General features: G+C 43.5%; 1 protein-coding gene across 2 annotated transcripts; it reads right to left on the reverse strand.

Annotated features, from left to right (window-relative positions):
• Positions 1 to 1,639: 1,639 nt before the first annotated feature.
• On the reverse strand, positions 1,640 to 37,548 carry NDUFV2 (NADH:ubiquinone oxidoreductase core subunit V2). 2 transcript variants are annotated; one of them, XM_040970600.1, is made up of 8 exons: positions 37,445 to 37,548; positions 15,769 to 15,834; positions 14,050 to 14,112; positions 13,858 to 13,974; positions 10,208 to 10,376; positions 8,190 to 8,299; positions 7,071 to 7,147; positions 1,640 to 1,792 (listed from the first exon to the last, which is right to left on the reverse strand). In XM_040970600.1, exons 1-8 carry the CDS (start codon positions 37,496 to 37,498, stop codon positions 1,699 to 1,701), a joined length of 750 nt encoding a protein of 249 aa, XP_040826534.1. In that variant the 5' UTR covers positions 37,499 to 37,548; the 3' UTR covers positions 1,640 to 1,698. The 2 variants fall into 2 exon arrangements, with proteins under 2 accessions (XP_040826534.1, XP_040826535.1); XM_040970601.1 differs by lacking the exon at positions 37,445 to 37,548 and adding an exon at positions 16,082 to 16,105.
• Between the last annotated feature and the right edge of the window lie 13,022 nt (positions 37,549 to 50,570).

The raw sequence follows: 50,570 nt of genomic DNA on the forward strand, positions 1-50,570 counted from the left end.
GTTTCCTGTCCTTTCTGTCCTCTAAAACGCCTTTATGGCGTGAAGTGTTGCATGAATATGGATGTTTATCTCATGAAAGGGGACAGCATTGTGGCACAGCGGTTAAGGCACTGCCGGCATCCCCTGCAGTGCTAGCAGCTCAGCTTCGGATCCACGGGTCTGCTAATACCTGGAAAAGCAGCGCTGGGTTCTGCTCGCTCCTGGGAGACCTGGATGCAGCTCCTGGCTTAGGCCCTGCAGCCTTCTGAGCAAGAGCTGGAAGAGCCGTTTCTTTGTCCCTCCCTCTTCCTCTACAGCTAGCTTTTCCTTTCAAATAACATACAAATACAAAGGAAATACAACTGCTGCTTGTGAGAGGTCAGGAGCACTCTATGGTGGAAGAAAAACATGTATTGTGCCACTTAACAAATTTATCTTTTTCAAAAACAAAACCCACAATCTTTAAAGTCATACTTTAAAAAATGGTCATGTTTTTAGAATACCTTAGAATGAACAGTGTGTCTCAGGAGCAACGCCAAACAGTGACTGAAAGAGCCTGAAGCGCTGTGATCAAATGCAGTTATCTACCAAAAAAATCCCTTTTTCTCCCAATCTGCAAATCTAGCATACTGTAGGTAATTTCTGTGTGTGATCCTCCCAACAACTTTATCCTTTCTTCCAAGTTATAATATTTATACAACTAAAGAGTATTTTGCACAGCCAGTGATCTTTCCAACCAAGGTATTTTCAAAAGCATCCATTAATTGTTGGTTTCAATTATGTATCAGCATAGTGAGATACTGTCAAATGTTTTTTTGCTTTATTTATTTTTTTAATAATAATGATAATGATCTAGAGGCAGGTACCAAATTTGATTTGTATTCTAGTATAGTTTAAATATGGCTATTTAGAATCTATAAATTAAAGTGGAGTCATGACCTAAAGTTTGAAGAATAATGGTAACTTCAAAATTGGCAGCAAAATGGAGAGGGTGTTGGGCAACGAGTTAAGTCCTTGCTTGTTGGTAGTGGTCCCCTGGCCCCTTCTGGCTTGCAATCCAGCTTCCTGTTAATACCCCTGGGAAACAAACAGCCCCAGCTGCAGGCCCCATTTCCTAGGTCACATTTAGACGGTCTTCTGGCTCCTGGCTTGGACCTGGTCAGCCCCAGACACTGCAGGCGTTTGGGCAGTGAATCAGTAGATTCTCTACCACTTTCAAACAAATCTTAAAACTTGTGCTGAAGATGGGAAAGCAAAACTTATTTGAAGTTTGTTAGAATTTTTACTTCACTTTTGGCCTGGAAGCCAAAAGTAAATGGTATTAGAGTACCTGCTGACTGACTATGTAGTAGTGTCTTCACAGTTAGCCACTGACAGCAGGAGACTTTAAGATGACCTCTGTTGTGCTGACATATTTACAGCTGCAGATTGCTAGGTGACGTACTACTAAGACGTACACAGAGTTGAACAGATAACATAAAAACTGGGCCGGCCAGTAGTTCCTCCCTCCCCGCCCCCTCTCTTCCCTTCCTTTTTTCCTGGTTCTCCCCATCCTCCTCCATCTAGTCCCCTTCCCCTGCCCTGGCAGCCCCGATCCTGCCACCACGGCAGGGGACATTTCCCTTCTGAATAAGAAAAAAAAACACATAATAACAAAAACTTTATGTACACCGGTTCATGTTTATTTGTCCAGTGATATTATTTACAGTTGAATATAAATTAAAGGCCTGCTTGCACACCAAAACCAGGTCCTTTGGGTGGTTCAGTCAAAGAAGTGAGACCCCCAGCTGGCTCACAAGAGAAGCGTCCACTCCTGAAAATAAAAGGAAATAATGCTAAATTAAATAGTATGATTAACACTTAGGAATTTCTAGTTGCAAAAATAACTATTATTTCACAATAACCCAGTTAAGTATTTCCCTCCCTTCTCCCAGGAATTAGCATGGGTTATTTACTTCATTCAAGTATTTCAAATGTTCCAAGATTTTATCTCAAATATGTATCAAAACTTACCATAATTATGAAATATATAAATAGTACTAAGAAGTAGTTCCTACTGATTGAGCACGATACAAACACGAGCTCCTCTAATCCTGACAACAGTGCCACGCTGACGTTGGCTTTACTGACACAGAAACTAGGGCTTGGGGGACTGTAAGCCCAAAGATCAGACCCAAGAACTGCGACAAAAATAGCATAATCCCACATAATACTTTAAAAAAACAAACTGTGTTTAAGAATCTAAGGTATAACATTTAGGTTTTTTATACCTGGATTTCATTTAGATTGATATACTGTCAAGATGACACACATACTTGCACACTGCATTTAGAAATGATTTCCCTGAGATATACGAACAATTGCAAGGATGTCCCTTAGAAGCAATTTTTGAAAAAAGCTTTCAGCCACAGTGGCCAACGTAGCCCACACAAAGAGAAAAGCGATGCTGAAGGAGTAACCTGTGAAGACAGTGCAGGGGCAGCTGCAGTCACTCCCCACCCGGACCCTCCCCTGCACTGCTCATCTCAGCTGCCTCTCACGTCTGCGCGGCACCTGCTACCTAACTGTGGTCCTGCCCGCGTTCCTGCCTTGGCTAGTTTACCTTGTTCCCATAACAGCTTTAGGTAAAGGACTTATTTTACATTTTCAACCCCTGCTGGCTTTTTCCTTCCTAGCTGTCATGGATCCTGTAAGCCTGTTCTTTGGCACTAAGAATTAATTTTTTGGTGAGGGGATAATGAAATGATACTATATGACTAACATTTCAAGCTATCACAGGACATGATACTAGGAATTAAGTAATGTACCAAATAATGCTTACAAAATCAGAAATTAGTTCTATGTTTGTATGATAGGTGTTCTTGATCACCATAAAAACCAATTTACCTTGGAAGATCTTTCCTCACCCTTCCTAGGATCTCCGCATCAGATTTCCTCTGCCTTTAGTAGAACAGGATGTGACTGAAGTGGCTCATTTGAAGTCTCAGGAAATCTGAGCATTCAGTATCTTAAAGCTTCATCAGTGTGGCTATGAATATTTTTAAATTAATAAGGTTCTTAATATTGATGCCTCATTACAAACATAAAAGATCAATAAATAAATTTATAAAAATATCTTTTAAAAGATTTTGTTTTTATTGGAAAGGCAGATATACAGAGAGGAAGAGAGATAGAGAGGAAGCTCCTCCATCCAATGGAGGATCCTCCCCAAGCGGCCTCAATGCCTAGAGCTGAGCCGATCTGAAGCCAGGAACTTCTTCCAGGTCTCCCACATGGATGCAGGGTTCCAAGGCTTTGGACCATCCTCGACTGCTTTCCAAGCCACAAGCAGGGAGCTGGATGGGAAGTGGAGCTGCCGGGATTAGAACCGACGCCCATGTGGGATCCTGGTGCATTCAAGGCTAGGACTTTAACCACTATGCTATCATGCCGGGCCCAAAATAAATATTTTTATAACAATAAAAAAATACAATTTTTGAGCTGTTCAGTTCTTTGAGAGTTGACAGAAGATGCACATTATTTTTAGTTCAAATTTAGAGAAACCTCTTAAAGAAGCCTTGTTTGAAATAATTTTAATAATGAGCTGGTTCAACTTTCTAAATGCTTGTTCCATAAAATTAAGGGCCCAAGACATACTTTTGAGAAAAGGGGGGCTCCAGTGATGTGTTATGTCTGGTTGCAACCTTTATCCTTTCCTCCACCATTCATATTAAAGTACTTTTATGAAACCTATACTTTGATTTCTTCTACTAATCAAGTAACTTCTCTCGGCACTCCCACTGCATCCGTAGACGGGACTTGGAACACTCAAGCAGCAATGATGTGGCTCTCCTAACGTCCTGCTTTTCTGATAGCCTTACAGTTTAAACTAGGTTTTTCACTTAAGGAAAAAAACGTTTATTCATTAAAATGTTAAAAATAAATGTAGTTCAGCAATTAGAAAAAAAAAAAAAAGATTTATTATCTGAAAAGCAATTCCATCTGCTGGCTCACTCCCCAAATGACTGCAACAGCCAGGGCTGAACCAGGCCAAAGAGAAGCCTCAGCCAGGCTTCCTGGTGGGCGGCAGGGGTCCCAGCCCTAGGGCCGTCCATTGTTGCATTTCCAGGCACACTAGCAGGGAGCACACTGCACCACAGCACCAGCCCTAACCATTCCACACTGTATGCATTTGCACCATTTAAACTCAAATGGATTTTGTAAACTTTGGCTTTTATAAATGGTTATGGCTTAAGGAAAATTAAGACATAATTAGTCTACTGAAAGTCTACATTATTGTAAAAGTATTGCTGACATACATCCACCACTATTAGAAAAAATAGAGTCAACTATCAACTGTTCTGGAATTGTACTCCAGTTATATATTTCTATCAAATATTACCTGCACTCCACAGAATTCTGTCAAACTTAAGATACCTTTATAATCTAAACATGAAACCTTAAAATTATATTTAGTGTTGGTTATAAACTAATTTATATTGAAAAATAATTTAAAGTTTTTCATTTTTTAAATTGGTAAGAAAATCTCAGTAAATAATTACTGTCAAATTAAGAGTATTATCAGTTTAATTTTTTTAGCAGTCTCTTATCAAAAATGAAAAACAAAAAAGCATTTTTGAACCACACAGACTTCAGTCTTTATTGACTAGTAAATACCTCTGTATTTTATAGTATTTTATCTTAAGAGGTAGTAAACAGAAAGTAAAACTAGGTTCAGACTTTGATAATTCTCAGATATTCGGCTGCAATTCAGAACAATGTCAACATCACGTAGGGCCTCCAGCAATAGCTTTCTATTAGAGACCTCAACGCCGATTACTTCTCTGCACGCCTCTCCCCTTCTACTACTTCTCCTTGATGCTTCACTGACGCCTCTTATTTTCTTGTAAGGCCTTAACCTAAAGTTTCCTTCTAGCTATTCAAGTCATGGCTCATTTAGGAGGCCTCTCCTGACTAAATTTATTCCCAATCACTCTTTTCCCTAACTCTTCCATTTTTCTTCACAGCCATTTCTTATTCAGATAATGCAGAAATTTCTCTCTCACTAAAGCATAAGCAAATTCTGTTTCGTTCACATTGTTACACAACCTAAAAAGTACCTGGCACACAGCAGGCACTCAAGAATGTAGAATAAATTACAATCTGCAGTGGGAAAGGCAGCAGACCAATTATCTATTGTATGGATCAACACTGAGAAGTGCCATCAGAGTGTTCTAGGAGGGAAGAGGTTCTAGACAAAAAAATTATGATTACAGAATTATAAACAAGCCATTAAATAAGATGTACAGGGTGGGGCTGGAAGTTAAAGAACCTAAGTGGATTTCCAAGGAAATTTACATTTGAGATATTAAAAAAAGGTATCCCAAAGTTGAAAGACATAAGAATAACATAGCCTAATTTAAAACATGAGAGTCCTAAAAAAGGAACTGAAACTTGTGGAAAATACCATGAAATATGGACTTTCAGGATAGGAGATATCTACATCTGAACAGGAATAGGACTGCTGGTTAATACTGAAAACAAATGCTATCATAAAGGGGAATAATTTTTTCACAATAGAAATGTTTGACCTAAAAGAAAACAAGTATACCCGTCAGTCAGGAACTAGGGAGAGAATGCCAAATCTCTCCAAGCAAATTTATAGGCTCATACTACTTAAAACAAGATTTTCTCTCAGGAAAACAAACAAAAACTGTTAGTCAATAAAAGCCAGGTAGCATTTACTAAACTTACTCTGAATTGACCTCATTTTCTCATCAGTCGGCCAGAACACTGAGTGAATATTTTTAGAGAGCCAACTACAGATAACTCACATCCTCTGACTTGATCATTCACTTTCAGGGAACTCAAAATAATTAGAAAAACAAAATTTTAAAACAAATAGTAAATATTATCTTTGCTAGTTTAAAACATCAGAATACTGTATGACTATTTAAAACCACAAACAGACCAGTTTGTTTCCTGTCTGTTTCCTATTAACGTCTCTCAGCACATTTATGAAATAAATAGGAAAAATACCGAGAGGTTTTAATTCTATAAAACTATCAAAGTATCTGCTTGTAGTAAGTAAAGCATTCTGAGTAACAGTTAAGTTACACATAAAATAGGAGTTATTTAGTACTAAATTTTCAAGTCCATTACTGAAAGTGAAGCAATGAATATATAACTATAGGATAATAGCAACCTAAATAAACAGAGGATAAATTGGAAAACATCCAAGTATTCTAATTGAATGGCAGTGGTATTGTAATATTAACACATCTGAAGTTAAGAGTTGATAAGATACAAGTATAATGTTGGAAACAAAACACACAGCTCTACAATGCTCTGCCCTGCTCAGGACATTTCCAAACACCATGATTAGTTTTATCACTAGCCCCTGAAGCAGGCACTGTGACACACACTAAGCCTTTGCCTGCATCCCACAGGGGCAGCGAGTCCAGGATGCTACACTTTTGAACCACCTCCTTGCTATTACGCCTGGGAAAGCAGCAAAAGATGGCCTAAGTGAACCCAAAGAAACTCCAGGAGCCTGGCTTCATACAGCCCCACTCCAGCCGCTGCAGCCATTTGGGGAGTAAGCCAGCAGACAGAAGATCTCTGTCTCTTCCTCTCTCCGTAAATCTGCCTTTCAAATAAAAAGAAAGAAATCTTTAAAAAAAAAATCACTACCTCTTTAGAAAACTCATAGATGAGGGAGACCAATATTGTGTTGAAGAGGAAAACAATGAACTGTATACAGTCAATCTAAGAAAAAGACAAGAGAAACCAGGTAACTAAGTAACTGAAGAGCTGTCATATTAGAAAAGGTGTTGACAAAAGGCAGAAATGCTCCTCCAGAAAAAATTACAGGGAGACAGATTTTGGACAATAAATCTCTTTATAGTGAAACTTCCTTCCCCATAAATATTCAGGAAGGTATTAGATGATATATCTAACACAATTTTAGAGGAAAAAAAAAATCTTGCTCTAGATGATAGACTGATTTAAACTGTGTTCAAAGCTTCTGCCCCATCTGTGAACTCAGGATATGAAAATTTTAAAAAGTCTACAAGGTTTAGGCGAAGCCATTAGAAATTCTGAAAGCATACCTTGGCCCAGGTTTTGGCATTTTGCCAGCCTTCAGCTCATCAATAATTTCCTCAATATCCTTCGGTGTCAGGTCCTCCTACAGAAAACACATCACAATCATTGCATTGACATTACTCCCTACTGCTAAAATCTCTGTAAATCTGTAACTCCAGTGAGTTTACTGCCTGTCTCAGCTTACACAGCTTAGTGGGTGTGTAATTCCTACCTACTTTCACAGCTATATCTGAAGGGGAAATAGAGTGATGCCTTGAGTTAAACGTGTTTGAGTCCTGGCTTCACCACTTTACCACCTGGCAATACTAGATACTCACTCTTCCCAAAGTTGTTATTTATATTTCAACTTACTTCAGGGTGTTTCTGAGAATTAAAGAGAGAAAATACAAAGAAACACAGTCAAGGCAAATGCTCAATAGATGCTCTAATCCCTGAAGAAGCATTGAGACACAAACAGTATTTAGCACCAGTAGTTGTTACAACTTAAAGGTAGCAGCCTAATATATTCCTGAATGCAGCGCCTTAGACCCCTCAGCCATCCTGACATCTGGTCATATATTTCTATGTTAAATAATTATCTACTACCAACTGAGATTCTCCATCTCTTGAACAAATGTGTCTGCAGGCCACAATGTTTTAAATATAAGTGATAATTGTTTAGTCCCTATTTAAATAGAAAAATAAATATCCTGAAGACAAACAAAACCCACAGTGAAACCCAGGGAGGCAAGTAAAATATCAAGTTTCAAGGTTATAAAGTCTAGACAAGAAAATTATGTAATAATTATATTTGGGGATGAAAGGAAAGCTATACAAATGATGACTATACCTCAAATAAATGTGGCATGTTACCTCCTAGTGATTCCTATAAGCAGAAATACTTTTATTATTTATATCTAAATTATTAAATTCCTATACTATTTAAGTGTTCAAAACTTGTCACTATCATATGGAGTTAAATGCAAAAATTAAAGATATTAACTTTTATAAAGACTACAGGTATTTATTTATGCTAACAATTTCTTCTTACAGAATAAATAAGAAGCCAAAACCTAAAGGAGATGAAATTAACTATTTTAAATATGACATCATACTACTTTAATGTACATGAAACGAGCACTCACGTAGTAGTTGTCATTTATTTGAACCATAGGTGCATTTACACAGGCCCCTAGACATTCCACCTCGATAAGAGTGAACATTTTGTCAGGTGTAGTTTCTCCAACCTTTATTCCTACAAACAGAAATAATCACTGTAAGAACCAGGGTGTATTTTAATAGAAATCTGGTTTTGGGGGGACCCTTGTATTATTGAGGTGCTTAAGAGCATCAAATTTCTTAAATAAATAAACAGATAAGCCCTTTATATAATCACACCAAACATCCAAGAGTTTCTGAAGTTGACTTGTTCTTTTAGAAAGAATCAGATTTCAGGGAACTCTCTCTAGCATTTGTTGTCCATAACCCTTCATCAGACTTCACTGCATTCATTTTGATGGTGGCAATTAAATTACTACAATCACAGTTAAACTATCAGATTGCAGAAACTCAGAAAACTTCTAATGTCAAATATTACTGAGGATGTAAGGAAAATGGGTGCACAACACTTGAGGGAAGCCATTTGGGAAAGATATGATTAAGTCTTTTTTTTTTAAGATTTTTTTTTTCCATTGGAAAGGCAGATGTACAGAGAGAAGGAGAGACAGAAAGCAAAATCTTCCATCCAATGATTCATTCCCCAAGTGGCCGCAACAGCCAGTGCTGTGCCAATCCAAAGCTAGGAGCCAAGAGCTTCCTTCTGGGTCTCCCATGTGGGTGCAGGGTCCTAAGGCTTTGGGCCAGTCTGAACTGCTTTGCCAGGTCACAAGCAGGGAGCTGGACAGGAAGTGGAGCTGCTGGGATTAGAACTGGCACCTATATGGGATCCTGGCGCGTATAAGGCGAGGACCTTAACCATTATGCTATGGCGCTAGGCCTGATATAATTCTTACCCAACAACTCCACCTCTTATAAACTCCATTATACAGAGACAGGATCAAATGTGTGCACATGAAAGTCATCTCAGATGATAATTTGTGATCGAAAAACATACACATATAGTGTGAAAGATAGCCATAATGAAGTATAAGAATCAGAGATGTAACATTTATATACTTAATAATGAAATCATAAAACCTGGAACTAATATAACAGAACGTATCTGAATTTATACTTTTAAGGTAAGGATCCCAAGCTGACTCAGACTTCTGTTTTGTATACTTTAGTACTGCACAACAATCTTTACATCATGCAAGTACTTTATGTTCAATACCAAACAAAACAAAAAACAAACAAAATATTTACATTTACTGACAAATATAAACATTGTTTTGTATGGAAAGGCCTATTTCGTAAGTGCTACTAAAATAACAAATGTACCTCAAAGCATCTTAACTATGCTTTATCTTATATGTTGATGGTCTCCTGGGAAGAACACACATGGACAATATAATTTCTTAATATATCACATGCTAACACACAATAAATGAGACAGTTCTCTAAGCAACAAAAAAAGTAAAACTCCAAGAAACTTTTCAAACTCACTTAATGACTAATTAAGAAAGGGTAAAACTCAGCTTTGAGGCTGAGAACTAAAGCAAACAGTCAAGGTAGGCAAACACAGTAAAACAAAAATGTACTGGGATGGGTAAGGACAGCACCAGGTGAGCTGTCAAATTTGGGTAAATATGGATAGAAACAGTCCAACCAGAAAAAAAAAATGTTTTCCAGTAAAGGCTTACAAATACAGGGGCTGGCATGGTGGCAAATCAAGTAAAGCCAACACCTGCGATGCCAGCACAGGGACCAGTTCAAGTCTCAGCTGCTTCACTTCAGTTCAACTCCCTGCCCAGGTCCTCGAACCCCTGCATCTATGGCAGGGCAACTGGAGGAAATTTGTGGCCATTCGCTTCGGCCTGGCACAGCCACAGCTGATGCAGCCATTTGGGGATTCAACCAGTGGAAGGAAGATCTGCTTCTCCCTTTCTAATTCTTCCTTTCAAATAAATAAATCTTAAGAACAACTTTCTAACATTTCCTTTCAAATAAAAAAATCTTAACAATAACAACATAAAGTTGCAAACACGTATAACATGTCCCATACCAAGTTTTTTCTGGATGGCCTCCAGTATGCTGTCAGAGTTTCGGAGCATGCAAGGAGTAGTAGTGCAGACTTGAATGTGATATTTTCCAACTGGTTTTCGATTATACATTGTATAAAAAGTTGCTACTTCATATACTCTCATTGGAGGTACATCTAGAACTTCTGCAACCTAAAATATTTGGAAAGTTTAAAATTAGATAATTAAAATGTTTACTAATTGGGATTTAAGTATGTCAACACTGCCTCAAACATTTCTAACTCATAATTGCAAGACATACAGAAGCCTTCCATTTCTGCACACACCTTGCACTTCAGCCACACAGAACATGATGGTCTTCCTGTTTTCTGCAAAAGGCTATTCCTTGTCTTTAAATCTCTATGTCTTTTACTATTAGTAAGGGTTACTTTGACTAGTTCAATCACATTTTTAAAGTATCTGGCAAAAATTTCATGGCCAAATTTCAATTAAAAATTACTTTTTTAAAACTTTCATCAACTTTTTAAAAATCCCTGATGTTACTGATGTGTATAGTCCAAGCACATGATGTAGCAAAAGAAAAACATTGAGAAATCAAAGTTTATTACTGTGCCATATTTACTTACCTACCTATAAACTCATTTTATATCTCTACATTCTTATGTATAGATATACATCACACACATAAACCTCTCTCCAAAATAACCCAAAATTCTATTTCCCATTACGCAACAGTAACTGACCTGCTAGACAGACACTTCTTCACCCTTCTGAGGACTGAGGGGATTCTTGTTTTAGCATACCTTTCTCAGTAAAGGCAAATTTGTTATAAAAAATAAGAATTTTAACTTTCACTAGCGTTTGTCATTGTACAGTCTATAATGACTACAATGTGGTTACAATTTTTTTAGGTCATGTAGTCATCATTACACTTTCACCTTTAAGATGTTCTGGAGCCAGTGCAGTGGCACAGCACGCTAATCCTCCACCTGAGACGCTGGCAGCCCATTTAGCTGTCGGTTGTGTCCCAGCTGCTTCACTTTTGATCCAGTTCTGTGCTTATGGCCTGGGTAAGCAATGGAGGGTGGTCCAAGGGTCCTTGGGCCCTTGCTCCCCTGTGGCAGACCTGGAAGAAGCACCTGGCTTCAAACTTCAGGTTGGCCCAGCTCTAGCTGCTGCAGCCATTTGGGGAGTGAACCAGCAGGTAGAAAATCTCAATCTCTCTTTCCCCTTCAAATAAATCTTAATAAACCTGTTTCTTAAAAACTACATGTGTCCACGTTTTGACAAAACAAAACAGCTCATTAAATGACATTTCAAGTGCAAAATTTGTTGAAGTTTCTCATTTCAGGAATTCTGAGAAATGTATTCTCAAAAGCTATATAATCAGGGCTCATTTGTGAAAGATAAAGCAGCTACAGTATCTCATTTGGTGGCTTTAAAGAGCATACATGTAAAACACATAAACTGAAGTGAGGGTCTTTGCTATCTAATTTTAAAGAACTCTCTTTCCACATCTCCAAATTCTGCTACATACAATCCTCACATCTGGATTTAGGTTTGCTGTATGGTGAGAATTTGGGGGGAGGTTTAGAGAGTGGGGAGAACACTAGCATTGAAAGTCACTAATATAAAGTGGAAAAATGTTTATTATATTCTCTACATCCTATTTCTTACCTCTGCTCCACACACTCAACTCAAATACGATAGAACATGTTCTCTCATTATTTACAGGTTCTCACATTAATAATGATGCTTTGATAAGCTTGTCCTCAGTAAGACTCCAACTGGCTAGCCACTAGCCATTAGTAAGATACAAATTTTTTGAAGGAAAAAAAAAAACTATAAATAGTAAAATATGCCTAATCATATTTTACCACATCAGCTGGTAAAAAAATTTTAAGTTAAAAAAATTTTTAATTGAAAAGCACAGGCACAGCACAGTAGCCTAGTAGCTAAAGTCCTCGCCTTGAATGCACTGGGATCCAGGATCCTGTATGGGCGCTGGTTCTAATCCCAGTGACCCCACTTCCCATCCAGCTCCCTGCTTGTGGCCTGGGAAAGCTGTTGAGGACAGCTGAAAGCCTTGGGACCCTGCACCCGCATGGGAGACCCGGAATAGGCTCCTGGCTCCGGATTGGTGTAACTCCGACCGTTGCGGCTGCTTGGGGAGTGATTCAATGGATGGAATATCTTGCTTTCTGTCTCTCCTCTTCTCCTTATATGACTTTCCCATAAAAATAAATCTTTAAAAAATAATAAATAAGTCTTTCTAAAATGGGGGGGGGGGGTAAAGAGGTGTGTATGTGGCCTATCAGTTACGACTTTCAGTGGCTTCTTCCTACTCTGGAGTGCCCGGGTTTGATTCCTAATTCCTGCTACGGCAGAGCTGGGAAGCAGCAGGTCAGGTTGGATCCCTGCCATCCCTGAGAGAGATCGGGATCGAATCCCAAGTCCTGGCTCTGGTCTGACCCAATTCTAACACATCTGGCAAGTGAACCAGTGGATGGAATTTCTGTTTGTTGTTGTGCCGCTCAAATAAGTTAACAATACACCAGTGCAGGTAATTACTGAAGAAATAGGTGACTCATCACATTAACAACCGCTTGCCTAGAACCTCACTAAACCTGCTTTATCACATTTCACACAGTGAAAATAGGTCTAAATGTCCACAACGTGTTAATAACAATATATGAAATCTGCATTTTGGATTTCATTCAATGAAGGAAATTCCAGTTCTCCTAGAAAACTGATGGTGTAGCCTAATCATTACTGCCAAGTGAAGTTTAGAAAGTAAAAACTAAATGTAGCAGAATCTGTGAGAGGCAGGTAGAAAGTGCACTGAACCGGAAATGAATTCAGTCTTAGCTGTATCATTTAGAAATCATACTGTAATAATTAGCTTAAAACCTTCACTGCTGACAAGATTAAGTACAGAGAAAGATCAAGTGTCTTAGTGTAAGTCAGACTTTCCGTTATGCTTCCATTACATAACATAGCTTAGTAGTTGTAATTCTCATAAGAAACAAATGTGATTTGCACTGAGCACTTTGTAATTGACCCATTATAGTATACTATCACACAAATGTAGTTATGATATTGGTAAGACGTGAATAAAGTTGAAGTTTCAATAACGCCTGTAAACTATATTTAAAAATCTTTAAAATATGTGTATATTGTAAATATTCACTGTGAAATATTTTCAATATTAAGTGTAAAAATGAGTCACTTGCACCGTACCATCTCTGTAGGCTATTGGTTCCAAAGTGACACACCAAGTGGAATAAACACCACAATAGTAGAGTGTTAAAGTGTAACCAAAGCAGCAAAATATTAAAAAGATTACCACTAGCTTTATTCCAGTCATTCTTTCATAATATGTCCACACTAAATTACATTCATTTGGGATCTTTTTTAGGATCACTTTCCTCAGAAAGAAAAATCAAAATTCTCTTTCACTGTGCCTAATTCCCGACAAGAATAATAAACTCTACTTGGTGGTGTACATGAAGGAAACCAACAAAAATCAAACACATAACCAAGGAAACTTACATTAAGAGCCCTAAAATTCTAAATTCTAGAGTTAATAATTATTACAGTAGCTTCTACAGAAGAAAAGTCATCATACACTATCTCTCCTTTTTTTGAACTAACACAAAAATGAACAGAGTACCTTGTTCATTGCAGAGATAGGCAACCACCCATTCTGCCTCTGGGCGAGATCCAGGACCGGGAGCACAGCTGCTGCTTTATGCCCTTCTGGGTAGTTTTTGACAATTGCCTCTATCCTCTGGAGAAAAGAAAAAACACTCACTGTATCAGGAAAATAAGCATTTTGTAAAAGTAATTGTTATTGTACTCATACCTTATAGTTTTCTGGTGTGAAATCAAATGGAGTATCTGGGTTATTCTCAGGAGTGTTTCTGTGCTAAACAAACAAACAAACAAAATCAAAAGTGTGCAATCACACCGCACATAACTATGACTGATATATATAGGACTAACAGTTTTAACTTTTCCACTTTAATTCCAACATGGTATCAGTCTCTTTCCCTCAAAAAAGAAAGACTAAACACAGGTTTGATGAGTATGACTACCAAGGAAAGCTTAGCAGTATTCACAATCTTAGAAACAAGCCCCCTTTAAGAGTTGGAAATAGCTTTGGGAACTTCTAGTACAGTTATTGAAACACTGCCAATCATTGGAAGGCTATTTTAGACCCCAAACATTTGAGTGTGAACATATGTACCATTTTTGCAAGGTTGGTAAGAGGCCATCAGACTGTCAAAGGGATCTCAGATCCAAAAAAGTTAAAGATCCACCACATTAGAGACATGTGAAAATATTCTCTCTTCCCCACAAATTTTCCATAAACAGAAACTGGGCAACAGCAAACTGTATTCCTTTTTGGAAGAGCAGAGCAGGCCATATTCAAAAATGGACTAAAACTGGCACATCAACAGGAAATCATGTGAGTCACACCGAGAGTAACACATCAATTAATGCTTTTGTATGTGTGACTATAGAACTGAGCCCCTTGGTATGTTAACTCTGAGAGTTCTGCTTTTTAAAGGACATAAGTGAAAAGAGAAATTCAGACAATGATTTTAAGTACTGTTATTTGCTTAATTTGACATAATTTTAGGCAAAGATGATAAAACACAAAGTAGGAAAAACCACATACATTATATCCCTAACTCTAAATCTTCAAACAGTACACCACTTTGCCTGTAAACAACTCTATGAAACTGCACCAGTTCAGAAAAAGAGTTTATTAGGGCTGACTGGCTTTGTGGCACAGCACGTTATAACAATGCTGTTTCCGATATGGGATCGGCATCCCATACAGAAGTGCCAGTTCCAGTTCTGGCTGCTGTACTTCTAATCCAGCTTTCAGGCTAATGTGCCTAGGAAAACAGCAGGAGGCCTGTGAACCCCTGGCTGCATCTTGGCCAGGCCCCACTGGCTGTTTCAGTCATCTGGTAGGAAGTGAACCAGCTGATCCAAGATCTTTATCTGTTTCTCCTTTTCCCTTCTTCTGCCTTCCAACTAATCTTTGAAAAACAGGGGAGGGAGGTTGGGGAGGATGGAATGACTGTTATCCTTTCTGAATTGTGCAACTAAGCGGAGGAATTTAGACTTCTAGCCTTAGCAAAATTCCGGAAAACCAAAACCATAAAAGCCAACTGCTGATTTATTTACTACATTACCAAAATCCATGAGCATCACAGAATCCTCAGTGAATCAGGGTTACTGATTTTTTTTTTAATGACTCAAATGTACATTTTAATCAAAAAGAGATTTAACATAAAAACACCCAAAGTGTGATAAGAATCAGGTCAGGATGCGCAGTACTGTTTACCAAAGAATAATATAAACCGTTATTCCCAGTTTCGCTGGTGGCAATTTAAACTAGGATGCTCAGCGGGGACCACATTTTTTGAAATGTCGGGAATTCAATGAGCTGCATGTAAAGTCCCACATGACCAGCATATTTCAAACTCCAGTACTTAGGATATTTTAGGTTATCACAATGGATTTATCCAAGTTTTTTTATTCTGCATAAATCTAAGCAACCACTTACCACAAATAAGGCCCCTCCAGCTCCATTTTGCACAGCTGTCTTATGCAAATTCCTTATATGTTTTCCCTAAAATTTAAAATGTAAGAAAGTGTAGTAAATAACAAGCTTTAAGAATATTTTCACAGAAAATATTCTTTAAGATTCATAGTGTAAAAATAATCAAGTTATAGATGCAGAAGATCTTCAGAAATGCAGCATACCACCCTGCCCCTGGCCCATCTCTAATTCAGGAGAATAAGGTTTTATCAGCTCGCCCAAGGTCACACAGAACTCAAGACCCACAGTCCGGTAGACCCACAGTCGCCACCCTGACCTGCGGCATGCTGCGCCCTGCCTAACTGCCGGCCTGCGCTGGGAGAACATGTCTTTCACTTTTGAGTCAACTTGTTGCCAGTTTTAACTGAGATCTTTGTAAACATGTTTTCATTCTGTACAAATGAGTCATACACTCTGCAGTAGTGATTCAACAGTATCTTCCTTTTCAATCCCTTACTAAATTAAGTTCAGGAACTTCAGCTGTATAACCCGTTTCAGAAAACTCTTTAAGAGGCTTATGCAGATTGACAACGCTCAACTGCTTTGGGAGGGAACCTGATCATTCTTGCCGCATTCTAGTTCTTTCTGTCCTTTATTTAGCTCTTTCTCTCCAATCCTGAGAATTCAACCACTGCTCTGAAATCCTGAAGTTGGAGTTGCAAGTGGAGACAGCATAACACTGGATTGAACCAAACAAGGAAGTGACAAAGAATTGGGCAATTCAGATATCAAAGTAAAAAGAATAACATGATAATCATATTCAGCTTTTCCCTATTTCACTTAAAATAATTCATTTACATAGAATATCTGCTCTAATTAAAAATGAAAGACCCTAGTACTGACTTGAGACACAGCCAAGAAAACACGGGGGGTACAAACACAGCCAGCTTTAACCAGGTTGGCTTTCTTACAATTTTGGGAGATACACAAACACTACGTTATTTTTTTTTAAGATTTATTTATTTTTATTGCAAAATCAGATTGGATAGAGAAGGAGACACAGAGAAGAAGATCTTTCGTCCAATGACGACCAAAGCTGATCCGAAGTCAGTAGGCAGGAGCCTGGAGCCTCTTCTGGATCTCCCACACGGGTGCAGAGTCCCAAGGCTTTGGGCCGTCCTCGATTGCTTTCCCAGGGTACAAGCAGGGAGCTGTATGGGAAGCAGGACCACTGGGAAATGAACCTGGACCCATACGGGATCCCAGCACATTCAAGGCAAGGACTTCTGCTGCTAGGCTACCGCACCGAGCCCAACATTCTTTATTCTGTATTAAATATGTAAGTTCTTTTGATATAATGAGTATAACATTTATATCCAATGAAATATTTAAAGTTATTAGATTTTCATTTAATTTCTGGTTCAGTATCAAATCTGCTAACATAAGGTTATGCCCATGTCACTAATTTGCTTGCCCAGAATTTGAACTGAGATAAACATAATATCAGAGCTGTAATTTCCAAATAATATCCTAAAAACAGTATCAGCATAAAGCATTAAAAAATTAACTGGAGGCTGGCATAATCACTGCCTGCAGTGCCAGCCTCCATCGCTTAGGGCTGCCAGTCTGAATCCTGGCCGGCCACAGCCTCCTACTATGGCCTCGGGAAAGGGGAGAATGGTTCCAGTCCTAGGGCCCTGAAGCCTGGGGAGACCTGGAAGAAGCTCCTGGCCTCTGATCAGGTCAGGGTGGCCACTGTGGTCATTTGGGGAGTGAACCAACAGATGCAGGATTGCACTCAAGCCTGCTTGCTCTCTGCCATCTGCCTCTCAAATAAAAATGAATAAATCAAAAAGAAAAAAAATCAACTGAAACTAAAATTTAAAGCCAGTCATTGCCATCACTTTAGTTGAGAGAATTTGAGTAGCATTAGCCAGTGACTGAACTGCATTCTAACAGGAAGATTTCTCCGGAAAGGAAGGAAAGATTAAGCGGCTGGAAATCGCTCCTCCTTTCTGTTCCAGGCTCAGGGTTTACACCCGAGTTTGTTTCTCCATAAATCCTTACCCACTATTACTTCTAATTCTATGCTGATGATTCTTATAATCTTATAAACATTTAATGACAAAAGGTTAACAACTTGAAGAACTCATGAATGCATAAAAATCAATGAGAAAAACTTTCATGAATGACAACTTTACAGAATTCATTTTGAATAATTGATTAAACTTATAACAAATGTCCTAATAATTAAGCACATGCAATTTAAAATAGCATAAAAGTTATTTTAAAGTATAAAGTTAGCTAATACTTGTATTTTCAGTACATTCCATTTTGTTGAGCACATGGAGAAACAATCATGCAGGATTTCCCAATGGGGGGAAATCTGCAAACCGCTGGGAAAGTAAATTAGCATGTGTATAAAGTTTCCATCTTTTAACCTAATGATTCTAAGCCATGTTATTTCTATCATGTTTACGATAGAAAAAACACAGGCAACACAACAGCCCAAAAGAGAAGTTTTTAAGAAAATATCAAAAATTCCCAAATTGGAGTATTATACAGCTAACAAAAAAATATGTCACAATAAAGATATAAAACAGTATTTATGCCATAATCCTAACTGAAAAAGATTAAAGCTATGGGTCCAGCGGGATAGCGTATTTGCTAAAGTCCTTGACTTGCATGCACTGGGTTCTCCTGTGGTCGCCGGTTCATATCCCAGCTGCTCCACTTCCCATCCAGCTCCCTGCTTGTGGCCTAGGAAAGCAGTCGAGGACAGTCCAAAGCTTTGGGACCCTGCACCTGCATGGGAGACCCACAGGAAGCTCCTGGCTCCTGGCTCCTGGCTTCAGATCAGCTCAGCTCTGGCCACGGCAGTTAATTGGAGTGAAATAACTGCATTTTGAGAATTAATTTTTTTTTTTTTTACTCTGTTGACTTCAACAAAGAATCATCTTCCAACAGATTACGGAGGGTTTCTTACATTTCCATGTAATCTTTATCCATATCTACACAAAACTGAATTCTTCTAATGAAACTGTGTTGAAACACACCATCTATTTCCTTCTGCTCACTGACATCGACATGTGACTTTCAGGGGGAATCAAGATGGCAGAATAGGGTAAGGACACATTTAAACAGACGGAAAAACATTTAATCAGGATGAAACAGAGAGGGCACATTCCAGGAAACAGAAGGACAGAACAACAGCAGAGGGGTTCCTGGAGCCTGACAGACACAGGAAAGCAGCAGACACAATGGTGTGGTGTTGCAGTGACTGATACTCCAGCGGCATTCAGCAAACGACAATCTGAACTCCACCAGCAACCAGGTGGGAAGGGACTGTCACTGGGAGCTTGGGAGGTGAACCCAGACAAAGAACTGTCCGTCCTGCTGGTCTGTTTGATTTGACCAGGAGCAGAGACAGAGCAGCAGATCCAGACAGGCAGTGGGAGAACAGGATGGATTTCACAGCCCAGTCAGTCCCCTAGAGCTGAATTGGGCGCCATTTTGCGTAAGGAGGCAAAGGCAAGGGAAAGGACTGAGCATGTGTTGAGTTGGGAGAGAACTCATTTCTGACTCAGGGAACTGCATTGACATGGCATTCTACAGGTTCCACCCAAGACAGGTCCGGGTAGCCCTCAGATCTGATGGCCAGCAGATCAAGAACTCTAGTAATGGTACATCAGGCACCATTTTGTACAGTGTGGCAAGAGCTTTAGGACTGCAGGGAAAACAGTGAATTGCGAATGTGCTGAGCTAGCAAGAACTCACTGAGTTCCGTGGATTGCAAAATGTCCTGCAGGAAAATAATACTGATTGTAGCATTGTACTGGTCAAAATAGGTCCATGTGGCACCCAGACCTAATGTCCAACAGGTTCCAGCGCCACCAACAACCTAGCTATATAGGACATTTGGTGTCTCCCTAATCCTGGGAACTGCTCCAACTGAAAATGGGAGAAAGGTTGTACAGACAACAGTGCAGGCTCAGCACGGTATCACAGGAGGTGGAGAGTGGTGAGCCAGGAGTTGGAGCTACAGAGTTCTTGGTGGAAATCTGTAATAACCCAGTCCTGGACCTCGCTGGAAGGAGTGGCACAATTGGCCGCAAGCAAAGAGCAGTGTACCAACTGCTATAAATAAAACCGAACTGTAGACCTGTGGGTGACACTTAGAAACCTGCCCCAAAGAGAAGACTCTGCTAACCACAAGTACAATGACCAAGAGCAAAAGAAGAGACAAAGGCACAATGAATATTACCGAAAACTCCCCTGCAAAGAAGCAAAACCCTATGCCAACCTCAGAGTTAACTGAGGAAGACATCGAGAAAATGGGGGACACAGAATTCATAAAACTCATTTTAAAGCTTCTGATTAACAATGAGAAGCACATACAAGAGTTCAAAGAATTTAAGGGATATTTTACACAAGCAATAGCAGCAATAAAGCAAATCAAGGTTGATATATCAGAAATTAAGAACACAGTAGAGCAAATGAAAAGTACAGTGGAGAGTCTCCAAAATAGAATGAAGGAGGCAGAAGAAAGAATCTCAAAATCAGAACATATTTCCTGTCACGAGGGGGAAGCAAACAAAAAGCTGGAAGCAGAGCTGGATCAGGCCAAAAAACATATTCAAGAATTGAAAGGCACTATTAAGAGGCCTAATATAAGAGTTATGGGAGTCCCAGAAGGTGCAGAAAGAGAAACTGGTTTTACAAATATATTTAATGAAGTAATGAAGGAACATTTCCCTAATCTAGAGAAAGAATTGGGAAACAATATCCAGGAGAGGCACAGAACTCCCAACAGGCTTGATCAAAAGTGATCTTCACCAAGGAACATGATCATAAAGCTCTCTTCAATTGAACACAAGGAAAAGATCCTGAAATGTGCACGTGAAAAAAAATCAACTGACATATAAAGCAATGACAATTAAACTCACAGGAGATCTCTCACAAGAAACTACAGGCCAGAAGAGAATGGAGTGACATATTCCAGATTCTAAAAGAAAAAAAATTGTCAGCCTAGAATAACATATCCAGCAAAGCTTTCTTTGAAAATGAAATAATTCTTTCACAATAAAGTTAAAAGAATTTGCCTCTTCCAAACCTGCCCTACAAATGCTACTTCACGATGTTCTCTTGACAGAGAAGAGGAATAGCACCCACCAAAACCAAAGGCAAATGGGAAGAACATCCCAGTAAAATAACAGAAGACTAAATCAATGAACAACCCATTCCTAAAATGACAGGACCAAAGTACCACCCATACATATTAACCCTGAATGTAAATGGCTTAAGCTCAATCAAATGTCATTGATTAGTAGACTGGATTAAAAAACAAACCCCATCTATTTGTTGTCTAGAAGAGACACACTTCACCAACAAAAATCAACAGAAAATGTATCGCATGTGTTTTGACGTTTTCTGTTAGTTTCATCTCTTCAAAACACTTTCTTCTGATTAAATTCTTCAATGACTTATAGATCATACAGTAGCATCATTTTCTGCAAGAAGGTTCTTGATTTTCATTTCTTCAGCTACACATTAGTCATTTAGTAGCATGTTATTTAACTTCATGGGTGTTGTTAATTTCTTTTTTCTCCCTGATGTTGATTTTGTTTTGTGGCTTTTCATTTAAGGGGATATATAATAGCTGTGTAATGGAGACTGCCATATCTAGTAACATGTTATTTAACTTCATGGCATTGTAAATTTCTATTTTTCTTTCTATTGTTGATTTTGTATTATGACTTTTCATTTGAGGGGATGTACAGTAGCTGTGAAATGGAGACTAACATCCAGATGTGAGGATGCAGTGTAGTATGCATTTCTACTTCCAGACAAAGATGGATTTATAATAAAACTGTTTACTATCTCTTGACAACAGGATGCTGGACTCTCTGCCATTGTCCATGCCCACAATGATGGACTGTGTATGAAGAACTATACTTAGTAATGGTATAGAGAAACTAGAGGGAGGGGAATTGGGGCTGGGATAAGGGAAATACTAGGAGCCTATGGAACTGTATCATAAAATGATAAAAATAAAATAATAATAAAAAGAAATATCAGAAAAGAAAAAAACATGTAACTTCCTTTTTTACTAAAGTGAAGAAAGAGGAAATGTTAATATTGATAGAAAGTTTTCTGTGGATCTTGATTTTTGCACATCTGCAAGCAGGGAAGAGTTTCATTCTGTTAAGAGAGTATCTCTCCTTGCACACGGGGTTCTCCAAAACTCAGGGTGCCTCAGCTGTGACGAACAAATTTACCTGGGCTGCCCACGTCACTTCTGTAGAATTTAAATGCTAATGGAAACCCACATAAACAGGAGCTCAATTTGCTTACTGTGCCAGCTTAATTATACAGTCCTTTGTCTCACCAGGAGTGTTCTGCCAGCATGCATGAAGCTGCAGCAACTTAACTTGCAAATAAGGTAAAATCTCAACACTTCACATGACTAACCAGTCCATAAAAATCTAGAAAAATTCCCGTTTCATTTCCTACTGCTTTTTCTGTCAAAATAACTCTGCATATACAGATACATAAAAGGAACTAGTTATAGTGGCTATTTCTAAAGGGGGAGGGGTCTATCAAGAATCCAGAGAGAAAATTCATAGGTAACATGTACCATTATATCAGGTGTTTTCAGTTAGTACAACTCTCTGTATGCCTCCCTTGCACTGTAATATATCATATTCCACATTTAATGTAACATGTACATAAGTTCCAAAAAATTCATGAAAAATTGAATTAAAAATAAATTTAGGGCCTGGCACCATAGCCTAGTGGCTAAAGTCCCCACCTTGCATGCACCAGGATACCATTTGGGTCCCCACCTTGCACGTACCAGGATACCTTGCATGCACCAGGATACCATCCCAGCTGCTCCACTTCCCATCCAGCTCCCTGCTTGTGGCCTGGGAAAGCAGTCGAGGTCAGCCCAAAGCCTTGGAACCCTGTACCCACGTTGGAGACCCCGAAGAAGCTCCTGGCTCCTGGCTTTGAATCAGCTCAGCTCTGGTTATTGTGGCCACTTGGGGAGTGGACCAGCAGATGGCAGATCTTTCTGTTTCTCCTTCTCTCTGTAAATCTGACTTTCCAATAAAAATAAATAAATCTTTAAAAAACAATAAATTTAGAAACAGACATTTAGCCTAGCACAACACCCAACTCTGGCCTCTGACTCCAGCCTTCTGTCTATAGAAATCCTGGGAGGCACTGGGTCACAACGACCATTGTGAAAGACCTTGATTGTGTTTCCAGTTCCCAGCTGAGGCCCAGTCCCTGGCCACTGAGCATCTGGGGAGTGGAGTAATGGATAAGAGCTCTATTTCTGACTTTCAAAAGAATGAATCTATTTTTGTGCAAAAAAATTTTTCAAAGACCCCTAATGTGCATGGATTTCTATTTTTTGCACAAAATAAACTTTCATCTTTTAATTCCATTTTCCATACACTTTTTTTTTTTAATTGGAAAGGCGGATATACAGAGAGGAGAGATAGAGAGGAAGATCTTCCGTCCGATGATTCACTCCCCAAGTGAGCACAAGGGCCAATGCTATGCCGGTCCAAAGCCAGGAGCCTCTTCCGGGTCTCCCACATGGGTGCAGGGTCCCAAAGCTTTGGGCTGTCCTCCACTGCTTTCCCAGGCCACAAGCAGGGAGCTGGATGGGAAGTGGGGCCGTTGGGATTAGAACCGGCGCCCATATGGGATCCCAGACATTCAAGGTGAGGACCTTAACCACTGAGGCATTGAGCCGGGCCCCCATACACTTTTTGAAGTATATCTTTGTTTGGCATCTGAATTTTCTTTGCTGCATATAAAAAATTAGTAGTTTTTAGTCTTCCTTATCTTACCATTACAATTATTTCAAATATGACTTTTTTAAGATTAATTTTTATTGGAAAGGTAGAAACATAGAGAAGAGGAAAGACAGAAAGATTTTCTGTCTGCAATGGACAAAGCTGCACCGATCTGAAGACAGGAGTCTAGAACCTCCTCTGGATCTCCCATGCAGGTACATGATCCCAAGGCTTTGGGTCGTCCTCGACTACTTCCCCAGGCCACAAGCAGGGAGCTGGATGGGAAGTGGGGCTGCCGGGATTAGAACCAGCATCCATATGGGATATCAGCATGTGCAAGGCAAGGACTTTAGCCACTAGGCTACCACACTGGGCCTTCAGATATGATTTCATATCTGCATTACTGTAACAATCTTCTCAATGACCCCTTCTCAATCCATACCATCAAGTTTAATGTCACCAACCTTACTTTATAAATAACATCCATTTGATGATGATTGTGGAGAAAAATGACAAACACAAAATATGTTCTATAACAGGAAGGTCAATTTCATTGCTTTTAGAAAGCATATTTTCTACATTCTAATACCTCTAAAATGGAATATATCACTGGTATCTAATAATCCATAAACATCCTACGTATGGAGAAGCAATATAGCTAAAGTGGGTATAAAGAGTCCTCATTTTAAAAATCAAAACCATTACAGTATACTCTTCATAGGATTGTTGAGAGGATTCCAAGGTTTCAGGGCTGGGTGCTGTGGGAGAGCACGGAAGCCACCTCTGGCTGATCCAGCTCTCAGCTAATAAGCACCCTGGAAGGCAGCACCTGCTCACCCAGGTCCTTGGCACTCACGTTACACCTGAACTCCGGCTTTGGCCTGCTTCAGCCCAGCAGCTGGGAACGCTTGGAGGAATGATGAAATGGCAAATGGAAAAGACTCTGTATGTGTGTCTCCCTCACTTTGCCTTTCAAATAAAATTAAAACTTTAAAAAGGTTTTCAGTACAGTATTTAATACACTATCCTTGTGTCGCCTATCAGCCACTACTATTAACAGCCATTATTGTAAGTACAATCTACCAGGCACTACTGTTTTGCACATTACTTATGTTTACAACTTTCTGTCAAAGTGGGTAATATTTCCAGCAAACAGACTTACACAAAGTTATAAGGATATGCCAGACTAGCGTTGTGGCAAAGTGGGAATGGCTTCCACCTGTGACACCAGAATATACATCCTGCCTGCTCTACTTCTGATCCAACTCCTTGATAATGGCCCGGGAAAAGCAGCCGAGACTGACCCAAGTGCGTGGGCCCTGCCGCCCATGTAGGAGACCAGAGAAAGCTGCTCCTCTGCCGGCGGCCGGGCTCTGCCTGCACGGGGTTCTGCCTGCACGGGGCTCTGCCTGCGGCCGGGCTCTGCCTGCACGGGGCTCTGCCCGCAGCCGGGCTCTGCCTGCACGGGGCTCTGCCTGCATGGGGCTCTGCCTGCGGCCGGGCTCTGCCTGCGGCCGGGCTCTGCCTGCACGGGGCTCTGCCTGCACGGGGCTCTGCCTGCACGGGGCTCTGCCTGCGGCCAGGCTCTGCCTGCACGGGGCTCTGCCCGCAGCCGGGCTCTGCCTGCATGGGGCTCTGCCTGCGGCCAGGCTCTGCCTGTGCCAGGCTCTGCCTGCACGGGGCTCTGCCCGCGGCCGGGCTCTGCCTGCATGGGGCTCTGCCTGCGGCCGGGCTCTGCCTGCACGGGGCTCTGCCCGCGGCCAGGCTCTGCCTGCGCCAGGCTCTGCCTGGGATGTTGCAGCCAACTGGGGAGTCAAAGCACATGGAAGATATTTCTCCCCAACTCCAATTTTAAATAAATAAATCTTTTGGAAAAAAATTTTCACAGATAGAAATATCAGTAATCTAAAACAACTTAGGAGTTTAAGGAAGAAATTCAGGCATTCATATATAATAAAACAGATTAGAGATGAAAAAGTTTGCATTCTTGGCTTTAACTGCTCCTAGTCAGGGAGAAGAATGTTAATCTTTTAAAAATTCTCGTCACTTTTCTATTCTTGCATAAAAAACTGTATATATACATACACGACTACAACACTTCAGAAACTTAACTGCCATATCTCAAGTTGACCACTTCAAACCTACAGAAAAAGAGCAGATTAAAATGAAACAAATAGGGCCTGGTGCAGTAGCCTAGTAGCTACTCACTGGGATCCCGTATGGGTGCCAATTCATATTCCGGCTGTTCCACTTCCCAGCCAGCTCCCTGCCTGTGGCCTGGGAAAGCAGCCAAGGACAGCCCAAGACCTTGGGACCCTAAGCCCCCATGGGAGACCCAGAGGAAGTTCCTGGCTGCTCAGCTCCAACCATTGAGGTCACTTGGGGAGTGAACCAATGGATGGAAAATCTTTCTCTCCTTCACTCTGTAATCTACCTTTCCAATAAAAAAAAAAAACAAAACAAAACAAAAAATTTAAATTATGAAACAAATAAATGAAATAGTGAAGATATGCTGATAAATAATAGCTGTTAAAACACAAACTAGCACTCACCCACAGCAAGTTTCACATGGCTGTTGTCAAAACTATCCTTTTGGTTGCATTTAACCCTGTCTCCTATTTTACATTCACTTTAATATCTGTCAGGTACTTTCCATTCAGAATTCAAAATAAAAATATATTTAAAAAAATCTGTCAGGTACTTTCCAATAAGTAAATAAATAAATAAATAAGTAATTTAAATTTCAAATTAACAAATTTTTAAAGACTTTTTAAAAACATTCGGAGGCAGAGACAGAGGGGTAGGTCTTGAATCCGCTGTTTCACTCCCCACATGCCCACAACGGCCAGGGCTGGTCCCAACCAAAGGCAGGATGCACCCGCAGAGGCCTCTGCATGCAGGGAACCAGCTCAGAAATGGTCAAGGACACACACTCCTCAAAAGAACAAATTCAAATGGCTAATACACGCAGAAAAATGCTCAGGCACTCCAGTTATCAGGAAAACGCAAATAAAAGCCACACTCAGTTGCCACCTAACTCCAGTGAGAATGGTTTACACACAGAGATCGGGACGCAACTGCTGGTGAGTGTGGATGCCTTACTCCACTGCTGGTGGCCATGCGGACTAGCACAGCCACTGTGACAGTCAGCGAGCAGAGTTCTCAAACAACTGAACACTGATCTGTTGACTGTGTGACTCAGCAATCCCACTCCTGGATATGCCCAAAGAAAACAAAGCCAGCACGTAAGAGCAACCTGCAACCGTATATATTTATAACAGTGTGATTTGTAAGTGCAAAGACATGGAAACTACTCAGATCCAACACATGAATGGTGAACCTATGCTGTGGAATATTACTCAGCCATAAAAAGAATGAAATCCTACCATATGCAAAAAAACTGGTCACAAATGGAGACCATTATGATTAGTGAAATAATATGCTCAGATATGAGATGTCTTATAAGGCAAACTGCAAAATAAACGCGGGTAACTAAGTATATACGTACACTCTCGCAGACAAACCCTACCAAGGGAGACGAGCACACTGTGACAGCATCTCTCTCCTGCATAAAGCAGGGTTCTCACTTTGAAACACGTAAACATACTCAGGGACCATAATCCTAGACACTCGGCCAAGCCTAGCACACCACCATACAATGAAATAGCAGAAAGTCAATCTTGTGATCTGCGGAATGGTAATGGGGTAATGAAGAGGGAAGAAGGGGAGGGAAAGACCCCTATAGCTTCAAATTCTATCATGAGAAGAAACAGATAAAATTATGTTCTATTTCCAGAACTCTCGAAATTTCTAATTATCCTAATGTCTTATTTTATTATAACAGCTTTTTTTTTAAGATTTTTAAATTTACTTTTATTGGAAAGTCAGACATACAGGGAGGAAGAGTGACAGAGAGGACGAATTTCCACCCGCTTACCCACTCCCCAAGTGGCCACAACGGCCAGGGCTGAGCTAATCCAAAGCCTGGAGCCTCTTCCGGGTATCCCTTGCAGGTGCAGGGTCCCAAGGCTTTGGGCCGTCCTAGACTGCTTTCCCAGGCCACAAGCAGGGAGCTGGATGGGAAGTGGAGCAGCATCCACATAGGGTCCCAGGATGTGCAAGACAAGGATTTTAGCTGCTAGGTTACTGCACCAAGCCCAGCTTATTCTTCTTTAAGTTCTATTTATTTTTATTGGAAAGTCAGATTTACAGAGAGAAGGAGAGACAGAAAGATCTGCCATCTGCTGGTCCACTCCCCAAGTGGCCACAATAACCAGAGCTGAGCTGATTCAAAGCCAGGAGCCAGGAGCTTCTTCGGGGTCTCCCACGTGGGTGCAGGGTCCCAAGGCTTTGGGCTGACCTCAACTGCTTTCCCAGGCCACAAGCAGGGAGCTGGATGGGAAGTAGAGCAGCTGGGATACTAACTGGAGCCCAAATGGTATCCTGGTGTAAGCAAGGTGGGGACTTTAGCCATTAGGCTACGGTGCCAAGCCCACGATAACAGATTATTAAACATGTTCATGATGACAAGATGGTTTTTCTGGTTTGCAAATCATGTCTCAGAATGCTCTGCTAAAATTAAATGTTTTCCATTAACTATCAAAATTACATAATTCTACAGTTCCCCCAAAATTGTTTCTCTACCAGAAAGAATCTGAAAATGGACTAAGTATTTCTATAAATAGGTATGTTCTCTAGCCTCGCCCCCGAGACTGCCCAATGAGGTTACCTATGGTGCTCATCCCCCAGAGAACAGAAAAATATCTTAAACGTTTGCTGATCTTTATGTGCTAGAGACTTTTTCAAATTATACTACATTGAGATAAAAAATGTGTAAAGCACTGTATTTCTAGATCGTCCCTAGTCACTGGTCTAAGCCGCCGGTGGGGAACATCCAGCCAAGGCAGCCACAGGCGGGACCTGCGAGTCAGTAACTAAACAGCAGGCTAATTTATAAACTGGTAATTTTATATGGCTCACAAATAATGTTATAAATATCCAAATGGTTCTTGGCATAAAAAACATTCCCACTTCTGGTAAACCATTGTCCAGAAAAACATTCCAGGGCCATTTTCTCTTTCACTTAACTATTTAAGCTTTACCTCTTTATCTAAACAATTTTTAAATTGTTGTTTTTGCTACTCCATTTTTCTTGCTATTCTTCTGGTTCATATTTTTCTCATCTTTCCCTGACTGCCACGGTAAACCTGCAGGGGACCCCTCACTTTGCAATCTGGCCATGCTTCTCTAGAGCCCCAGAATTCTGTCCAAGAATCTCAGTGGCCTTGGGGTAGTGCATCCGGATATGCCATTCACCGCGCACAGAACAGAATCTGAACTCTGAGGTATGACCAAGGGCAAGGCCTCTGGGAGCTTTGCAGACTCATCTTCCACACCTGCCACTCTCCCGTCTCTGAGCACACAGCTACCTCCACCCACGACACCATCTCGCCTCACACTTACTCTGGCCCAGTAGAATCACAATGAACCTCTTCTTACCCCTCGAGGCCCATGAACTCCCATCTTTTCGTCCTAAACAAAATCGCTTCCCTAGTCTCTGCTTACATTGGCACAACACAGATTAAATTAAACCCTCATCACATTCATCAGTTTTTCTTACTGCACCTGAGCAGCTTTGGAAAGGTGAATTAAAAACATCAACAAAAACCCAGGACTTGGAAGCAGCCCAGTTCAGGCTGTCAGACCTTCACGGAGCTCAGGTCACCACCTAGTAAAGCGTGCGGCAGACACAGCACCCCAGGGCCAGCCACAGGACATCTGCCCCTACATCAGAGTGCCAGCTCTGCTTCTGCTCCAGCCTCCGCCCAACGCACCGGGGAAGGCTCTGCCCTGCCACCCACGTGGGAGACTTGGTGCTGTTCCCAGCCCCTGGCTTTTGCCTGGCCTAGACTAGCTGTGGCAGCCACTGAAAAGTGAATATTCAGATGGAAATCTGTCACCCCACCTTTTTTTTTTTTAAGATTTATTTTTATTATTATTTTTTTTTATTGGAAAGGCGGATATACAGAGAGGAGAGACAGAGAGGAAGATCTTCCATCCGATGATTCACTCCCCAAGTGAGCGCAACAGGTCGAAACTATGCCGATCCAAAGCCAGGAGCCTCTTCCGGGTCTCCCACGTAGGTACAGGTTCCCAAAGCTTTGGGCCGTCCTTGACTGCCTTCCCAGGCCACAGGCAGGGAGCTGGAAGGGAAGCGGGGCTGCTGGGATTAGAACTGGCGCCCACATGGGATCCCGGGCGTGCAAGGCGAGGACCTTTAACCACTTGCGCCACCGTGCCGGGCCCCACCCCACCTTTTAAAATCTGAAACGGGTCCAGCACAGTAGCCTAGTGGCTAAAGTCCTCACCTTGCACACACTGAGATTCCATATGGGCGCCACTTCCCATCCAGCTCCCTGCCTGTGGCCTGGGAAAGCAGCTGAGGACGGCCCAAGACCTTGGGACCCTGCACTCGTGTGGGACACCAGGTGGAGGCTCCTGGCTTCGGACTGGCTCAGCTCCAGCCGTTGCGGCCACTTGGGGAGCGAATCATAGGACAGAAGATCTTCCCATCTCTCCTCCTCCATGTGTATCTGACTTTTCAATAAAAATGAATACATTTAAAAAAAAAAAAATCTGAAAAGGGGGACTGGAGCCATGGTATAGTAGGTTGGGCCTCTTCCTGCAGCGTCAGCATTCCACATGGGTGCCAGATGAACCCTGGCTGCTCCACGTTTGATCCAGCTCCCTTCTGGTATACCTGGGAAGGCAGCAAAGGACAGCCCAGCCTTGGACCCCTGTACCTATGCGAGTCCCCTGGAGGCAGCTCTAGGCTCCTGACTTTGGACCATGGCAGTCATCCGGGGAATGAAACAGGGATGAAAGATCTCTTTCGCGTCTGTCCTTTTCTCTGTAAATGTGCTACTGGGGGCAGGCAGACAGACCCAAGGAAAAGATAGGAATTCATTCCCCAACAACGCCAAGCAAATGACAGGCAAATGTGGTGAGGCTTTAATGGCTGTGGAATGAAATTTACAACTGATTACAAATGTTTCCTAAACGGACTCAAATTTCCCCACTGGAAAACCACACTGATTTTCACTCAATAGGTTACATGGTCAACAAACCTACCATTCATTATTCAGTGTACTGGGTAGCAAGGCAATAACCGATGCCTAAATAGAGGTTTAACGAGCTCAATCTCTGTGAGTTCACGTCTCTGTCAGAGAGATTTCAGCGTGCAGTCTGCAGCAGTGGCCTAGTAAACGTCATGGAACAAGGCAGATTTTCTCTATTGCCTAAACTGCTTATGGCCGTGACAGGCAAAATAAGAGTCACTTAAATATGCCCACATGCTAGTCCTGGGAACTTTTACATAGCAACTGAGAATTAAGCTAGCTAATCAGCAATTTTAAAACAAGAGTATCCTGGAGCAGCTACACAGGTGGGCCCAATGAAATCCCCAGGGCCCTTGAAAGGCAGAGGAAACTGTCTGGGAAGGATATGTGATGAAGGACGAATGAGTCCGAGTTAGGCAAGAACTACAGCTGCCTGTTAGATCCCAGTTGGAAGCAGGAGCTCAGAGCCCCACAAATAAGGGCAGCCTTCAGGAACTGGGCCATGCCGACTCAGCTTAATCACGCGTGAAAATGACAGGAGAACCAGTTTTAGATTTGGAACCCGAGTCTCTTACTGACAGGACGCACCTTCCTGGTGATGCTTTGCAGCAGTAGCCAGGGCAACTCCAGTCAGCCCTGCTCTCAGCAAGGAGTCACCAACACCAAGCAGGTTAGGTGTATTCAGTGCACTTTCTTGCTTTTAAAGATCTGTGTACTGAAACAGCAAGGAATAGAGAGAGATCTTCCGCTCCTAGTTCACTCCCCCGACAGCCACACAACCAAGGCTAGGTCAGGACAGCCAGGATCCTGGCATTCCAGAAGGATGGCAGCGGTTCAAGTCCCGGGGACATTTTCTCCTGCCTTCCCAAACACACTGGCTATGTACGTGGGACTGCAGGTGGAGAGAGGGCTGGCATGGCACTTGTGACTTCCATGAGGTTTATTAAAATGTAACCCCATCACACACTGGGGAGCATCTATATAACATTTTGACCTTTTTGTTGTTGTTGTTCATAATGAAAGGGAGAATTTTAGTGTTTTGGAAACAAAATGGAGATACCCTGGGACACTGCAAAATTTCTCATTCTAGTGGAATGAAAAAACAATTCACTTTACAATCCCTAAAAGGAAATACACATGAATGTAAACTTTGTGGGGGCCTGGCGCAATGGCTCAGTGGGTAAATCCTCACCTTGCATGTGCTGGGATCCCATATGGACACTGGTTCATGTCCCAGATGCTCCACTTCCCAGCCAGCTCCCTGCTTGGGGCCTGGGAAAGCAGTCAAGGTGGCCGAAAGCCTTGGGACCTGCACTCACGTGGGAGACCCAGAAGAACCTCCTGGGTTTGAATCAGCTCGGGCTTCGGCTGTTTGGGCCACTTGGGGAATGAACCAGCAGGCAGATCTATCTTTCTGTCTCCCTTCTGAAAATCTTCCTTTCCAATAAAAATAAAGCTCTAAAAAATTTAAGTAAACCTTTCGACCAGCTTTTCTAAGTGGAATGAAGACGCATGTGCTGGCTCACGGAGCACTCAGCAAGCACCTAAGAGCTCAACAATGCTCTAGTCACATCAGCCCGGAGGCAGCGGTGACGCACACTGCCACTTGGTGAAGTCTACAGTAGTCTACACTCTCTAGGATGAAGTTTCCATGAGGATCCAACAGGTAAAAACAAACAGAAATACGACTTTGAAATGGAGGAGCCGGTGTCAGAGCAGGCTAAGCCTCTGCCTGGAACACAGGCATCCCGGTTGCTCCACTTCCAATTCAGCTCCCTGCTGATGCACTTGCAAGTCAGCAGAGCATGAGTCAAGTACCTGAGCCCAGACACCCCACAAAACCTGGAAGCAGTTCCGGGATCCTGGCTGGGGCCTGACCCAGCTCTGGCCACTGCAGCCACTTTGGCAATAAGCCAGCTGAAGGAAGGGTCTCTCCCCTCTGAAATTCTGCTTTTCAAGTAAATGAAAAGCAAATCTTAAATAAATATGGAAAGAAAAATGTTGCCACAGAAGGTAGCATACTTCTGGGACAGCTGTGTATGTACTATAAGGTCAAGCATATGGACCAAAGTTGAAGGAACTAGAGAACCTCCAAAGCAGGCCAAGGAGTCTGCACTTAGAAGCAGCCAGTGGGGTCTGTTCTAGCTTTCCTATACCTGAAGACAAGCTCCGTGTTGGCCAACCAAAACCCCAAGGGAAAATAAGTCAGATAAGGCCACGCCTGCGCTGGCAGCCTCACACGGCTGGCGCTCTGAGCGCCACCTGCCCACTCCTCCCCCCCCCCCCAGGATGCAGCAAGGCACACGCAGACGCGGGAGGGTTCCTAGCTCCGCTCTGACCCAGCCATTTGGGGAGTGAGCCAGTGAATGGCAGATCTCGGTGTCTCTCCTCTCTAGCTTTGCTTTTCAGAAAAATAAAACTTCAAAAGTAAATAAATGTAAATTGAAAAGAAAAAGCAAACAAAAGTGGCCCTTAATGATATGAAAAATAATGGAATTTGGGACGACCACAGGTAGGAGGAAGTGGGAAATCCCAGAACAGGAGAAGACCCCACATTCTGAATGCAGCCAAATCTCTAGGCTGCCACGCAGCAGAGCTCCAGCGGCCGAGCAGGCAGCGAGGCTGCCAGAGCACTGCCCAACCATAAGACGGGCAGCAACACAAAACACACTCAGCAATTACACCATCTGCAGCCTCTACTACAGCTTGCTCACGAGGCCAAAGATACAACCCCAAATCATTCAAAATTTAAAAAAAGAGAGAGAGAGCCAGGCGCGGTGGCACAGTGGTTAAGGTCCTCACCTTGCACGTCTGGGATCCCATGTGGGCGCCAGTTCTAATCCCGGCAGCCCCACTTCCCTTCCAGCTCCCTGCCTGTGGCCCGGGAAGGCAGTCGAGGACAGCCGAAAGCTTTGGGACCCTGCACCCGCGTGGGAGACCCGGAAGAGGCTCCTGGCTTCGGATTGGCTCAGCTCCAGGCACTGCGGCCGCCTGGGGAGTGAATCATCGGATGGAAGATCTTCCTCTCTGTCTCTCCTCTCTGTATATCCACCTTTCCAATAAAAATAAAATAAATCTTCAAAAAATGAGAGAAAGAGCAATCCAAGAAAGAGTTTAAAAGACAGTAATTTCAATAAAGCTATATGATCATGCTAAAAAGAAAGCAAAATAGTCCCAACAGTGAAAAAAAGTATACAACACTGGAAAATGCCGTTAATCTCTCCTAGCAAAGAAACAGCAGTAGCTTGGGTGTTAGGTAATGACGAGTTGTAAAATATCAATTTAAAAAAAAATAGGGCCTGGTGTGGTAGCCTAGCGGCTAAAGTCCTCACCTTGCACATGCCAAGATCCCATATGGGATTTGTAGTACCAAAATTATGGGATATTGGAAGGGACTGGCAGAGATTAAGAAAGATATAAACTCTAACCGAGAAAGTTTCTTAATAGAGAAACCTATGAACAAACTCGACATTTTGAAGAAACTGTCTATTCATTTCTGCTTTATGGCTAAGGGGTCAGTCTTAAGCTGCAGGGTCTTGAAGTTCAGCATTGCTTTACGAGATTCCTAAACTTAGTTTTTGTGTGTGACCTTGAATCTTAATCTTGCTGAGGTTAATCTTTCTTTGAAGTCGGATAACCTTGGGATCCAGTGTGCTGGCTTAGTTTGTTAACCCTCCACCTCCAAGCCCTGCGACCCCATGTGGGTGCCAACTCCTGTCCCAGCTGCTCCACCTCCCATCCACTTCCCTACTTGTGGCCTGGGAAAGCAGTGAAGGCTGGCCCAAAGCCTTGGGACCCTGCACCCGTGTGGAGACCCGGAGCAAGCTCCTGGCTCCTGACTTCGGTCGGCTCAGCTCTGGCCGTTGCAGCTGCTTGGGAAGTGGGTCAGAGATGGAAGTTCTTTGTCTCTACTTTCTGTAAATCTGTCTTTGCAATAAAAACAAAGTAAATTTTTAAAATATGCTAATCTCCTTGGGCAATGCCAAGAATTGACCAAAATGTATGCATTATGAAGTGGCAAATACCAGGAACAGGTTCATTCCTTTCCTGGGTTCGGTCACCGCGCATGGCTTTGTCTTGGAAAGATTTAGCTCCTCACACTAAGATGAGATGGGTAAAACGCTGTGGGGTGGCAGGGAAAGTTTCAATATGGGCAGTTTCAATCCCGAGCTGCCTGCCCCACCTCTGGTCCAGACCCCTGTTAACGCGCCCAGGGAAGCAGCAGAGGATGGCCCTGGGGCTTGGGCCCCTGAGCCACGTGGGAAGCACTCCCGTCTCCTGACCTGAATGGCTCAGCTACAGCTACTGCAGCCTTCTGGGGACGGAATCCTGTCTCTTCCTCTCAACTCTGCCTTTCAAGTAACTAAATATTTAAAAACAAATAAGCACAAATAAGATGAGTATAGAAATGCTTACTGAACCCTTTGTACCCTAATAAACTAAGATTATTAAAATTTTTTTAAAAAATGCTTACTGATAAGATAGCTGATCAAACTATATTATGGAAAAGGATTATGAAAGATACTATGAATAGTACTCTTTAGAAAAAAAGAGGGCATAGTAGCCTAAGTCCTTGCCTGGAAAGCACCAGGATCCCATATGGGCACCGGTTCTAGTCCTGGCAGCTCCACTTCCCATCCAGCTCCCTGCTTGTGGCCTGGGAAAGCAGTCAAAAACGACCCAAAGCCTTAGGACCCTAAACCCGTGTGGAGACCCACAGGAAGCTCCTGGCTCTTGCCTTCAGATCAGCTCAGCTCTGGCCATTGTGGCTACTTGAGAAGCGAACCAGCGGATGGAAGATCTCTCAGGCTATCCTCTGTGAATTTGACTTTCCAATAAAAATATATTTAAAACCAAAAAAAATCGAGACACGTGAAGTGATTACAATTTTACTCTGAAATTCTGCCTCATTATTAAAACTATTTTTCAGGGTCTAATCTCTCAGCCTCAAAAACAAAACAAAAATAAGTCTATATGTATGTTTAATTTTATCTTTTCTACTGGAGGACAAAGGCTGACCCTCATTTCTGACTGGCAAGCCTGCAAGCTCCTGCGGAGAGTCTCTTGTGGCGCGGGTCCCGTGGGTCCCCCTCCTCTGCCGCAAGCAAAGCCATCCCTGCCTCCATGACACTGCTTGGCGCAGAGCCCTGACCACACTACTCCTGCACAACTCCACACACTCCCAACTGTCTCTGAGAGAAAGGCAAAGCCTTTAGCATGGCATGCAAGGAGTTTCAAGTGTCATCTGGGAACACATTTTCTTAGCTCCAGCAGTAGGGCTGGCTTTTCACCCACTGTTTCTTGCCATCATAGATTCCCCCACCTCCCCATTTTTAAAAGATTTATTTTATTGACAGATATACAGAGAGGAGAGAGAGGAAGATCTTCGTCCGTTGATTCACTCCCCAAGTAACTGCAATGGCAGGAACTGAGCCAATCTGAAGCCAGGAGCTAGGAGCCTCTCCCTGGCCTCCCATGCGGGTACAGGGTCCCACAAGGCTTTGGGCGGTTCTCCACTGCCTTCCCAGGCCACAGGCAGGGAGCTGGAAGGGAAGCAGGGCTGCCGGGATTAGAACCGGCACCCATACAGAAACCAGGCATGTACAAAGCATGGACTTTAGCCACTAGGCTACAGCGCTGGGCCCATCGTGGATACTCTTAAGTTGTCCTTCCAGCCTTAATCTGTCATTGCTACCTCTAGGAGAAACTCCACCTTCAAACCAAACTGGGCAGCCCTGTTCATATTCACACTGTACTTTCACACTGTAACCAAATGCACCTTCAAGTTCTCCTGACCCCAGACTATCAATTTCCACAAGAGCAGGGGCTCTGTGCGCATCTTCAACCTCACATGAGGAAAACCATGGTGCCAAGCTCAAAAACAAGATGTAGACTCCAGACACGCTCCATTGGGCTCCGCACACAGAAGACACTGCTCAAACGGTAACGAAGATGGCTAGCTGGGGCGAGCCAGGCCCGATCCACCGCACTCTGCAGGTGGAATAGTCCCATTTTACCCAGGCGAGCAACTCAAGGTCATACAGATGCAAGAGGCCTGGACGCTCCGGGAAACCCTGAATTCACTGCAGGCTGCTCCGTTCTGCCTGCCTGTAACAGGCAAAAGGGGGAAACAAACAAAAAACCAGGGCCTCTTCCTTCACAGCAAATGCCTTTGTGATCTCCCTGACGGACATTTTCAAGCGAAAGCGAATGCTTCAACCTTTTTCTAACTGTGAGATGTCCCGGGATTTCAAGAACGTAAACCACCTCCTGCGATTCTTTCATTGCGGTTTAGTTCACAGTATGAAACGCCTATGGACGGAGCCTTTCCAATATGCAAAACACACCAGGGCAGGCTTCACCCAGCAGTCAGGTTTTGTTTTTTTTTTTTTTTCCCCACCCCGCCTCGGGGACTCAGCAACCTCCCAGCAACGAGTCACCAGACCAGCCGCGCAAGGTGCCTGCGCCTGCAGAGGCGGGGGTTCTCAGGGACGCAGCTGGCCTCCCCGGGCAGCCCACTGGGAGGCCAGGGCGGACAGCCGGGGGCGGACAGGGCACCGAGCTGCCCCTCCTGCCCGTCCTGGCATCCCCCTCGGCCGGCCCTCCTGCCTCGGCGCTGTGGCTGCAGCGGCCTCGCCCATCACACAAGGCCGCAGCGTCCGGGCGCCCGCCGCCTTCCGGCCTCTCCGGAGAACCCCCAGGGTTCTCCCACGCCCAGAACTACGGGAGAGGAGCGGCTGCAGAGCCCGGGTTCCTCCCAAGCCTCCTTACCCACTGGGCAGCGAAGCCAGCCGCCCGGGCCCGGAGCGCCGCGGAGAGGAACATGGCGGCCCCACACCGTTCACCTTTCCCAGGCCGCGCAAGGCCAGAATCCCCAGCGAGCCCCGCACGCACGACGTGCGCGCTCCCGAGACAGGCCGCCGCCCCCCGGAGCGCTTGCCCCTCACCCCGACGCCCGGGCGGGGCGGCCGACGGGAGCGCGCGCGGCCGCGCGGGGGCTGCTGGGACCCCCGGGACGGAGACGTGTGCGAGGGTTCGAGGCCCAGGGCTGACGCGGGGCCCCTGCAGGGCTCAGGACGCGGCCACCTTGAGAGGAGGCGCTCCGAGGCGGCCAGCTGTGCTCCTGAGACGTGGACTTGTTGGCCCGGGTGTAAAAGGGTGAGCTTCCCTCTTGGAGAACCTCCTGCGGGTTAACCACCTGTCCTTGAAGAAATTCCTATTCTTATATAAGCCCGGTTCTTTTGTACATATTAGAAATTTTGCGTAGTAAAACTTGGAGGCAGAACAAACAAGCAAACCCAGCACTTCCTCAATGTGTGTCGTTTCTGGACATTCCAGCAAGGTGTGCAACGCGTCTCCTGCTGTAGGGAGCTTCACTGCCCTTCATTATATCCGTGTGCCACCCCCTGCACTTGTCCACCTTCTTTGCTAAGAGAAACTTACGAATGATTTTCTGAAATTTTCACAGCAACACAACATTTTAAAAGGGAAAGAGATTCTAGCCCTCAATCACAATTGAAATTATTGAATCATGAGATCACTGAAATAGATACTCAACACTTGTGATCCACACAATTGCTGTTACATTCCTTACACACCTAACACCAAAAGGTGTCAGAAATTACAAACTAACAAGTGGAGAAGACTGGCAGGTGGGTGATTTCTTTGAATCTGGTTTGAGTCCTTTTACTGGATTTTATCAGGACCTCCTCCTCTCACCTCCCAGTTCACGCTAGCCCTTGAGACGCCAACCTGTACCTGTCTCTACTTGTGTGAGCACATTTACCACCAAGTCATAAACCTCCTGGGTGCAGAGGCCTGCTCTTGCCGCCTTGTTGGATTCAGCCACTGGCTTATGGAAGGAGAAGAGTCGATCTGTTGACTGAAGAAAACTTTTTTGGCTGAATGGAAATTTTTTATAGTTTGCAACTATATCGCCTATATAAAGGACTGCATGTCTCAACTGGAATTACAGTTATTGGGATGGGGAGACCTAACTGGATGAAGCCACGTTGAGTTCATTATCTCACATCAATAGAATTCCAGAGGTAGAGCAGTTGCAGGTTCCAGCCTCAAAATCCCAAATGCTCCCTGTCTTTCTACTCCACCTACCCAGCCATAACTCCTCTTGGGATCACAGGATGGCTGTAGAAGCCAGAAAGAATTCTCAACTCTGGAGAGTTCCAAGTGTTCCTCCAGGAAACGTCGTTGTCTCGTTGCATACGGGTGATGGTGGTTAGAGCGCAGGCTCTAGAAACAGACTGTGGGCTTTGAATCCCGTCTCTATTGCCTTCTAAGCTGTGTCGCTTTAGATGAGGCAGTCTGTAGGCTTCAGTTCCCATCCTAGAACCTTCCTCATAGCTTTCTCATGAGAATGACATGAGCTAATAACACTTGTGAAGTTCTTCACAAAAGTGCTTGGTGCCAAGGGCAGGTCTTTGGCCTAGCAGGTAAGAGGATTTGAGCCCCAGCTGTGCTCCCAGGCTCCGGCTTCCTGCTAAGACAGACCTCCAGGAAGCAATGGCTCAAGTGCTTGGGTTCCTGCCGCCCGTGTGGCAGACCTGGGCTGAGTTCCCAGCCGTGACCTGGCCCAACCTTGGTGGTTGTGGGCATTTGGCGAATCGCAGTCATCAATGGTGGCACATTCTTCTCTCTCTAAATCATACTACTAATAATGCTTGCTTTAAGCGACCTGGTGCCTACGGCGGAGTAAGTGCTCAGTACCAGCTTCCATCACCATGGCATCACACTGCCAAGATGATGAAGCTGCTCAATGGGAAGGAGTAGGACTTGATCACCCAGGAAGAGACCACGGCACAGCAGTGTCTTTGGGATTTCACAATCCACGAAGAAGGTGTAAATCCATCCATGGTTGGTGGTCTCATGATCAAGGACCAGAGAGCCTCAAATTCTGATACCTAGGAGCAGAACCAAGGGGGCCGGGTTCCGCAGAAGGGCGGATGCGCTTGGTTCGGTTGTCATTCAGCTGCCAGGAAATGTGATACCACCATGGTCCTCAAGTCGAAAGATGCAATGTCCAACTGAGCCCAAATGATCTCAAGTGAAAACATCAAGCTTAGTTTTCCCCACACCCAGCCATGTAAGTTATTCTGGAGGTGTTCCACTTAAAAAGGATTGGAATACACAGTCAACTGTCCTTACGAGTGTGGGCCTTTTCTTCTCTCAAAGCCATTGTTCCTGGACACAGATCAACATGGTCATTACTGATCCAGTCCTGTAGGCATGATGAACATATGGCTAGCTGGATAATCATCCCACTCTGCTGAACTAGTACTCCTGCCATAAACCCAGGGCAAGGAGCTGTAACTGTGGTAGTCAACCTTTCAGATAAAGAACATGCAGAGTTCAGCGTTGGAGGAAGAATAAAATCTCAGAGACATCCAAATTTGGCAATTTTTGTTCTTTCATTTTTATGATGTGTTGCCCATTTAAACCACCACTCCTAGAAGCTGTTTGAAGACACTGTGTAATGAAAAACCATTAATTTTGTAGTTAGCCAAACTTGGGTTTCAAGTGTGACCACAACACTGAGAAGAATATATATAGATATATTCTGTGAAACCTCAGTCCACAGTTTCTGAAAGTATACTTAGAATATTAAATCACTCAGTTAATGGAAAATGATGACCACACCCCCAAGAGCACAGTGAAGGTTAAAAAAGGGCTTCGTTTGTTTCCAGTATCTAACAAGGCGGCCTGTTCCACCTGCGGAATGCTTTAGTCAGGTATTCTAAACTGTGATTATCTCCCCTAAGCCATACCCTATGTACTGGAGCAGCCACAGGCAGATTGGGGGCACTGCTTCTTGGCAGGTCCACACGCTGACTTGCCAGTCTTGCCAGGAATCATGGACAATGTGAGCTGCAGGCCCAGGCCTGTGCTGCAAGGAGGAAGAGCTGAGACCCACAGAAAGGTGGCAGGAGGTAAAACCTGAATCCAGGCCCTCCACAACTGTAGGGCTGTGGGTGTCCAAAGCAGTGGCTTACCTGACATAACAGGTGCCTGCCAACGTGTGAATGTAGTCTAAGGAAGTAGCTGGGTACATACACAGAAATGTTAATCAGAGCATTGTCATAATCCTTCAAACCTTACAGTCATGTGAAAGTTCATCAACAGAGAACTGACGGAACAGGTCCAAGTAAGTCCTACAATGGGGTTTTCTTCTGCAGCGTTGAAAATAATGAGCAACTGTAATTGTTGTAAAGGGAGAGATGCCCATGATATAAGTTTGATAAAACAAAACATGGCCACCTTTCATGTATGTTGTAGAAAAATACAGAAAAGCACACATATAATTCTTAATAAGAGTTCCCTCTTAAATGATGACATTTAAGGTAATTTTAATTTTATCCCTGTAATATCTGTAATAACAGAATTTATTTCAGAGTTCATGTGTATCTTGTTGGTCAGTTACAAAAGGATTCCTAAGAGTGTTTGAAAAAGTTTGCAAAAATAATAGAATTAAAAGATAAGCTTATTTTGGTGCAGAAAATGATAAGTGTGAGATTTTTTTTGTTAAAGATTTACTTATTTTTATTGCAAAGTCAGATATACAGAGAGGAGGAAAAACAGAGAGGAAAATCCTCCATCCAATGATTCACTGCTCAAGTGGCCGCAACAGCTGGTGCTGTGCCAATCTGAAGCCAGGAGCCAGGAGCTCTTCCTCTCCCACATGGGTGCAGGATCCCAAGGCTTTGGGCCGTCCTCGATTGCTTTCCCAGGCCACAGGCAGGGAGCTGGATGGGAAGTGGAGCTGCAGGGATTAAAACCGGCTCCCATATGGGATCCCGGTGTATTCAAGGCGAGGACTTTAGCTGCTAGGCCACTGCGCCGGGCTCTAATCTATGAGTTTTTCCCATAATATGCATTTTCCATGAACTTTGTGAAGACTGCCTTAAATGCATTGATTTCATTTTTTTTCCACAGAAATAGACTTTTCTCAATCTGATTTTTCCACAAACTTTTTGAAATGTTCTTATGTAAAAATTATTTCAGTAGCCAGTTCTCATGAATTTTGCCTTAACTAAGAAAATTTGTATTGCACCTTGACAAGTTCATTTGCTACATATGCTTGTATGCTGAATGAATAATCCAGGTAGTATAACAGAAGAGTCATTGGAACAGGGTGAGATTGGTCAGCAAAGATCTTCATTCATTCATTTACTGTACATGCACATTTTCACGATTCTACACAGTGCCTATTGTACGCAGGTGGTAAGGTGCTGGAACTACCAGCTGTCTTACCGGTCTGAGCAGGGAGAAGATTATAGTACAGAGTGTCTGAGCAGTGTGAGTGGTAACTTGGAGGAAGCCATGACTGAGGTTTCTTAGGGAGTCAGAACAGCTTTGTCCAAGGTGGGTCACTTGGATTGACACTTGAAAGCTACAGAGGAATTTGCTACAAATAGGGCTGCTTGGAGGATTGCTGGGGAGGATTTTCACCTGAAGGAGGTGAAAGAGGGGCACGTGTTTTGGCTCATCAGGGTAAGCCACCGCTTGTAATGACGACCCCCTATATCAGAGTCCCAGCTGCATTGCTTTGGATCCAGCTCCCTGTGAATGTGGTTGGGAAGGCAGTACTAGATGACCCAGGCATTGGGTCCCTGCTCCCTATTGTGGGAGACCTGGATGGAGTGTTTGGCTCCTGGTTTCAGCCTGACCCAGCCAAGGCTGTTATGGCTGTTTGGACAGTGAACCAGCAAAAGGAAGACTCTCTCTTTCTCTCTCTGCCTTTCAAATAAGTAATACATGAAATCTTTTAAAAAGAGAAAGAAAGAGAAGGAAGGAAAGAAAGAATTCAGAGATAAGTATTGTTGGAGAACCACTGCAAAGTCAGGGTAGCAAAACATTAACCTAGGTGGATTCTGCTAATTACAGGGTTGGGGGGGATGTTAGGGTGGAGAAACTTTCCCCTTTGCTCTGGGCCAACTTCCTAGCATTTCACAGGCTTCACTCTCCTCCCCAGGAACAAGATGCTTTTGGCGAAGGAGCTTGCCTACTACTTTGTGTTAATGTCAAAATGACACACAGGATACACTGTTACAGCCAGGCGCAGAGGAAGCAGACAGGAACTGCTGCATGGATTCTGAGATAGTCTGATGTGGTGAGCCTGGGACTAGCATTTTAGAGTAGGAAGAACTCTCCTCAATTTAAAGAAGAAAAGTTACTGAGATTGCCCACAAGTCGGAGTAGCCTTCCGCATGCATCAACGGAACGTTCTGTGGAAGGAAGCTCCCGTGTTGCTTTCAACTTCAGTGGGAGGACTGCTTTTGTTCATCTGGCTCCAGAGAAGCAGGGCCTGTGGCTCACTCCCGCTCGTGTGGTTCTCATGTTTATATAGTCAAAGGTCACAGGCTGACTAAGAACAGAGGAGCCTTTCCTTTTGCATCATTTCTCAACTTTTCGAAGGGCTTAAAATAAACGATCATTTTCCATTATTTACTTAGGGGATTTGTGTTGTAGATCTTGGGAACCCCCTGTGGTGATTACCACGTAGGCAAGCTGATTCTTACTCATCCGTCAACACTTCAGGAATGCCAGTGTGAAGATGCGTGGTCTGACTGACCCAGAACGGAATCAGAGGGCTCAGTTGGTCGAAGAGTTTCCACAAATGTCTTGTGTGAATAGAATCAGGAAATCGCTCATCCTTGAGTCGTGGGAAGTGGTAGACAAATGAATGCTTCCTTTCTTGGGAGCCACACACAGTGCTGGCTCCAATGACATGCAGATCAGGTCGGGTTGACTTTGTGTAAGCATGCAGGCTCACACCATGTGATGCAAGAGGATAGGAAGTGGGAGGGACAGTATCACTTGATAAACCTGTAAGTGGTTAGAGAAATCTCAAGTTCAACCAAAGGCCTCGGTCTTCAGCAAGTATCGTGATATAAGAAAGTCCCAAGAAGTGGTATGAAGATATCTTTGGAAAGTATCTGATCGCTTCAGTTGAGGCAGAATCTGGTTTTGCAAATAGGACGTCTTGGTAAACACTGATTTGGCTGACAAGGAAGGAAACAGCTTGGAAAAGCGTTGACACTTTCATGGTACTTCCCAATGAAACAGGATGCATGTGTATTAAAGGAAAGGAAAAGAACTAGAAAAGGAACAGAAGAGACAGAGGAGTATGAAAAAGAGGGAGGAGAAGGAGAAAATGTCAGTCCTGATACCAGTCATTAATTTATTTTTCATAATGAACTTGCCTTTCTAACCAGCATTTCATCTGGGTGCACGCTGAAACCAGCTGCAGACCCAGACTTCTAAGGACTTACAAAATGTACAGATGTCTTTAGATAGGAAAGGCTGTGGACTGATTCTCACATGGATTACTCTTCTGCTGAACCCCAACTCCAACATCCAGTCTAACTCCTTTGTTGCCAGTCTCTCTGGTAAATCTTAATTCTGTATTCTACTTGTCCAGTGCCTGACCTGTACCTGTGGCTGAGGTGAGCCTGCTGGTCCAGATGACAGGTAAGACACCCATGCTGAGGCTGGCATTGTGCTTTAGTGGGTTGAGACACCACCTGGGACACCAGCAGCCTATATCCAAGCAACACCTACCTGCAATTGCACCACTGCCTGGAAGGCAGCACAGGATGGCCCAGATGCTCAGATCCCTGCCATCCAAATGAGAGACCTGGGTGGAGCCTCAGGCTGCTGGCTTTATCCTGGCCAACCCCAGCTGTTACAGAAATCTGGGGAGTGAGACAGCACACGGAAGATCTCTATCTGTGTCTGTGCCTCTGTGTTTGAAACAAATCTGTAAGAAACAGAAAGAAGGAGAGGAAGGAAGGAAGGAAGGAAGGAAGGAAGGAAGGAAGGAAGGAAGGAAGGAGAGGAGAGGAGGAGACAGAAAGCAAGAAAGAAAAAGAAAACAAAAGAGAAAGAAAGGAAGAAAGAAAGAGAAAGAGAAAAAGAAAAGCACCCATGTCAAATTTTGCAGTACCTGGGTTCGAAGCCTGGCTCCAGGTCCTGATTCCAGCTTTTCCTACTACTTTAGACTCTGGCAGGTAGTGGGGATGGCTCAAGTGATTGAGTTTTAGCGGGCCAGCATGAGAGCTCAACTGGCTAATCATGCACCTTCAAGCACCGGCATCCCATATGGCCACTGATTTGTTTCCTCATTGCGCCTAGGCTGTCCTAGACTGCTTTCCCGTGCCATAAGCAGGGAGCTGGATAGGAAGTGGAGCTGCCGGGATTAGAATGGGCGCCCATATGGGATCCTGGTACTTTCAAGGCTAGGACTTTAACTGCTAGGCCACCATGCTGGGCCCCTTAACTGTCTTCTAAGTTCCATGATACTTTGTTAAATGCATATTCTGGAAAGGGCAGGGGATAAGTCATATGAGAGGCAGATTTTGTCATTCACTAGACCATTCCTCAATCCATTTAGTATTTCCTAGGATTCAAGGAATGGTGTGCTAAGAGTTGAACATGGCAAGATGGAGCATATATGCTTGCCCTCGTTGGAGATCTTAGCACATGACTGGGTTTTTAACCTGGATCTGTCAGTAAAGAAAACAGAATTCACTACCCCAAATTTACCTATTATGTGGTCTGCCTATCTCTGAAGCCTATTTTGTTGTTGTACAGTTTTCAAATGTTCTTGTTATCTTAGAAATAAGAAATATTCAAAAAATAAATGTTATTGAGGACCTACTATACACAGTGCAGGGGACACTGTAGCAGGCAGCCTTCTAAGAACTGCATGATCTCTGCTTCCTTGTATAAGCCATCCATTCCTCTTTGGTGTGCACTGTCCATCTGCTGACATATGGCCCACGAACAAAATGTGGCCAAGTGAAATGTCACTTCCATGGGTAAGCTAGAAAAGTCTGTAACTTCTGTCTCTATTGTGAGCCGGCTTGCACATTTTACTGAAGCAACCTGTCATGTTGCAGGAACAGGTGACTGGATGTGACCACAGGTCAATAGCATTCCAGAAGCTGAGGCCTTCGGCTCCGCAGGCCTTGAAAAACTGAATCCTGAGCCTGGAGGCAGATCGTTCTCCACCCGTACCTTCTGATGAGACGTGAGCTGCAGGCACCACCTGAATTTCAATCTAGGGAAGTTGGATACAGTTAGCTTGTGACTAGACTCTAGGCTCATGGAAATCAAGATTCTTGAGAGTTTTGTTGTTGTTGTTTCAAGATTTTTTATTTGAATGGCAGAGTAACAGGGATGCAGAGAGCAGAGGCCTTCCATTAGCTGGTTCAGTCCCCAAATGGGGAGTGAATGATGGCTGGGGCGTGGCCAGACCAAAGTCAAAGGCTTGGACCTTCTTTCAGTTCTCCCTTATGGGTGGAGGGACCCACGAACTTGGGCCATTTCTCTGCTGCTTTGCTTAGGCAGTGAGCTAGATCAGCTGGGACTTAAACTGGTGACTATGTGGACTTAGGGGTTGGCTTAACCTGAAATGCCGCAGTGCCAGTCCCCAAGGATCTTATATTAACATGCTAAATTTTGGGGGCACAGTTGGGCATTGTAGCACAACAGGTTAAACTCCTGCTTGGGATGCCCACAGCCTGCATCAGAATGCTGCTTTGAGTTCTGGCTGCTCTGCTTCCAATCTACATCTCTGCTAATGTGTCTAGAAAAACTAGTGAAAGATACCCAGATTGCTTGGACCACCCATGTGGGAGACCAGGATGGAATTCTGGGCACCTCTTGTTTTCCTGGTCTGGCACTGGCTGCTATGGCTATTCAGGAAGTGAATCTGAGGATTGAAGATCAGTGTGTGTGTGTGTGTGTGTGTGTGTGTGTGTGTGAGAGAGAGAGAGAGAGAGAAAGAGAGAAAATGAGAGAAAAGGATTGAGAGAGAAAGAGAGAGACACTTTGGCTTTCAAATAAATAAGTAAACCTTTTCAAAAAATTGGGAGTGTAATTTCTGGCAGCAATAGATAACTCACTCATGCACAAAATATTCTCGGCCCGAAGGAGTTGACAGCAGAGCTGGAGTCAGATGAGACACCAGCCATAGCATAATGTTGTTGAAGGTAACTCAATGCTCAGGAACTTCATGTAGGCTGCTAATTTGTGTCCCTGGCATTTTGATTCAGATCTCAAGCCATCTTGATTTCAAAGATCTTTTTTTAAAAATTTTTTATTGCAAAGTCAGATATACAGAAAGGAGGAAAGATAGAGAAGAAGAGCTTCTGTCCATTGATTTGCTCCTCAAGTGGCCGTAACAGCTGGAGCTGAGCCGATCTGAAGCCAGGAGCCTGAAGCCTCTTCTGGATCTCCCACATGGGGTGCAGGGTCCCAAGGCTTTGGGCCATCCTTGACTGCTTTCCCAGGCCACAAACAGGGAGCTGGATGGGAAGCAGGGCTGCTGGGATTAGAACCTGCTCCCATATGGGATCCTGGCATATTCAAGGCGAGGACTTTAGCTGCTAGGCTACTGTGCCAAACCTACCATCTTGATTTCTTTCCTTACAGGTTTTCCAGGTGGAAAGACTTTTGAACAACCCCAGCACTTTAGTTCTTAACTCATAGTCTACATGAAAAAAAAAAAAAAATAGGGATGCATATTATAATGGCCCAACAGGACACCATATATTTGAGGGTAGGAAGAATCTTCGTAGCACTTAACTTCCAGCACTGGTTCAAGGCTTGTCAGAGGGAGAAGGCTCATTAAACAGTGAATTAGGAACTGTATTCTTGGTGTGAGCGAAAGAGCAGAGAACACAGGAAAGTAAGGTTGGAGAAGGAGACTTCCACAGTCTTACATCTGGTTGTTCACGGTTCATTATCCAACTAAAACAACCGAGGAAGCCCACATTCCTTGTGTTATATTCATTGTGATACTGTGTCTTCTCTCCAAAAGTCTTCCGGAGTCATGAGGACGGCAGCTGTGATGTGGGCAGAGCAGAGAGAGCCTGCACTCTCTGACTTCTGGGCACTCGCTGACATACCTGGGCAGCCCATTACAAGTGCCCACCACTTTCCACTCCAGGGCGTCAGGTTGAAGTGCAAGTGCAGCCCTCAGCACCGAGCTTGGAAACAGAAGGGAAATGCCCCGTGATGTCCTTGTGTGGGATGACTCTGAATGTATTCTATGCTGTCATCTAGCAGCACTGAAACCAGTGAAATCATGGGGGAACCCGCATTGGTAACACTTGAGCCCCAAAATAAATTACTTGGACTCAAATCCTCCTCTCCAACGTGACTTCTGGGAAAATCCAGCTGAAGATGCTGGTGAACAGAGACATGGACACAAGGCTTCAGCCATGGATTTGTGGATTTACTCGTGCTGAAGCTGTCTTGCACTAGCACTCAGCAAAGAGCCGGACTTAACCCAGTTAAATGAGCTCTGGTGGAGAAGGCCGAGTCCCCACCGCCGGTGCAGAGTGAAAATCAGGTTGCAGGGCAGTAGCCAAAGGGTGTGGTAACCCAAGCTTACCATTTACATAAGCATCTGGCTCTGGGATCTGGCCTGCTGGAGACTGGTGCTGGTCAGACAGGAGAGCAATGATGGCGAGTTCAGGTTCTGTTTGGGTGTCCAGGCAACCGGGCAGGGACAGGAAACATTGTCAGCAGGGAGCTGGACTCGGACATTTGGTCAGGGGCAGAGAGCTTTCTCTTCCTGAGGATGAGCTGCAGGAAGCAAGCAGGGCACAGTTCTCAGAGTGACGTCAATAGTGAACACAAAATAACACGTGTGCTGAATCTCAGGAGCAGAGGGAGGTTAAGTCCAAGGCCAGAGCCTTGGAGATGGTGATGAAGCACGTGGACCTTGGAATCTGACCAGCCTTGGAGTCCTTGCTTTGCATCTTTCCTGGAGGGTGACCTCTGGGTGTATTGTTCAGACTTTGCGAGCTTAATTTTCTCTTGGGTAGAATGTGGATGTTGGCCTCCCCACTACCAGTTTGTAGAGGGGTTTTCGTAATGTAAGTGTAAAGGGAGAGAAGGCAGTCAGTGTATCACTCTACAGTTATGTGAGCTCATCCTTGAGAGGCCATGCTTTCCTTTTAAACCCGTGCTTTCTTTGAACACAGAAAGAAGGTGATGATGTTCTGAGAAATGTGAATGATCAAAGAACCCTGCCATATCCTTTCTTATCATAGCTGCTTTTCTGTATCTGACAACCGCTTTTGCTGAAAATAATGTATTTTAGGCAGAGGGCCCAGGAAGGCAACATGATTAGAAGGACAATCAGAGGTAGTAGGCAAGTCTGCATGGCCTGAGAATAATAGTGTGTGTGTGTGTGCACATGCATGCCACACAAGTGTGGGTTCCATGACCAAGGGCAAAGAAGGAAAGCAAAGCAGGAGCTGTCTTCCAAATGTCAGATCATGAACTTTCTGCTCAGGACTTGGTACTGTGAATCTAGCGTGATGAGAAGAGAGCGGTTCAGATGCTGCTTGCCTAAGGTCTGATTAACCCTAGAGACCGGGTGAGGTCAAGTGGAGGATCTCATTTCTTGGCAGTGGGAAGGGGTGAGCTGGAGAAGCAGTGGACTGGAACAAGCTGAGAGCCAGGCTGCAGTGCCAAGGCAGCAAATCCTCTGGGACCCACACAGCTGGCCAGTGCCAAGCTCCTGTGGCAGGGTAATATTCACAGTGTTGGAGCCCCTGTGGAGTCTAGGTGTCCCCTGGCCAGCATGCCGATGGTGTCAGTGTTGGCTGAATGGCCATTCTGTCTGCTTGCAGTGGGTGTTGTGTGCCACGGTTAAGCGGCTCCTTGGTGCCCCTGTTTCCCATAGAAGAGTACGTAGGCCTGAATCCTGGGCCTGCTCTCCAATCCTAGTTTCTGCTAGTGCATAACCCTGGGAGGCAGCAGAAGCTGCCAGCCCCATGGGAGATGCAGTCTGAGTTCCTGACCCCAGTTTGGGGCCAGCCCTGAGTGTTCAAGGCATTTAGGGATGAATCAGAAGGTGAAGGATTTCTCCCTCTCTCTGTCAAATAAATAAAATGTTAAAAAACAAAATAAATAAGAACCTAGTGCTGTCTCCAGAGGTCTTGTGCATAGCCCAAGGATGACACATGAGTTTATGTTAAAAACTTGAAGCAAAATCGGAATCAAAAGATTAGTATGTTTTGGTACCAAAAATTTTGAAATCCAGACATAGTTTTTTTTGTTTTGTTTTCATAATACCGATGTCCTATAAACTTTTTGAAGCCCACTTGTATTCGTTGATGTTGCAGATAGTAATTAATACATAGAACTTGCTGAATGTTCTATGCCAAGACTCACACATATCAAGGCTAAACTGTGTTAGGTCTGTTTGAAAAGAGCATTCCAAAAAACACAGGCGCTTTCTCAGAAATACAATTATTTAACCACATGACTCACGATGCTTATTTAATCACGATGCTTCTTTTAAGTGTTCAAACTGACCTAGAAATCTGGAGAAGAAAAATATCACATTGTGTTAAAAAAAAAAAAAAGGAAAAAAAAAAAGACCTATTTGGCATATCTTTGGACTGACAGATAATTTTTTAAATGCCACACAAATCAACAGTTCCCTGTAGCAAAGCTGAGAAAAGATTAGAGCCCCTTCACAATATGCTCTGCCCATGTGGGCCCAACAGTCCCACGCTGGCTTTGGCATATCCGGTGTGTGTCTCCCAAGTAGTTTGGACCATTTTCCGCTGCTTTCCCAGATGCGTTAGCAGGGACATGGATTGGAAGTGGAGCTGAAAAACTCTATCCTGTGCTGTGTGGGAAGCTGATGGCGGATTTACGTGCAAAACCACAGCGCTGAGCCCTCATCCTCCCCCCTCAGCTTCTGACTTGCAAAAGACAAAAGCGTAGATCTTTTACTGGCACAGCTGGCTCCAGATATAATCAACCAACCCATGCCTGAAGGGACCCTGCTAACCCTGGGGAAGTACAAGTGTTTATTTTTAAACAAATTACCTTCTTTTTCCTAGTTTCATCT

The sequence above is a fragment of the Ochotona curzoniae genome, unplaced genomic scaffold (genome assembly GCF_017591425.1).
Source record: "Ochotona curzoniae isolate NIBS_2020 unplaced genomic scaffold, NIBS_Ocur_1.0 scaffold_4812, whole genome shotgun sequence".
Taxonomy (NCBI): domain Eukaryota; kingdom Metazoa; phylum Chordata; class Mammalia; order Lagomorpha; family Ochotonidae; genus Ochotona; species Ochotona curzoniae.

Coding starts and splice junctions, on each gene's coding strand:
- NDUFV2 (XM_040970600.1), bottom strand. CDS start 37,498: ATGTTCCTCTCCGCGGCGCTCCGGGCCCGGGCGGCTGGCTTCGCTGCC. Junction 15,835..37,444: donor CTGGCTTCGCTGCCCAGTGG/GTAAGGAGGCTT, acceptor TTTAAATTTTAG/GGAAAACATATAAGGAATTT. Junction 14,113..15,768: donor CTGGAGGGGCCTTATTTGTG/GTAAGTGGTTGC, acceptor TTGTTTGTTTAG/CACAGAAACACTCCTGAGAA.